The sequence below is a fragment of the Pistacia vera genome, unplaced genomic scaffold, assembly GCF_008641045.1.
Source record: "Pistacia vera cultivar Batoury unplaced genomic scaffold, PisVer_v2 Contig109, whole genome shotgun sequence".
Lineage (NCBI taxonomy): Eukaryota > Viridiplantae > Streptophyta > Magnoliopsida > Sapindales > Anacardiaceae > Pistacia > Pistacia vera.
The window spans coordinates 833,559-904,430 of record NW_022195126.1 but is presented as its reverse complement, the minus strand read 5'-3'; the positions used below and the strand labels follow the sequence as shown (position 1 = coordinate 904,430).

At 35.9% G+C, this 70,872-nt stretch overlaps 6 protein-coding genes and 1 non-coding gene across 9 annotated transcripts in view; 2 read left to right on the top strand and 5 right to left on the bottom strand.

Annotated features, from left to right (window-relative positions):
* LOC116135854 (1-deoxy-D-xylulose 5-phosphate reductoisomerase, chloroplastic) overlaps positions 1-4,753 on the bottom strand; it is a 9,467-nt gene extending 4,714 nt beyond the window's left edge. For 2 of the 3 annotated variants that reach the window (XR_004128946.1, XM_031421565.1), the window contains exons 1-11: positions 4,494-4,753; positions 3,565-3,743; positions 3,138-3,224; positions 2,641-2,766; positions 2,476-2,538; positions 2,200-2,349; positions 1,949-2,016; positions 1,648-1,759; positions 1,439-1,543; positions 1,184-1,305; positions 313-459 (exon numbers count right to left, since the gene is read on the bottom strand). Coding sequence is in view for 2 of the 3 variants with exons in the window: in XM_031421565.1 (XP_031277425.1) it covers positions 313-459; positions 1,184-1,305; positions 1,439-1,543; positions 1,648-1,759; positions 1,949-2,016; positions 2,200-2,349; positions 2,476-2,538; positions 2,641-2,766; positions 3,138-3,224; positions 3,565-3,743; positions 4,494-4,581 (1,247 nt within the window). In the remaining variant the exon portion in view is untranslated. The remainder of the gene's footprint in view (positions 1-312; positions 460-1,183; positions 1,306-1,438; positions 1,544-1,647; positions 1,760-1,948; positions 2,017-2,199; positions 2,350-2,475; positions 2,539-2,640; positions 2,767-3,137; positions 3,225-3,564; positions 3,744-4,493) is intronic. The other variant, XM_031421574.1, reaches the window with a different exon arrangement.
* A 3,831-nt stretch (positions 4,754-8,584) lies between these two features.
* LOC116135841 (peroxisomal membrane protein PEX14) lies at positions 8,585-14,625 on the bottom strand. The gene is made up of 13 exons (XM_031421558.1): positions 14,466-14,625; positions 14,312-14,382; positions 13,440-13,681; positions 13,288-13,327; positions 12,973-13,166; positions 11,619-11,808; positions 11,384-11,473; positions 10,327-10,400; positions 10,165-10,207; positions 10,022-10,089; positions 9,758-9,802; positions 9,606-9,674; positions 8,585-9,155 (listed from the first exon to the last, which is right to left on the bottom strand). The coding sequence occupies exons 2-13, from the start codon at positions 14,367-14,369 to the stop codon at positions 8,661-8,663; spliced, it is 1,608 nt and encodes a 535-aa protein (XP_031277418.1). The 5' UTR covers positions 14,370-14,382; positions 14,466-14,625; the 3' UTR covers positions 8,585-8,660.
* Positions 14,626-28,081: 13,456 nt separating this feature from the next.
* On the top strand, positions 28,082-30,017 carry LOC116136379 (carbonic anhydrase 2-like). The gene is made up of 9 exons (XM_031422098.1): positions 28,082-28,133; positions 28,249-28,312; positions 28,524-28,607; positions 28,732-28,780; positions 28,937-29,053; positions 29,157-29,210; positions 29,288-29,373; positions 29,475-29,580; positions 29,667-30,017. The coding sequence occupies exons 2-9, from the start codon at positions 28,263-28,265 to the stop codon at positions 29,829-29,831; spliced, it is 711 nt and encodes a 236-aa protein (XP_031277958.1). The 5' UTR covers positions 28,082-28,133; positions 28,249-28,262; the 3' UTR covers positions 29,832-30,017.
* Positions 30,018-42,633: 12,616 nt separating this feature from the next.
* Positions 42,634-42,740, bottom strand: LOC116136972. Its single transcript, XR_004129105.1, has one exon. It is a non-coding gene; the product is annotated as a small nucleolar RNA R71 (small nucleolar RNA).
* A 4,051-nt stretch (positions 42,741-46,791) lies between these two features.
* LOC116136462 lies at positions 46,792-49,545 on the bottom strand. The gene is made up of 5 exons (XM_031422164.1): positions 48,384-49,545; positions 47,643-48,270; positions 47,346-47,550; positions 47,057-47,265; positions 46,792-46,954 (listed from the first exon to the last, which is right to left on the bottom strand). The coding sequence occupies exons 1-5, from the start codon at positions 49,512-49,514 to the stop codon at positions 46,890-46,892; spliced, it is 2,238 nt and encodes a 745-aa protein (XP_031278024.1). The 5' UTR covers positions 49,515-49,545; the 3' UTR covers positions 46,792-46,889.
* Positions 49,546-57,896: 8,351 nt separating this feature from the next.
* LOC116135789 (carbonic anhydrase 2-like) lies at positions 57,897-60,412 on the top strand. Its single transcript, XM_031421510.1, has 9 exons — positions 57,897-58,052; positions 58,214-58,299; positions 58,805-58,936; positions 59,037-59,085; positions 59,191-59,307; positions 59,438-59,491; positions 59,604-59,689; positions 59,800-59,905; positions 60,022-60,412. Exons 2-9 carry the CDS (start codon positions 58,247-58,249, stop codon positions 60,184-60,186), a joined length of 762 nt encoding a protein of 253 aa, XP_031277370.1. The 5' UTR covers positions 57,897-58,052; positions 58,214-58,246; the 3' UTR covers positions 60,187-60,412.
* Positions 60,413-69,063: 8,651 nt separating this feature from the next.
* Positions 69,064-70,456, bottom strand: LOC116136256 (transcription factor WER-like). Its single transcript, XM_031421982.1, has 3 exons — positions 70,296-70,456; positions 70,069-70,198; positions 69,064-69,494 (listed from the first exon to the last, which is right to left on the bottom strand). Exons 1-3 carry the CDS (start codon positions 70,411-70,413, stop codon positions 69,107-69,109), a joined length of 636 nt encoding a protein of 211 aa, XP_031277842.1. The 5' UTR covers positions 70,414-70,456; the 3' UTR covers positions 69,064-69,106.
* Between the last annotated feature and the right edge of the window lie 416 nt (positions 70,457-70,872).

Genomic DNA, 70,872 nt, shown 5'->3' with positions numbered 1-70,872 from the left:
TTGTACTAAGTTGATATATCTCATGAAACTTTTCCTCCTTCAAATCATCATATAGGTAATTAAAGTCAAATATGAAATTAAATTTCAGAAATAACATTCTAGTAAAAACAAAATAATTTTGTATTTTGGCAACTTCACTTAGATATCTTAATCACCAATCATATTTTGGAGGTCTTTAGCATTCCTCATCAAAAGATTAATATCTCCTACAGTTGAAGGCAGAACCAGGAGAACAAACTCCTCCAGATAAGCCTTAGAAGTTCAGAAAGCAACATTTTCTATTAAGAGATCATCAAGGGAAAAATGGCATACCTTTCATCGATGAACATCTCTACTGCTTTCTCATTTGCTGCACTAAGAACTCCAGTCATGGTGCCTCCAGCCCGTCCAGCAGCATAAGCAAGATCCATGGATGGGTATTTTACTTTGTCAGGAGTCTTAAATGTTAGTGAACCAAGCCTGCATCAACCCTTCTCAACTTTAGTCACACATCAAACATCTGATGATGAAAACTTAATATTACCATTACTTACAAAATGTCACATCAATGACTCCCGGCATATAAAGAGACAAATCTCCCGAGAGATTATATTACAAAAACTAGGCTTTTTTTTTTTTTTTTTTTTGTAATAGCCAGAAATCTCTTGACCTTCCTTACATGTTCACTGAACTCAAAATAACCATGAAGTAGCTGACCCCATGGGGATGTGAAGCCCTAACCTCTTAGTTGAAACCAACTACTTTTACTAGTAAGCTCAATTCGGTTTACATAAAAGCGGCTTTCATAACTTGATGTTCACATCTCCTCCCTTACACAATAGATTTGATGACAGCCTAAATTGGTAAGAATGTAATCAAGTGAAATATCTGCAATTGTCATGGTACAAGGATATGTACTGATTGAAAGAACAGAATTAACAAGCTCTACTCAGGAAAAGCACCTTAGCTTCATTCAATAGAAAGTGAGAGGCCCTGGATTGAAGTTAGGTCACTTTTGGTTCTTATAAAAAAATTAACAAAAATAATAAACAAAGAAACGGTCACTTTGGGAAGGAAAATTACCCACTGGAAGGTACATGGGATCTCTATCTTTCAGAAACATAATCAACATGGAAATTTTATTTTTTGGAAGAAAAAAACGAGAACTTCAAAATCATGATGTAATAGGGAAAAGCGCAATTACTTGCAAAGATCAAGGCGAGGCCATGTTACTTCAGAGCAGTAAATTCTTTCAGGCCATGACATAGTGTAGAGGATCGGTAGCCGCATATCAGCCCAGCCCAACTGTGCAAGAACAGAAGAGTCCTGAAAAGCAATAAATACAAATATAAAGTCTAGAAAATCAGAAAAGAAATTGTCAAGATTTACAGTAAAAGTTTTGTCATTTTACTGGCAGTGCTCCTAAAATATAAAATATGACTTCTGGAAAGAGTAAGACCTGTGTTTCAACCATTGAATGTATGATAGATTGTGGATGAATTACTATCTCAATATCATCATATTCAGCTCCAAATAGATAATGGGCTTCAATAACTTCCAAACCCTGTCAAATTGGAAAATAAATTAGTTTTTGTGACTCCCTAGCAACTGATTGGCATATAACATGATACTTGCAACACAAATTCGAGACATTAGAAAAATACAAACCTTATTGAAAAGGGTGGCAGAATCCACAGTAATTTTTTTCCCCATACTCCAGTTAGGATGCTTCAAAGCATCAGCTACTTTAGCATCTTTCAATCTTTCAACTGGCCAATCTCTGTCAATGAAAAAGTAAACAAATTGACCATTAAAAAATAATTAGATCAATTATCCATATATTATATACCACACAAATTTCCAACTAATAGAAGGATATGGATAGGGTGCAAATTTAAGATAACTACACAAGTATATTAATGGAAAAGAAAAAGAAACCCAATTTATGATTGAATTTTTTATTCCATACCTAAAAGCTCCACCAGATGCCGTTAAAATAATGCGCCTAAGTGCACCCTCTGGCAAGCCTTGAATACACTGAAGAAAGGAGATTTCTTTAAGCCTTTTTTCTTAGCAAGCATGAAAATAATCATGGGAATGAGTATGATGAAATGATCACAAAAGGGCTAGAAAGATCATTCACCAAGCCAAACACATCAATGCAAAACTAACTATAAAATTTGTTGGATAAACTCATTAATCAACCCAGACATTTCATACCTGAAAAATGGCAGAATGTTCTGAATCAGCTGGAAGAATTTTTACGTTATGCTTGTGGGCAAGAGGAAGGACAAAAGGACCACCAGCAATCAGTGTCTCCTTATTGGCCAAAGCTATGTCTTTCCCAGCTTTTATTGCAGCCACCGTAGGCTATATAAGAAGAGAAATATAAGGTGGCTAATTCATATTATCTGATGACTTGGATCTTGGTAAGCTTTTTACTCTACCATTGAATCCTAATATTTAAGGAATTAAATTTCAAATTCGTGGATTTACCTTTAATCCTGCACAACCGACTATCCCTGTTACCACAGTTACAGCATCTGGGTGTCGAGCAACCTGAAAAGGAATTCAAAGCAATATTTTCCCAACAATAAGAATGACTTTACCATCAAAAAAGAAAGGGAAAAAAAAAAAAAGGAATAATCTCATGTTAGCTACCTCAATAACTCCTTGCTCCCCTGGAATAATCTCGGGCTTTTCTTCAACATCAGCCAAAGCCTCCTTGAGTTCATTAACTAATGACTCATTTCTAACAGCAACTAGTTGTGGCTTGAATTGCTTTACCTGTAGAATGCCAAAATATTATAGAATTCTTAGAGGTACCATGCTGATTTTGAATATATCTATTCCAGTTTATTATGTTAAAGCTTTATTATCCTAGAAATTAACAAATAGATATTAAAGAAGCAGAACTCCAAACTTTTTCTGTACAAACAATTAAAAAATAAATGACGATAAAATACTATTTGGGAGTTTTCCCTCTATAACCCGGAATGCTGAGTTGTACTAGTAGTTTATCAATGAAAATAATCGTGTGAATCAACAATTTAAGTGACAAGTGTCAGATTTTGTCATCAAAGGATCTAAAGGCAGAATTCAGTTGAAATAAATCGAGCACTGCAACTTCTCTTGAACATTATGAAACGGATGCTCACCTGATCAGCAAGAAGAGTTACATTAGAACCAGCTGCTAGTGCCACAACTCTGAATTTATCTGGATTCTCCAAAACTATGTCCAGTGTCTACATGATAAAGGTCCAAAACATGTTATAAACACCTAAAATTTTTTGTTTACAAGAAGATATACGTTTTTGTTGATTAGTAGGATTTGAAAACAGAAAGTGTCATGTACTCTTACAGGGTAAATTCAGACATCTATTGCCTCCTTTGGCCCTTATTTCCATTAAAATATTTAAAATGTATCCATAGCGGACGTGTTGTCTCATTAACCTCTTTTTTTCCTTTATTGGTAAAATTATTACTTAACCAAAAGACAAAAACATGTTTTGCAAAAACCTTGACATTGGCTCTTACAGATAAACCATTTTTTTTTTTTTCGAATCTTGGGTTGTCCTTTAATACCTGAGTTCCAATAGAACCAGTTGATCCAACGATCGATATAGGCTTTGGACCATCCCAAGTCTTACGACCAGGCTCTGGAAAAGCACGTCCTGGCCAGGCTGGAGGCGGCGGCTGAGTAGAACACTGAACTATTCTGCCAAATGCCTTTCCACTATCCTTCCTCTTCAACGTGAACCTACCTAGAAGTCACAAATTACCAAAGCTTAAACTTCATTCTGTCTACAAAAGGACAGAAGCTCTAGCTGTTCAAAGTTTGAAAGCATAAACACAATCACTGCCGAGACGAAGCTGATAAAGATCCTCTAACCCAGACACCGAACATCGAAAAATAAATGGAACGAAAGATAAGTTCAAAGCTATGAAGCCAAAGTTTGCAGAGGGATAAGAAGGAAACAACAATAATTACAATTGAAAGCTAAAGTCATGCAAATCCCATTAGGACTATGTTATATGACAGAAATTTTTAGAATGAATTCCTTATCAAATTCAAATATTAATTGGACGACTAATTCACCTGCTATAGCAAATGAAGCAAGCAAGCATATTGTCACAGGTGAATCCAAATAAAAAAAAGGTTTGCAAATTTTCTTCAAACGCTTTTGCAACTATATATTTATTTATCCTTAAGCATGACAAACCGTTATGTAGTCAATATATTGTGACATCCTCAATCAAAAAGCTTTATAAATCCATCATTTCAAGACAATCCTCAATCACGTCTCTCATAGCACAAGTAACTTAATTTCACATATGCAATAACCCAAAAATTGTGATTAAGAAAAGATAAAGAAGGAAAGAAAGATCCAGTTTTGACAGAGCAATTTGTTGATGTTTTAGCCTATGTAAATTTGGTCAGCTGCCAAAACAAGGAAACAAAATAAAAGAAAGCACGTTAACACAAAAGAGGGAATAAGTAAGAAGGTTGGTACCTGGAAGCTTGGGGAGGTGATTGGACTTGGTGGAATCCAAGAAAGAGATAGCTGTGATTTCAGTCGGAGACAGAAAACTCAAAGCCATGAAAACAGAATGGTTTAGAGTTTGAAATTTCAGATAAGAGGCAGAGAGTGTAAAGTGACAATTGACAAAGAAAAAGGAGGAAGAGGAGAGACGAAAAGAAAGTGCAAAAGGGTGTGAATTAAAAGAGAGATGGGAAGTGTTTAGTGGTGTGGGGAGAAATGCAGAGTTAATAATAGTTACTTGTTTATATAAAAATGTAAATGCAATTACTCGTTTATAACAAGGGAGAATAACATTTTTCCACCCAAGGTTTGATGAAACGACACTTTTCCACCCATCAAGTTTCAAAATGACACCTTCCCACCATTCGTTAGGTTCTGTTAGTGTTTTCTGTTAATATTTGATTGAAAAGATGAAAATACCTTAAATATTTTATTTCTTAATTAGTTGATTATAAATTAAAATTTAGTTAATTCAAAGTCTTTATTCGATTATTTATTAGTCCAAATATAAAGAAATATTTTTTTCTTTGTTTATTTAATTAATTAGGAATATTAATTTTTTATGTGAATTAGTAAAAATGAAAAACATTATAAATAATAGTGATGTATTATTGATGACATTATAAATAAATATAAAAATTATTTAACTTTAAACAATTTTATAGCATTATTCATAATTTTTTAAGTGGGGTTAACTATTTTTTCTTTTTTGAATTTTTAATATTTGACTTGTTGGCTAATAAAAAAATAATAAAAATTTTTTAAAGTAAAATATTTAAGGGTATTTTTGTTTTTTTAGTAAAATATTAACGGAAAACAAAACAGAACCTAACGAAGGGTGAGAAAGTGTCATTTTGAAACTTGATGGGTGGAAAAGGTCATTTTGCCAAACCTTGGGTGGGAAAATGTCGTTCTCCCTTGTAACAAACTATATAAATGTGAGAGTGGCGACAAGACAGGACACCGAGGATAAGACGGGATCGGAATCAATTCAATCTCGTGGATTTAGTGGGAGTGAGAAACTCTTAATGGTGCCAGGTCAATTACAAACGACGTCGTTGTAGCAGTCAATCAGTCTTTACTACATAATTTGAATATGGATATAACTAACCGAGATTCTGATGTACATAATTAATGAAAACATGAATAATATTTGTTGGCAATCTTCTTCATAAGGGAAATTATTATAAAAGATTAAAACGTCTTATTGTGTTTCTTCACTTAACATTCATGAAATGAGTTTCTTTTTAATGTTTCTTCGTCTTTTATAATTTCTTTGGCGAGTTGTTATTATTTCTTTGTTGGGATCTTTTTTAAATTAAATTCTAAATCGTTTATTTATTATGATTCACATTGATAAATATATTTTTTTTTTTACTTTTTATTTTTTTAAATTAATTTTCGATGGTAGTTGTTTGTTGATGCGATGCGAGGAGGTGTTTTTCTTATTTATATACAAATTGTGGTAGATACAATGCAAAATTACTGTTCTAGAAAACAAAAACATGAAATAATTTGAGTATAAATAAATAAAAATATGATACACCGTGATATTCACATGTGCCCAGAAATTCAAAGAAACGGTACTGAAAATAAATATATGTTTTGTCTGATGACTAATAAATTAAAGAGTAAACGACTTTTTCTTTTTCCCACCCAAGGTTTGCCTTAATATTTTTCAGTCAAAAAGTTTCAAAATACCACCGTCCACCCAAAGTTAATATTTCATTACTACCCAAAGCCCATTCCAACGCCTAAAATTCTCTTCGTTACCACCATTTGGACCTTTGATATTCTCTCTACAAAGCTCATCTCACTACGACATTTGATTTCTTGTCAGTTGTTAGTTATCACAAAATTAGGGTTTTCTATTTTTAGTTGATTCTGGTGGCAAATATTCAATCGGTCACCACCATTTGATCCATCGGCCTCCACTCTACAAAAAACCCTCTTACCCTGGCTCCTGGTAACTCGTCGAATGTTGACTGAGAAAGTGAAGTGTATTTTGGATATTAACGGAATTTTACTTTAGGTGGGAAAGTGGTATTTTGAAACTTTTTGGGTGAGAAATTAGTGAAGGCAAACCTTGGGTGGTTCGTTTTCTCTAAATTAAAAGGTGTTACACGACATTCACTAATACTGCCATTAGGCTTCTGTTTGTGAAAAGAAAACGTGTTTTTAACTAATTAGATGTAGACCCATTCCTCATTTTCTATATGGGTTCTTCCATACAATTACAAACCACTAACAGCTAACCACTTTAAGTTGAAAACAGTCATTTTCTGATAACAGGTATCTTAATCTTGTTGATCAAAGAAGATCCCTATTTGCTTGTGTTTGGCCTCTTTTGCACATTCAATTTAGCAGACCTCACGCCCAAATGCCTCCAACAAATACAAATATATTAATCCTTGACCTAACCAGATAAGATCACCTTTCACAACGTAATAATATTATATAAAATTTCAATGCAAATGTTAATGGAGGAACTGGAAGCTATCGAGGAAGCACTATACTATAGTATTGTGGCCACTAACACAAACCCACTCTATATTTTTATTGGGCCATCTAAACTTGGTCATTGTTAAAAGAACAAAATCCTTAGTCAGTTATTTGAATTTTTTTGATGATGTTTTTGTTATCAGTACTATTATATTTATAACTCAATCCTATAAATTTTCTCTCATAATCTCGATATAATAACTTATAATTGATCAGTTCGTAAATAGGTTTCGCCTGCTTGCTATAGATCATGTCTATCCATTTACGAATTGACCAATTATAAACTGTCACGGTGGTGTTTCAAGAAAAAATTTATAGAATTGGATTGTGAGTCAATTTTTATCATTTTGTTCGATGTCATTAGCAAACCTTAGAAAACCAAAATATTACTAATAGAAATCAAAACGTAACTAAAAAATTCTATAAAATTAAAGTGTTGCTTAAACCAATTCATCGTAGAAAGTATCACGCCTAATGAATGAACGAACTATATTTCTTTCATCCTAGAAAGTATCACGCGTAAAACATTAGCATCAAAAGCAGCAACAATGCCTACCAGTCCCAGAAACACAAAATCTTCAAAATATATTATCATGTCTAACACTTACCATAACACATGCCCTATCAAATTTGTATTACACAAAAAGATAACGTACACGTGTTCATCTCTGCTTCATGAAGAGGTTGGTCGGTCAAAAATATCCACCTTCACGGAACCACTTTCTTCTTTAAAAGTATTTAATGTTGGTTGTCAACTCATTGGATTGTATACGAAAATCTAATTTTTTGGATAATATATCACATATTGTATAATATGTTTTTTTTCTTTTAAAAATAATAATAAATTTTTTAAAAAAATTAATATTATCTCAAAAATTAATTAACAATTTTATAATATTATTAGCTTTAAATTATGGTTTTACATAATCAAATTTATTAACAAAATTAAGAATATATATTATTTCTTCTTAATTATTCATATAATTTTCAAGATCAATGTCAAAATCTATATATCTACTTGTGTTCATGCAAAATAGACAATATATCTTCCTCTTCACTTTCTTCATACAAAATTGGTAAATTTAAACAGATTTTAGTTAACCAAGTTGAATGTCCTAGATCCGACCTGATTTTTTTTTTTGGGGGGCTTTTGACTCAAATTAATAAAATTGTATCAATCTTATCGATATTTTTAAAGATACATATCGTATCGTATGATACATATCAACGTATCAAAAGGTTTAAAATACACTCTTTGATACGTATCGTTGACGACTTGTATCGAATCATATCATAGGATACGTATCGCTTATTATAGGATACTAATAACCATGGATTGATTAGACATTAAATCTTAACACTACGGTCAAGTAAGAGTAAGATAATTACTTTGTAAGGAATGCGTGATCCATAACATGAAAGAGGAGAAAAGAGGCATATAATCCATAAAACTAGTAGCTTATATACAAAAAGTTCACCTCTTTATAACTTTATTCTTGCCCGGAAAATGGATAACAAATTGCGTTTATAGATGTGGGATCAAACTAATTGTTTCATATTGATTCAACAACTACTATCATTCCCAAGTATATTGAGTACCTTAGGTCAAGCTGATCACATGAAGTGAATCACCTTTCAGTTCCCCTCGATGCTGTCTTCTTGTTCTTCCTGTATCTCACTTGTGTTCATCACTAAGCCCCCACCGTTCATCTGTTCTACTGCACCTCCAGTTTCAGATATCTTTGTGATCCTCTGCAACTCATTAGTAACATCTGAATTATTAGATACTGACTCATCTTCAGCCAACTGTTCTTTCGGAACTGCTGATTTTGGCCTCCGGATGGCTTCTGCTGCTTCTGGCATTGCAACAGGAGGTGGCTGAGGTGGAACCCATGCCCGCCGAACCGGTGGCTCATTGGTTCGCACACCATAAGGTCGACTCTTGACTTCATCTTCATTCTCAACTTCTGTGATCCTCACATTTTTCCGCTGCCACCAAGGCACTGGATTCTCATCCTCTATCTGATAGTTCTGCCCATTATCTTGAACCTTGGCATTCAAGCCTTCCACACTTACTTGAGACTGAAGTACTTGGTTAGAGCTATTTTGGGCCTGACCAACCTCCCAAGGCTACACAGGATAAGTAAAAGACATAATCAGTTTGGGGTGAATTCAAAATTCTTTTATGTCAATCAACTCTAAATGCAATTAGCTAAATATCATCGATTCTCATATATATCCTGTTATTTCTATATCTAGTGGTAATATGATAAACCGCCTATTCCAGCTCAGAGGCCATTTTCACATCATTTCAATTGAAAATTTACTTTAGCCATCTTACATCCATGTTTTCCTTGTTGTTCAAATACCAAACACTTCAGAGTAATTTAACATCATGCAGCCACCTAAACTGATGCAGGAAATATGAAATTGATAATGCAAGCTAAAAATATGGCCTCGATTAATAAAATTGACCAATTCTTCAACAAAACGCTTATCCTGTTTTGGAATAATATTTTTCACATAGCGAACAAAGTAAAAGAGTTGTCAACAATCCACAAATCTAGTGAAGAAACAAACCTTAGCTCTAGGCACTAAGCGCGGATTTGATAATTGCTGGTTAGGGTTCGGAGGTTGATCATTTATCTCCTGCATAAGAAAACAGAAAGATGGAGAATCAGCATTGACCAGCAACGAAGTATCACAACTGTTCAAATTACAACATTAGTTACCCTAATGTTGGAAGGTTTCTCCCCTCTCTGGACCATCGCCATAATCTGCAACATAATTACAGATATATAAGAAAAATGCTTTAAGACCACAGCCAAGAATTAGACATGTGCTAATATATTTTCAGGTTCATCATTCACCAAGTATGAAAAAAGTGATGCAGATACGTATGGAGCTAGCTAGAATATGACAAGGGAAAAATGCAAACTTCATTTCCCACTGAAAAATAAGGATTTTTAAGAAGCATGAGGATCACGGAAACTAACCTCCATATATGACTTCGGGTGGGGTGCAACAGAGGGTTCACCAGTGGCAGGAGGTGAGGAAGACCTCACTGTACAGAAAATTCATTAGTGCTGCATAAAAGTTCAAGGCCATTACAAAGATTAAACAAGGAGGATCCAGCTACCTGCTCGAGAGTCAAAGTCTGACTTGCCATTCATGTACGGTTGCTGTGACAAAAATTTGAATTAGTACAAAGTTAACTTAAGCACTAAAATTTGAATCAGAATATTTATGCTCCAATGCATATCAGAAAAGCAATCTTAGGCTACACCTATTTTCAGCTCACCTTCACACTTGTGACTGAGACCCTATGATCTTCCTGATTCACGAAAGAGGTTCTCTCAGAATATGTAGTTTGTCCTGACAATTACAAACAAACAAAGGACATACAATAAGAAATCTGGCCAAATCCCATTCATAGGTGAGACATCTTTTGCTGAAATCTCCATGAAAGTATCAATATAAGAAGCCAACAACAAGAACTCTAGTAAATTTGTGTTTAACAATTGAGGGTCATTTAGCTTAGTACATCCCAGGTACCCAACCCTAAACCCTACACCCAAGGAAAACAGTCCCCATGCACCCCGACAGCAAAAAAGAAACCTGGTAGGGTCAAAGTTCCGGAATGAAATGATCAAAATTAAAATCAACTAGAGAAAGCGCTATGTCACAGATTACTCACGATCATACTATGCCAAAAGACACCTGCCAACAGATTAGATCAAAACCAGAACAAAACATGGATAAACTTAAGACATAGTCAGATATAAGTCACCCCATCAGCCCAAAGAAAATCTGACCCTTTTGCTCTCTCTAAGGCTTCACAATGAAAACACAACAACACATAGGGCCTCTGAATAATTTAAAGTTGGCTGGTGTTAATTCTGACAACAAGGCATCTGAGAGCACATCGTTTCTATAACTCGAAAAAGAAGTGAAGAAGAGATTGGGCAAGATAGATGAAAATATTGCTGGACTCATTCACCAAAGTATCTTAACAACATCCTTTGAGAGTTGATGCAGGATTAGGTTGCAAGTAGAAATTGGAACAAATAAGAAATTCAATGGAGAGAAAATCCCAATTCTTAACAATGTTCCAGTAGCTTTTGGGACTCCAAACTCCCCCACCCAAGAAAGGAAATTCTTTTTGTCTAGATCACTTTTTTTTTTTTTTTTTATTTTAAAAAAAGGGTTTTACCATAGGCTAATAATGGTACTAGCATCCTTGGAAATCAAAATCGCTGCAGAAAGTGCCATTGATTTGGGCAATAGGCAACCACTGTAGAACCATAATGCTAAATAAATTAACAATGTGCTTGATCCCAAAGAAAGATGTAATGTACCTTCCAACTTCCTTATGGCATTACTCATGGACTTCATTTCCTGAACTTGCACATCTAACAGATTCATAAATTCTTCAAAGTATCTTCTTTCTGGAAAAAAGGAACCAGTTGTGTCATATGATCTCATCAGTGAACAATTCAAAGCAGCCAAAGAAAAGAACAGTCAAAATAGTGGCAAAAAAAAAAAAAAAAAATGTTGCATGAATAAATAAACTTAAGTCCAGTATAGTCCCACCATCATTTTTTGAATTCAGCATTTCATGGCTTGCCTTTGCCACATCAGCAGCTGCAGCTGCAGCTGATTTGGCGGCCGCTGCTGCTTCTTCTGCCAAACTTGGTTTACCATTAGGTTTCTTTGAAATGTCATCTTCTTCTTCCAATACAACTTTCCGTATCCAAGACTTGAACCTTGGGACAAAAGTTTTCTAAAACAAGAAATATGTTAATTAATATTGTGATCAACCTTGGCAAATTAGCCTAAATAGCCACATTTTTTTAGTGAAAATTGAAACATAGCCAACCCAATATTCCCTCTCCTACCTTGCCACTCACCAACCAAATAGACAAATTGGCACTTCTACATAAATAAGAAAACAAAACACACAAGCATAATACAACTTCTTCATTGTTCCTTGTCTACTACTTCACAAGTTCCATTCATCATATCTGTGAACTTATATTTGTTAGTAGAACCGGTTATTATCACCTGCATTTTTACATCGCAACCATTGCAAAGCTTCAAAATAGGAAATGATATTGTTTGATCTTGTTGATTTATCATCAAATCCTTTACTATTCATGGAAATGGTTGCATTAGCTTAGTGTATACTTTATTTGTTGTAGAGAATCCTGAACATGAGTACAGAACACATTTTCGCTGTAAACACCGTGTTCACATATGGTTTGAAGTTTAAACATGTTCACCAATTTGATTGGTTCGAGTGTTCCAACCAAAGAAAAAAGTTCTAGAACCACAAGGTATGAGCGGCACGTGAATGTTCTACAGTGTTAAACTGCTACAATTCGAGTGTTCTCTAGCAGTGCAAGAATGAACACTAGACCACTCAAATTTGCAGAATATGTTTTCTGAACACGGAAAACTAATTTTTTGCAACAAAACAAGTCTCTTTTGCATTTTAAACATAAAAACCATGAAAATATACACTGAACTGCTCAAATTCCCAACAGAAGTGCTAGAACCACAGGATTTGAGCGGCCTTCAAATGTTCTAGTGGTGTTAGAATGCTAAAATTCAAGCACTGAAAGGATGGCATTTCTTGTGTTGTCTTGCAATCTGTTAATTGTCAAATAAGGCTATTTTTGTCTAACAACGTTGCAGATGACTAGGTTTAGAGAGAAAATAAGAGAAGAGCATATTTCAATTTTGACCTAAAAATGTGACCATTTAGGGTAATTTCCCTATGAAATACTAAGCAATTAAAATCTACAGTATACTGCTATATATGGGTTAGGCAAAGGATACCCACAAATGCAATCCAACGTCAAAAAAGGCAATAAAATATGAAGGCTAGGCATTAACATATCCAACTACTAGTTTCTATAGAATGTAAAAGAAAGGTTATTATTACCTTGATTAAAACGGCAGTTCCAGCACCTGAAGCGGCCAGAAATCCTACAGCAGGAACAGCATGATACCAGTGAAATCGGGACATCATTGATGTCCTCACTGGTGTAATAACACCAGCAGGAGCAGCTGTTGCAGGCTGCAAAGCTTGTGTTGTTGCCTGTGGCTGATTGTTAGCTGATGATTTCACCTGCCCATCTGTTCATATTAAATTTCAGCATAAACAGAATCAGCATTACAAGCTTCAGCCAAACTCTGTCAAACCCAAGAAGTGCGCTGCTGAAGACAAAGCTCCCACTTCGGTACCAAAGTTCATTACCTTGATTAATAGTAGTTGCCTGTGCACTTGGAGTTGGGTCCTGAAAATTTGAAGGGAGGCAACAATAAATACTAACCAATAAGAGTCAATGAACGGTTTATAAAAGAATTCAATGTAATAACAAGAGAGAACCAAATAAATAAGTTGCTTACAGGTACACGCCGAAAAGCCTCATCTATCTCCTCTTTTGTGAGACCCTTCTTCTCTAGAAAAGATCTTCTATACATAACTGGCGAACCCCTGACTTTAGGGTGTGAAAGGAATTTTACAGCATTCTGTACTTGCTCCTCCCTCATAGGTTCTGAGTTCACAAACACTGACGGAGAAGAAATCGGTTTAGCAGCATCTCGAGCATCTTGCTGTGCCTCATTTGTTGGTTGTGCTGGTTCTGTAGCTGAACGTTAAATAACAAAATAAAACATAGAGCATTGTTACCTTGGCCACAAAAATCAATAATGAGGAACCCACAGAAACACTAACTTTTGAAGATAATAGATCCACAAACAAACGTCCCTAATTTATGTTGAAGCAATCTCAAATCCACCTCATATAGTATTAATACCTTGGCAATTTGGGTACAATCAGTAGTATAAGATTTTCATCTTAATAAGCTCAAATTAAATTCAAATTTCAAATGAGGCACAAACTTTTTCTCTCTCTCATTTGCACCGACTTACCTCCATAACATAAATATGCGTCTGAATTGATTGTTGATAGCTAACAACATGAATGAACTAACTATCATTCTAGAAGGAATATCAAAATAATCTATGATTCTGTCGTCTTTTTGCAACAGACATAACAGTCAAATAAGTAAAGTAACTACTAAACTTCAATATTAAGCCGTAAAATTAAACAATTCAAGTAATAACTCAATCAAATTTCGCTAATTCAAATTTCTAGTTCCTTTCCTTTCTAATCTTGGAAACAAAAATAAAACATAAATTGAAATGGAAGATAAAGTAAAAGATTAAAGATAAATATAATATTGATCATTGACCAAATAAAGAAGACGAAAGAAAACCTGGTTTTGTAGGATCATCAGCCGCTGGATTGGGAGGAGGCGGAGATTGAGTCGCCATAGCACCGAAAATCCTTTGAGCAATTGAAGGGAGAGGAGGGTTAGTTGAAGGAAAAGCAAGTTAAAGAAAGGAAATGATAGTGGAAGAAGTGCTTACAGAAGATGAGATGATGATGATGATGATGATGACGTGAGTGAAGTCAGAGGTGGTTTTTGCTCATCCCGAAGCTACGACTGCTAATTGCTCAAGCCTTAATGCTGATAGCTTTACCACCCGGATGAAGCCAAAACCCAGAAGATAATTCTTTTTTTTTTTGTTTTTTTTTTTCTAATTTTGGCCAGTATATATGATATAATAAATTAATTTTTTTCTTTAGTTTAAGATCTTTTTCAAGATATTGCAATGGATAATGTTTATCCATCACTCTCATAATTTCATTAAAATATAGGCAATAATTGATTTGATACCAAAAGAATTAAAAAAATAAATAATTAAATTAAAAGAAGCGATTTAGTAATTACATGTATACAAAAGTTTATAAATATAATTACTGTTGATTGTTGGTCAAGAGAAGACTTTATAACGTTTATAATTTTATATACAAAATTTTAGTGTAAAATGGAGATTAACTGGATATTGTAATGAAACACTTTAATTGGGCTGGACTTAAGTTAGGATTAGATTGGACTTGGACCTGATCCCTACCTCATTTATTACTAAATACCCCACACTTTAAATAATTCAATCAATAATTATGTATATAAATTGTCGGTTAGAATTTTGGAGGTAGGCATGGCAATGGGGCGGGGCAAGGCAGGCCGGGGATCTCATTCACCGTACCCATTTCCGTCCTCAAAATCACTCCCCACCCCATCCTCTTAATGAGGATGACAAGAATTCCTCTTTTCCGTCCCAAAGGGGAATGTTGGAGATTCCGTCCCGCGGGTGTTCCTTCATTAATTATCATAAAAATAATTAATTTGAGTATTAAAACAAATAGTTAATTTTCTCCAATGACAAACATTTAAATTAATCGTTTAAACATAGTTATTTTACATAAATATGGGTTAGGGTTTGTTCTTGTTTAATTTTGGGTGGAGAAATTGGAAAATATGAGTTTATGTATAGGATAATTGTGTAATTAGTGAAATATAGGGTGTATATATAATTAATTTTATATATTTTAGACGCGGCGGAGGTAGGGGAGGGAAAGATCCCCCCCCCCCACCCAGAGGATGGGATTAAAATGCCCCACCCCCCCCTATCCCCAAAAAACCAGGGCGACCCCCTGAGCGTTGAGGATGAAACGAAAAATGCAAAATAGAAGTATACTAGGCGCAAAAGTCATAAATGATGCGTGCGTCTCGTTCCCCCGGGATAGTGTTATAATCCGCTTTTTCTCGTTAGTCCGCAGTGCAGAGCAAACATAACTTGGGGATGATGGAAGATTACAAACTACATCTAAATGCCAAACCCCCCAACTTAACTGCCTCGCTATGTTTTAGATGTTATTGTGGTTTTGATAATTTATTAGAGTTTTATTTTTAATGCTCTTGTTGTGTTGGGTTGAATTTCTACTCACATACGGTCGCTGAGATCCCCCAACTTGTAGAGTTAGTTGAATTTGTCTGATTTTTTTTTGGTAGCATTTCAAACTTGGTTTTCGTTTGTAGTATCTTGTAGTTTAACATTTCTAATCGTGTAGATATTTTCAGTTTCTAGTTTCAGGTAATTTTTATACATAATTCTCCTGCTTATCATTTCCTACTTATCCCTATTAAAGCTTCCGTTTCTATTATGCTCAATAACATGATACGCTTTTATGGTATTCGATGGCAGTTTTTGTTCGCAATTAGGATTTTATTTTTATTTTTTGCACTGTGAAACTTTCTATTATAGATTTATAGATCGAACAAACCTATCTCTCGAGCGTTTGCTATTAATTATGGATATTATCCCAAGAGGCACAATCACAAATCACTTCTCAGCTCATTGTGAACAACACATATTGAATGGTGATCAAGATCAAAAAACATTAAGCAAAAAGATAAACACTCAATCATGAAATTAAAACTCAAAGTAATTCAATCCATATAAATTTGAATCATTGTATCAAGATTACATCAAACCTAGCGAAACAACTCCAGTTCATACTCAAAACGAATAAAACACAAAAACAAACTGAATCAAGATTTCATCATTCAAAAGCAAGCAAAAGATGGAGAAATCTTCTCTAATTTGAAGCCCAACTTTCAATCTCTCTACTTCATGAGCTGCCTCCCAAATCACGAACCAAGCCTCTTTTTCTTTCTTTTTCGCTCTAATTTATACCTCTCCACTTAAGGACGAAGCTCCCTAGCAAGCCAAACGCGGTCTTTTATTTTGCATTGACGCAGGTTTCGCCGCCGGCGAGATTTTCCTTGCCGCGGCGAAACTTACAGACCCAATTTGAGCATGATATAGTTAGAATATGGAAAAAGTGTAAAACATATGAATGTAGCCCTGTCCAATATCTTTCTGGTCGTTCAAGAATCAGCACAATCGAGGGTCTACAGATCAAGTTATGGCAGGAAATATGAAGCACGCAAAGACGTTTTCTTCAGTTCCCAGCGTCCTTTACGACTTAAGCCAGTTTACCTTTGTCCAGTCAGAATTAGGAAAAAACAACAAACATGAACGTTGTAGCTCTTCTTCTTAGCTTTCCAACGCTTCTAAATTCAGGTTTTTCCGAGTTTCTCAGCTCAAGTTACACAATTACGCTCAAAACTGTCATTTATGCTAAAAATCATCGTTTAGGCCTACAAGACAAATTATAGAATAGTGAGCAATTATGGCCCAAATTGTATGAAAAAGTATCCTAAATCTATCAAATTCAATGCAAACTCATAGTGTAAAATACCGTTTATCCACTACCCCAAACTTTAGATTTGCTCGTCTCGAGCAAAAAGGAAATAAAAACTCAAAGGACGAAAAGCACACAAACAATCCAAAAACACCAAAACAACAAACTAACACACTGAAAAACACAAAACTTACGCTCAACTCAAACTAAGAATGCCTGATTCACTCCGGTTCCCTTAGTGCCCCGTACCAAGCGTGTGCCCGTCTTTCTTATCCCCGTAGCCCCCCTATGGTCCCTTCGCTTCTGCTTTGTTTATAACTCGTTCTCCTTTCTCCCAAGTATGAGTACTCGATCCGTAATGGTTCGGAATGCAGTCTCAAGAGTTTAAGTCCCCCCTGATGACGGCACCGTTGCTTTGCTCTATTGTCCCGATGTGTTGGTTGATCAGTGTAGAGTTCTTACTTTGATGTCGTTTATGCAGGGTTATTAGTTTATTCAATGGTGGAGACTCGTAAGTAGGGGTCGAACTTATAATGGGTGTTTTTTGCTAGGATCAGTTTGCTGCTTGTAAGTTTTGTGGGTGGTTTTGCAAGGGAGATGTGTCCTAGGATTAGGAGTGGATGAAGAGGCAAGTAAGAGAACTCAGTTTTACCTCTGTGAGGCACACTAAGAGTACATCAACTCCACTTGCTTTCTAAACCACCCAATCAAAGTGTCAACCTTGTTTACAACCTCAAAACTGATGATTAGGTCTATGTGTGATTTGATGACAAAGCAAATTTTTTTTCTTTTTTTTTTTTTTTATCTTCTTCTTCTCTCTTCTTGTTTTTTTTTTCTTTTTTTTCAAATAAATACTACAATAACAATTACTGCCAACAACACCCTGAGGTCTATGCCCTTTTCGTGCCCTTTTGACCTTCTTTGGTATCACTTACACACAAGCCTTCATACATTCCCTCCAATAAGGGAAGCCTGCATTGGGCATGTCCTTACCCAGGCATGTACGATCGATCCTTCCACACACCTCCCCTTTCACACCCGTCCCTTTTCGTGTCAACATGCTATATCTCCTGCATCTCTTATTCCTTCCCTACTAGCGTTTCTCTTTTAATCACAATACTGATCCAAATCAGGCTTTTAGTTATAGGAGTCAATTTTTGTTGCAAGAAAATTTTAGTCGATAACTCAGCCGTGGGTGACTAGGAATATTCATTACTATGTGCTGAAAGGCTGCATTCAAATCCTCTATAATCATCCCCTCATCCATATCTAATCCTAATTCCTCTCGAATATCCTTATAGGTTTTCGAGTCCACCAAGCATTATACGGTTGTCCAACGTAAATGTTTTAGATTCCGAATTAGATGCTTAGTTGATCCATCAACAACTTCAATCAACTTTCGTAAGTAATACCTAAACTAAGTCAATGCATCCATTGGTCAGAATAAATCCTACTTCAAACTTTATCATAGCTCTACTGCACTTTTGTCAGTGGAACATCCAAATTGGTCTAAATAAGATTGATTGTTGTTGGATAGGTCTGAGTTTCGGCCCCATTTTGTTTTTGATTTTATTCGCTATTGTTTTGTCTTGTTGTTATTTTTTGTTGTGTTTGTTGTTTGTTGCTTGTTCGCCGGGTTTTTTAGTTGAGATGGCGTTGTATCAAGTTTGCTAAGTGATTGTGCAGTTGATTTGTCTAAAGTATTGATGCGGGGTGTGTGGGTGTTCAGCCGTGTCGTTTTGGGTGGTGAGTTCCAACTTCAACAATGGTGTTATGTGACTTTTAGTGTGGGTGGGTTTCCTGTAAAATGACGGGTGGGTTGTCCGACGTCTGTCGGAGCATGACAGGTTCGAAGAGGGAAAGAAAAACAAAGTAAATGTTATGAGATACTCCCTGACTAATCCGTAAAGGCCAATTTGTGGTTGGAACATCCTTATGGCATCCATTGTGCTGGGTTCCTCCTCATTTTATCAGTCTGTCAACAAATGAAGTCAATGGTGCCCACATGTGTAGATACCCCGATACCTCCCGATGTAATATGAAAGAATATACATCCTAATCTCAACCTTATTAAACTAAACCTAAAATCTAAACAAAAACAAATAAAGAGCCAAAAACCAGGAGGAAATCAACATCAATTCCTACTTACAAAACATAAAGAAAAAAAACAAAAACTAAAAGAAAGAAAAGGCTTCAGGAAAATTTCGCAAAAATGAAAGATCACGCGACTATTAAAAGGAAACAGACTCGCCGCGGCGAAGTTCTTCATGATAAAACCCTAAATTCAAAACCATCGTCGCCGGGCGACAACAAATTCTTCGCCGCGGCGAAAAAAATACAGGAGCTACAACATTCTTCAGGGCACTTCGCCCGGCGAAGTCTGAAGTTTTTTTCCTTTTCCTTAGCTTCAAACTTCACTGAAACACCCAAAACACACAAATTAAAACTAATTCAAAAACATAAGAAAACTAAAACAAATTAAAACAGCAATGAAATGAAAAACAATTGAAAAGACTTGGGTTGCCTCCCAAGAAGGCTTGTTTATAGTCGAAAGCTCGACTTTCCCATGGTCCTTCGTCAATCGGATCTTGTGGGGGGCTTCACTTCCATTGCCACCTCTGATCTTTCCTTTGGATTTCGGAACATCTCATAAGCATCTTTTCGGAACTTCAAATTGTATATGCGAACTTGAGATGAGATGGTGATTGGTTGAGTCCAATGTTTGGAGTCTCTTCCAACACCAATTTTGATTGTGCGCATTTACACCAAATTCCTCAAATTGTTCCTTGTGAGGTGAGTTGCTGGTTGAAATTCCCCTAAGTATTTTGCACACCTTTCCGCTTTGAGATTTTCCTCTTCATTGGTCTTGTCTTCAAGTTCTTCCAACTTTTCTTCATTGTGAGGTTGCTCCAACACTATACCTCTCCTCAATGGTATGACATTTAATTGTCTTCAGGATTTGTGACCTTTGTGCTCAGCAAAGAACCTTGAGATCTCTCTGTCAGTTGTTCAACCAATTGCCCCATTTGAACCTCAAATTTTGAATGGACACTCCTTGATTTATGAAGTTTGAGTGTGTCTCATTCATAAAACTTGTGATTTCTTGCATGAACTCTTCGAATATATCTTCCAATTTCGACATTCTTTGCTCACATGGTTGATGATCACCACTGGTTGATGGTTTGGCATTGTCCTTTGATTTGATTGACTGCTTTGATCGCTCCAGGACAAATTTGGGTGATTCCCCCAACCAAGATTGTAAGCATCGAGGAAGGAGTCACTTTGCAGCCTTTGTGAACTAACCATGTAATTCACTTGCTGTTGTTGAAGAATAACTGGTTTCCATATTGGCATTCCACACTCTCAGGTTTCCTGCACAAAATTCACAAGTTATAAATGGTGAGTGAAAGAATTTACATTCATAACCCAATTGGCTTTGACATGGTGCAATTTGTGCAGATAATGTGTCGACGCGTCAACTTCATGTAGACCCATATTCTCTTCAGCATTGCTCTATCATTAGGTCTTGGTAGGTATTGTTGGCCATCACCTCAAGCAATTCATAAGCCTCTTCTGGGGTCTTGTTATTTAGGCTCCGCCTGCTGCCACATCTACATCATTTGAATATTTGGTGCAACCCATTGTAAAATGTTTGGACTTGTCTCCAAAACGGTAGACCATTATGTGGACAATTTCCTTAACAACTCGTGTACCTCTCCCAAGCTTCATATAGATTCATCGTTGCCTTGCACGAAAGAGGTAATGTCATTCTCTACTTAAGACTATACATATTTACAATTAACTACAAAATGAAATAAAAGCTTCAATTTAGCCTACACTAGATACTATCAATATTAATAATCACTATCCCGGCAACGGCGCCAAAAACTTGATGCGTTGAAACTACAACATGCAAAAATAGCAAGTATACTAGTCGCAAAAAGTAATAAAGTGATGAGTGAGTATCGTTCACGAGGATAGTGTTACTAATTACCGATTTTTCTAGTTTAAGTCTAATTGAAGCAACAATAAATTGGATTGATGGAAGATTAACAAACTAAATATAAATGCAAACCACCCAACTTAACTAATTAAACAATTCTAAAACAAATGCTAGGGGTTGAATTCACCTAAATAAGCTAACCCAAATCATAGAATCTTTACCCAAGTTCTACTTGATTGAAAATCGAATTCCCTAAGTTGTAAACATACATTCTCATGCTACATTCCCTACTATCCCTATTAAGCTTCCGCACCAACAAATGAAGATTAATAGTTCAAAGGATTTTAAGCTTTGTGAAATTCTATCTAGTTTCATAGATCGCTAAACCTATCTCTAGCGTTTGCTAATCTATGGTATTCATCCAAGAGGCACAATCACAAATCACTTCAGTTCATTGGGAACAACACATATTTGAATGGTGATCAAGCATCCAAAAAACATTAAGCAAAGAGATAAACATCAATCATGAAATTAAAACTCAAAGTAATTCAATCCATATAAATTTGAATCATTGTATCAAGATTACATCAAACCCTAGCTAAACAACTCAGTCATACTCAAAAACGAAATAAAACAACAAAAACAAACTGAATCAAGATTCATCATTCAAAAGCAAGCAAAAGATGGAGAAATCTTCTCTAATTGAGCCCAAATCTTCAATAATCTTCTCCTCCATGAGCTGCCTCCCAAATCACGAACCAAGCCTCTTTTCTTTCTTTTCGCTCTAATTTATACCTCTCTCACTTAGGACGAAGCCCTAGCAAGCCAAAAGCGTCGTTTTATTTTGCATTGACGCAGGTTTCGCCGCGGCGAGATTTTTCCTTGCCGCGGCGAAAACTTACAGACCCAATTTGAGCATGATATAGTTAGAATATGGAAAAGTGTAAAACATATGAATTGAGCCCTTTCAATTATCTTTCTGGTCGTTCAAGAATCAGCACAATCCGAGGTCTACAGATCAAGTTATGGCAGAAATACTGAAGCACGTCCAAAGACGTTTTTCTTCAGTTCCCAGCGTCCTTTTCACGACTTCAAGCCAAGTTTTTACCTTTGTCCAGTCAGAATTAGGAAAAACCCAAAACATGAACGTTGTAGCTCTTCTTCTTAGCTTTCCAACGCTTCTAAATTCAGGTTATTCCGAGTTTTCAAGTCAAGTTACACAATTTACGCTCAAAACTGTCATTTATGCTAAAAATCATCGTTTAGGCCTACAAAACAAATAATAGAATTAGGTAGCAATTATGGCCCAAATTGTATGAAAAGTATCTCAATCCTATCAAAATTCAATGGAAAATATAGTGTAAAATACGTATCAACTACCCCCAAACTTAAGATTTGTCGTCCTCGAGCAAAAAGGAATAAAAACTCAAAGGAAGAAAAGCAACAAACAACCAAAAACACAAAAAAAACAAACTAAAAATGAACAAACAAAAATTAAGCTCAAACTCAACACAAGAATTGCCTAGAATTATACAAGTCTCTAAGGTGTTGAAAAATTATTAGTAGAAAATGTTCAACACTCCAAGAAGTTATAAGTTGCATCGACTATCTTTCTCTATTGATCCCCGAGTAGGTGATCCCCACTTCAGTTCACATTCCGACTTCCCTGATTGTTTTATGCAGAAATGTAAAGTTTACAAATGGTGGCAGACTCCATAAGCTAAGTATCGAACTACTCTCCACTAATGTGGACTAGACATCGCTAAGGATAAAAAGTCTTTGCAAGCTTGTAACGTTAGGCAAGGGGAGTGGGCTCCAAGGAAGGGATAGGATAAACAAAGTAAGAGAACTCAGTTTTCCTCATGCAAACACTAAGAGCTACATCAATCTCCACTTTCTTCTCAACCACCAATCAAAGTGTCAACCATTTTACAACCCTCAAACTTATGCATTTCTTATTGTTGATTTTGAATTGAACTAAAGCAAAATTTTTTTTCTTTTTTTTTTTTTTTTATTCTTCTTCTTCTTCTTTCTTTTTTTTTTTTTTTCTTTTTTTTTTCAAAAATAAATATTACATAACAATTATTTGCAACACCATTGAGGTCTATTGCCCCTTCTTCGTGCCCTTTTTTTGCAACCCCCAAACTTAAGATTTTGGTCCATCACTTATTCACACACCTCTCAAAGCTCTTTTGGTGCATACATTTGGTCCAAATTCTCCTAAAGGGTATGATAAAGTGTTTAGGGTATAGGGAGTGACAATTTTTGGTTTGCAAGGAAAATAAGGCAGATAATCTCATAAGGCTCAAGTGGGTGACTAGGGAAGATTCATTATGGGTCAGCTGGAAAGGCTCAAACGTTCAAAAAATGCCTAAATCATTTCCTCAACAAGTCTAATCCTAGAATTTCGCTCAAGCACTTCTCTACTAGGTTCTAGAGTCCACCAACATTATCAAACTTCACCTAACCACATAAAATGTTTCTAAGCATGCCGAAAAAATGAAAATGGTGGTTGAACCACTAACAAAACCTCAATCAAAATTCAGTCAATAACCTAAACTTGAAGTAAGCTTAACATTTTCCAAGAATAATATCCCAACAATTAAGTTTCATCATAGACTTATGAATTCATCATCGGCAAAAACAATCAAAATAAATAATAACTAAAGTTTTTTTTTTTTTTTTTTTTTTTTTTTTTTTTTTCCGTTTAAGGTGTACGTGGCGTGTTATACCAGAGGTTGCCAAGTACTGCTAGGCAGTTTTTAAGGCGGGTTCTGGTTTCCAGCGGTATACCCTTAAACCAAGCTTTATGTCTATTTCCTCCCAAACTTAAAAGACCTTGTCCCCAATGTCACATCATACACATCCAAGGAATAGAAAAACAAAGTAAATGTTATGAGATACTCCCCTGACTAATCCGTAAAGGCCAATTTTTGTGCAACATCCTGGCATCCACTTGGCTTCCTCCTCATCATCATTGTCAAACAAATGAAAGTCAATGGTGCCAAATGTGTTAGATACCTCACCGATTAATATGAAAGAATTACTCTAATCTCAACCTATTAAACTAAACCTAAAATCTAAACAAAAACAAATAAAGGCCAAAAACCAGGAAATCAACATCAATTCCTACTTACAAAAACTAAAGAAATAAAAACAAAAACTAAAAAGAAAAGTGCTTCAGGAAAATTTTCGCAAAATGAAAGATCACGCGACTATTAAAAGGAAACAGACTTCGCCGCGGCGAAGTTCTTCATGATAAAACCCTAAATTCAAAACCAATCGTCGCCGCGGCGACAACAAATTCTTCGCGCGGCGAAAAATACAGGAGCTCAAAATTCTTCAGGGCACTTCGCCCCGGCGAAGTCTGAAGTTTTTCTTTCCTTTTCCTTAGCTTCAAACTTCACCTGAAACACCCAAAACACACAAATTAAAACTAATTCAAAATCATAAGAAAACTAAAACAAATTAAAACAGCAATGAAATGAAAAACAATTGAAAAGACTTGGGTTGCCTCCAAGAAGCGCTTGTTTATAGTCGAAAGCTCGACTTTCCCATGGTCCTTCGTCAATCCGGATCCTTGTGGGGTGCTTCACTTCCCATTGCCACCTCTTGATCTTTCCTTTGGATTTCGGACATTCTCATAAGCATCTTTTCGGAACTTCAAATTTGTATATGCGAACTTTGAGTGAGATGGTGATTGGTTGAGTCCAATGTTTGGAGTCTCTTCCACACCAATTTTGACTTGTGGCCATTTACACCAAATTCCTCAAATTGTTCCTTGTGAGGTGAGTTGTTTGTGTGAAATTCCCTAAGTATTTTGCACACCTTTCCGCTTTGAGATTTTCCTCTTCATGGTCTTGTCTTCAAGTTTTCCAACTTTTCTTCATTGTGAGGTTGCTCCAACACTATACCTCTCCTCAATGGTATGACATTTAATTGTTCTTCAGGATTTGTGACTTTGTGCTCAGCAAAGAACCTTGAGATCTCTCTGTCAGTTGTTCAACCAATTGCCCCATTTGAACCTCCAAATTTTGAATGGACACTCCTTGATTTATGAAGTTTGAGTGTGTCTCATTCATAAAACTTGTGATTTCTTGCATGAACTCTTCGAATATATCTTCCAATTTCGACATTCTTTGCTCACATGGTTGATGATTCACCACTGGTGATGGTTTGGCATTGTCCTTTGATTTGATTGAATGCTTTGATCGCTCCAGGACAAATTTGGGTGATTCCCCAACCAAGATTGTAAGCATCGGAGAAGGAGTCACTTTGCAGCCTTTGTGAACTAACCATTGAATTCACTTGCTCGGTGTTGAAAAGAATAACTGGTTTCCATATTGGCATTCCACACCTCATGGTTTCCTGCACAAAATTCACAAGTTATAAATGGTGAGTGAAAAGAATTTACATCATACCTCCCAATTGGCTTTGACATGTGGAATTTGTGCAGATAATGTGTCGAACGCGTCAACTTCATGTAGACCATTATCTCTTCAGCATTGCTCTATCATTAGGTCTTTGGTAGGTATTGTGGCCATCACCTCAAGCAATTCATAAGCCTCTTTCTGGGGTCTTGTTATTAAGGCTCCGCCTGCTGCCACATCTACATCATTTGAATATTTGGTAGCAACCCATTGTAAAATGTTTTGGACTTGTCTCCAAAACGGTAGACCATTATGTGGACAATTCCTTAACAACTCCGTGTACCTCTCCCAAGCTTCATATAGTGATTCATCGTTGCCTTGCACGAAAGAGGTAATGTCAATTCTCATACTTAAGACTATACAATATTTACAATTAACTACAAAAATGAAATAAAAGCTTCAATTTGCACTACACTAGATACTATCAATATTATAATCAACTATCCCCGGCAACGGCGCCAAAAACTTGATGCGTTGAAACACAACATGCAAAAATAGCAAGTATAATGTCGCAAAAAGTAATAAAGTGAGGTGAGTATCGTTCCCACGAGGATAGTGTTACTAATTACGATTTTTCAGTTTAAGTCCTATTGAAGCAACAATAAATTGGATTGATGGAGATTAACAAACTAAATATAAATGCAAAACCAACAACTTAACTAATTAAACAATTCTAAAACAAATGCTAGGGTGTTGAATTCACCTAAATACGCTAACCCAAATCATAGAATCTATTACCCAAGTTCTAATTCCTTGATTGAAAATCGAATTCCCTAAGTTGTAAAATACATTCTCATGCTACATTTCCCTACTTATCCCTATTAAGCTTCCGCAACCAACAAAATGAAGATTAATAGTTCAAAGGATTTTAAGCTTTGTGAAATTCTATCTAGATTTCATAGATCGCTAAACCTATCTCTAGCGTTTGCTAAACTATGGTATTTATCAAGAGGCACAATCACAAACACTTCTCAGTCATTGTGAACAACACATATTTGAATGGTGACAAGCATCCAAAAAACATTAAGCAAAGAGATAAACACTCAATCATGAAATTAAAAACTCAAAGTAATTCAATCATATAAATTGAATCTTGTATCAAGATACATCAAACCCTAGCTAAACAACTCAGTTCTACTCAAAAACGAAATAAAACAACAAAACAAACTGAATCAAGATTATCATTCAAAAGCAAGCAAAAGATGGAGAAATCTTCTCTAATTTGAAGCCCAAATATTCAATAATCTTCTCCTTCCATGAGCTGCCTCCCAAATCACGAACCAAGCCTCTTTTTTTTCTTTTTCGCTCTAATTTATACCTCTCTCACTTAAGGACGAAGCCCTAGCAAGCCAAAAAGCGTCGTTTTATTTTTGCATTGACGCAGGTTCGCGCGGCGAAGATTTTTCCTTGCCGCGGCGAAAACTTACAGACCCAATTGAGCTGATATAGTTAGAATATGGAAAAGTGTAAAAAATATGAATTGTAGCCTTTCAATTATCTTTCTGGTCGTTCAAGAATCAGCACAATCCGAGGTCTACAGATCAAGTTATGGCAGAAATACTGAAGACGTCCAAAGACGTTTTTCTTCAGTTCCAGCGGCCTTTTCACGACTTCAAGCCAAGTTTTTACCTTTGTCCAGTCAGAATTAGGAAAAACCCAAAACATGAACGTTGTAGCTCTTTTCTTAGCTTTCCAACGCTTCTAAATTCAGGTTATTCCGAGTTTCAAGCTAAGTTACACAATTTACGCTCAAAACTGTCATTTATGCTAAAAATCATCGTTTAGGCCTACAAAGACAAATTAATAGAATTAGGTAGCAATTATGGCCCAAATTGTATGAAAAGTATCCTAAATCCTATCAAAATTCAATGCAAAATCATAGTGTAAAATACGTTTATCACCCCACCCCATATGGGGTGGGACAGGATGGGTCCTCGGAATTCTGGGGAACATTGCCATGCCTATTTGGAGGAGTGTGTATTCAATGTAACATTTATGACCAACCAAAACAAACATGAACTAAATTCAAAGATAGGCACTCCCCGTGTTCCCATTTTCTAATGAGTCTTTATGTTTCTTTTCTTTTGTCAAAATGTTTGGTTTCACTTTCGCTTTCACCAGTTCTATAAAGCGCTCATCGTCTTTCATTCGACTTGACTTGCTTTTTGAAGGAGATCAAGTATTAATAGAATTATAAATTTCATCCTTTTGAAATTCTTTCTTCTTACCCCTTTGGCTGTAAATTAAGTATTCGGGGGAGGAAATTTATATATTATAAAAATGAGAAATCTATCTATTTCCCATTTACCTGCTGTGGACCAAATATGACCCATTGACCCAAAAATAAGAAACCTTTCTTCTTCAGTGGTCTTATATTGACGATTGCATGCGAGAGAGACGCACGTGATTGTCTTTGTAGACTTTCATAAATTTTTAAAATCTTGAATGTTGAAAAGTTAATTACCAGGAAACAACTGCTACAAAATATTATAAGCTCCCATCATTCCATCTATATAAGTAGAACTTGCCCTTGTTGCAATTAATACGCATCTGTTTCACCATCCAATATCTCCTTCAACTTCGAAACTAAAATCCTTTGCTACAAAAAGGTTACTTTGATTGATATATGTAATATAATTATATATATGTATATATATATTTTACTAATGTACATATAATATGGTTTTGTTGTTATTTTAAGTTACGTATTTTTGAATTTTGCAGAGATATATATTCATATGGCTAAGCATTCCAAGGATCTTATTGGAGGGCTGAAGAAACTTCTCAGGTTTATTTTTACACATCTCTGTATGCAATTATTATATATGACCCTTACCAAGCTTGGAAAAGCTAGCAAAGAATACATAAATTATAGCTACACAAAGTAGTACATGTATGTGTTTGGCTTATAATTAACGTTTTACTAGCTAGTTCATCAATCAGAGGGAATAATTAATGGAACTTCAAATTAACTTATGTTTCTTTATATTATGTTGCAGGGAGAAAGACCAGGATGACAGCCAATCTGATCCAGTAGAAAGGATTATAAAGGGGTTCCTTCGTTTCAAGACCTACAAATTTGAGTATGTCATCATCTCCTCGTCTTAACTAGCTTCTTTTAGTATTTCCAAAAGCAATAAAAATACTTTCAAGAGAAAAACCAAAGGTTTTAAACATACTCATTCATTTCTGTTTGCATTTTTTCAGCAAAAACCCGGAATATTTTCAGCAACTTGCCAAAGCCCAACATCCTAAGGTATAGTTTCGATTCTTAATAAATTCTTTGCTTTTCTTTCCAATATTATTACCATTTATATATGACTGAATCGAACGTGTTTGAATTTCTCTCTCCTTTTAACGTTAATTATTAAGATAATGCACTTAATTAATTAATTAATTAATTGTTGTGCAGTTTCTAGTATTTGCGTGCTCAGACTCTCGTGTATGCCCCTCTCATGTCTTAGATTTTCAACCAGGGGAAGCCTTCATGGTCCGCAATATCGCTAACCTGGTTCCTGCATTTAACCAGGTTAATTCTTCAACTGATTTCCTTAATCGATCAGTTTAATAATTAGGGCTATCTTTCTATCTATTATTTACGGTCTTGATTTATTGTCTTTTATACTGCGCAGTCAAGATACTCAGACGTTGGTGCAACCATTGAATATGCTGTTTCCCATCTTGAGGTACATTCATATAAAAAAATTATTTCCCCTTCCTCTATCCAATAAAAAACAGTGTTGATTAATACAAAATTGAACAGGTTCAAAATATATTGGTGATTGGACATAGTCGCTGTGGTGGGATAGACAGGCTTATGACTTATCCAGAGGATGGTTCTGCTCCTTTGTAAGGCTTTAATTTACATGAACACCATTCAAGTTTTCTAGTACATAGTTATTAATTTAACTATATTAATATGACAATGATATCGATATATATGTGTGCAGTGATTTTGTTGACGATTGGATGAGAATTGCATTACCTGCTAAGGCCAAGGTCAAAGCAAAGTATGGCCACCTACCAATTCAAGAACAAAAAGCAATATGTGAAAGGGTAAGAGAAATATATTAATACTAATATATATTTTAAGTTAATGATAAATTAAGCTGTCTGATTAATTAATATGAATTATAACGCAGGAATGTGTAAATTTGTCACTGGTGAACCTGCTAAGTTATCCATATGTTAGAAAGGGTGTGGCGAAGAAAACTATAGCATTGAGAGGAGGATACTACAATTTTGTTACTGGAAGTTTTGAGGTTTGGCAGTTCAACGCAGAGATCACTCCTCCGATCGTCATTTGATCATCAACTTCCCGCCCTCTGTCATTTTATTTGTTTTGGGGGTCATGATGATGCTAATGATCCCTTGTTTTAGTTCAAAGTTTGTTTTGCTTTTGGCTTTTATGAGTGATCATTTGTAGACGATGAATTAGAGCACTTCCTTACAGGCTCTGGTTCTGGTTTGAATTTGATCATCAAATCTTTTGGCTTGCTGTTATAATAAAAGAGATTGGTTTCTTATACTTAGCCTCGATTTTATTTTGTTGGGGGCTGCTGATGGCAACAGCATTGAATCAGAATTGCGTTTCTATAAACCATTTAGTTGATAAACTGATAATAACAATCTATAATTGAGCAAATAGCCATGCACAAATGAGACAATTATAACATTAGAGATCTATAATGAGTGCTTTCAAGTTCATACGAGATCAATTAGCAAGTGGACAACCCGGCTTCCATAATTTTATAACATGGCAGCCAGTCATTCGTGACTCAATGCATTGAAAATGAATTAACAAAATTAAAATGGAGAAGAGGAAGCTTTGAGGCCGATGCGATTGTGGGAGAAGACTAATAAACTGTTTTTGCACGTTGTTGCGGGGACTTCTAACAGAGCTGCAGTGTGGCAACATTTGGTGAACATAACATTAAATTGGATCCATGAAATTAAACCGGAAAAATCTAATAATACCAACATTTATAATAGAGGCTATTAAATTTCTTTGAAGTTTTGGCAATATTTGCACTGTGCTTTTCTGATTTCCAAGTGATCATAACTATGTATTAACTATAAAAATTTGATTGAATTAACGTAAGTATGCATGTGTAACATGTGGCTATTAAATTGGACGGCTCATGCTGCGACATGTCGCCGAGTCGTAATGCCACTAGTACTTTATCCAGTGCGCAATCGATGTTCACTGGTCCCTCAAAGTCCTTTGGTTCGTTTTGCACCACTTGCTTTCCCTTTCTCTGACGCGCTATAGTGCGCGTGGTATAGACTTTCGCCCTTTTTCACGCTTTCACACGACTTGCAGACATTTTTGGCGGTGGCACCGCCTCATTGGATTCAGGTGGTATGACCCGATCCAATTGATCTAGCCTTTAGCTGGCAATTTGGAGAGTATTATTGAACCTCTCCAGGTAACCCATGATGGCTGGGTCAAGCCGCAAGCTTGAAGGAATATCCCCCATGATATTTTGCTGGATTGGCGGCACTTCGGGAGAAGTGTTCTCTTGCACTTGGGGGATTTCTTCATTGTCATATTTGGTTCGCTTAGATTCGAAACGACGAGCCATTTGCTGTGGTGGGACCGATTAGTCAGAGATTTTCTGATGAAAAGTAGATACTAAATTAGGCCCATTCTAGTGCCAAACTGTTGATGTTGGATTTTGACATTAACTACTCACACGTGTATAATGCTAAGCGGACTTAGAAGTCACACGTGATATGGGAATATCGAATTAAATAACGGGGTGAGAAGCAATATTTAAAGTGGTTCGGATGCTCAAAAGTGAATTTTACGTCCACTGTTATTGTATTAATAAAGAAGTAAAATCAGATCGCGTGCAGCGAGCTGAATTACAGTTTAAAGAGAATAAAGAGAGAGAGAGAGCTATTTCAGCATAAAATTAGCCAATCCCCGCAAAGGAGAGGGAAGACCTCTATTTATAGTGGGAGAGTTCAATATAATGATTACTAAATCTGCAAGTGAGTAGGTACTAGAGGTGTGCAAAATTATCCGAAATCTGATCCGATCAGAAAAAATTGAATATCCAAAAATCCGGATCGAATTCAGATAGTAAAAATAGAAAAATCCGAATATCTGGATCGGATACGGATGAAGTGTGAAAAAAAATCAGATATCCGTATCCGATCCGAATTTCATTAGCACTTTAAAGTAAAAACTTAAACCTAAAACAAAAAAGTAAAGTCTTTCCATCTCAATCTCACTCTCTCATCTCTCCATCTCTAATCTCTTAACACCCACCGGCTACCACCCATCACCATCTTTACTTATTGGCTCTCCATCTTTGATTTCTCCCGGTATGGGTTTTTGTTTCTTCTTCTTCACAAGCCATTTAGATTTGGTGGGTATGTTAGATCTTTGCGTCAAAATGGCTAAACAACCTTGTTCATGTTTGTGGAGAATTGTCATTTGTCAACACTGTTTGTTTAGTTTTTTCTTTTTAAAAATGGCTACATGGTCTTCTTTCATGTGGTCTTGGTGTTCAAAAATAGTTATTGAGTTTATTATTATTTTTTTTGTTTGTATCTTTTTGCTGCTCATGCATTTGTTTTTGGTTAATTTTTGTGTCAAATCTGGTAATAACATAAAGTTTGTGTTTTTTACATGTTTTAGAACTGTGTTTTGAGTGTTTCAGATGTTTTGAAAATGAGAGGGCAGTTTGATTTGTTATTTTTTATATTTAATTGTTTCTTTGCTTCTATATGTTCACCAATTTCTCTGTATTTGGCAGTTTGATTTTTATTTTTTATATTTGTAATAAGCATTTTTTGTAAAATTCGGATTAATTTCGGATATCCAATTATCTGATCCGAAAAATCGGATATCCAAAAAACCGGATATCCATGTAATTCAGATCAGATTCAAATCAGGATATAACCTGATTTGAAAATCCGGATTGGATCAGAAATAAGCCCAACTGGATCAAATATCTGGCTTTGCATAGCCCTTGTAGGTACCATGCAAATCCTTTTTTGTGTCCCATTGGTTACCTGCCTGAGGGATTGCCTCGACTTAAGCAGGGTTTTGACATGTGGGCGATCTCTAGCCGCTTACAAGCCTGGCACTCACCAACTACGTTGAAAGAGGTCATGCCACTTGCGCCATTTCGCGACATGGCTACACTTGGGCGGCTCAAAACCTTCCTGAGTTCTGACTAGATCTTGCTGATGAGACTCCATGTCAGCCCTACCTTTTCAGGCATAACATTTATACTTAGCCTCGATTTTATTTTGTTGGGGGCTAATGGCAACATCATTGAATCAGAATTGCATTTCTATAAACCATTTAGTTGATAAACTGATAATAACAATCTATAATTGAGTAAATAGCCATGCACAAATGAGATAATTATAACATAAGATATCTATAATGAGTGATTTCAAGTTCATACGAGATCAATTATCAAGTGGACAACCTGGCTTCCATAATTTTATAACATGGCAACCATGATAAGGATAAGGACCACAATATTCAAATTGAACAGATTATGGCTTGACGTTGAAAACGTTGAGGATGTTGCGGCTTGACGTTGAAGACGTTATGGTGCATCTTGGCATAATTCTCTGTTTATATTTTAAATCCCTTGTAACCAACACAGAGATATTTCTCTTATCTCTTGTAACAACTTTGATTATATATGCATGAGACTACACTCGTCTCTGGTAAGTAAAACCAGAGTTATTCCAATTCTTTCATGGTATCAGAGCCTTTTATAGCTAACGCTCTTGTCGATCCTATGGCTGCTACTGCAGATTCTTCTTCCTCTTCCATTGCATTTCACCTTCTTTCTCAGGTTATCTCTATCAAACTTGATGGAACCAACTTTCTTGCTTAGAGTGCTAAGTTACTTCCCCTGTTTCGAAGCTATGGTCTCATGGGATGTAACATCCACTTCAAGTTACATCTTTGATTCATGTTCATTTGCCTTTCACATGTTGTTTGTTGGCCCTAAGTTTATCTTTGTTGTTGGGTTGCCCTTGGTTAAGTTTGTAAGTTGTTAGAATTTGGTGAAGTCTTGGCGGATTTTGGGAAATGCAGACTTCGCCGTGGCGAAGAATAATTGTCGCCGCGACGACGTAGGCTCTGTATTTTTTCATCGGGGCGAAGATCTGGCTGTTTTTCTTTGTGAAGGTTCTAGAGAATTTTTTATAGGGGTGAAGTGACCATTCTACCCCTAATTAACAGGAAAAGTGGGGAATGAAATGTAAGAAAATTTCATGGAGAATATTTTGGAATAGGGGTGAATTTGTAAAGAATTAAAGGATAAGGATGGAATTTGCAAGTAAGTGTAAGTGCAAAATGGAAAGAAGGCTTAGTTATATGAGATATTAAGGGTTCAAGCACACAAACCCTCTCATTTGCTTTATCCCACATGCCACCTCTACCCCAATTCTCTCATCTTTCCATCAATTTTCCAAGGTTGATTTGAGGGCTTTTGGTTGGATTTCTATAAGGATTTGATCCTAAGTATCAAGAGGTAAGGATTCTTGTTCTATATGAGGTTAATTTAAGTTAGTATGGAATTCTTATGAAGTTTATGCTTAGGATTTGAGAGAAGAAGCAAGTCCAACAAAGATAAAGAGCTTCTAATGGAGGAACTCAAGCAAAGATAAGTGAATCCAACCTAAGTTAAGATTTAAGCAACTAAATGATTTGATATGCTTGTTTATGCTTATGAGCTTGAAATTGATTGTTGAGAATGTTGATGTTGATGAGTAGATGACTTTTCATAAGTAGAAATTGAGCCATGAAAAGTAGAGTTGAGATTGTGGTGACCAAGTGAAGTTTGGTTGCATGTAGAAAGAAATTGAGTACAATATTTGAAGTGTTTTTTTTGGCCATGTTTAGATTTATTGTGGATGTGGCTCCATGAATGGATGGTTTAAGAAAGAAGTAGAGATTTACCAAAGATAGAATTAAAGTATGCATGCATGATGTTTGATGAAATGCCTAAGAGAAGCTTGTGTATAAGTAGAGAAACTTATTTTTGTGCAACATAGCATAATTGCACTTAAGAAAGAAATATAAGCATGAGCCATTCACATGCATATAATGCATATGCATAAGAACTTAAACAAAGAATAAAAAATGTACAATAACAAAAGAAAGAAAGAAAAGCACTAAAGAATTAAAGAAAGAGAAGTGCTAAAGAAGAGAAAAGAATAGGTTGTTGCGATGGAGAACCCGTGGGTGCTAAGAAGAATTTCCCACATACACGTTGCCTTAAGTGAGCAGCATAAGAAGAAGAAGAATTTGTACGACCCGTAAGAGTGTATGTGGATGAGGGTTGTACCGAGAAGAATTCCTACATACACGCCACCTTAATTGAGAGGCCTAAGAAAAAAAAAAAGAATTTGTACGGTCCGCAAGAGTGCATGTAAATGAGGACTGTACTCACTCACATGACCAAGGTTCTGAATCCATGCATCAACCGAGTCCAATCGACAAAGAAAAGAAAGAATAAAAATAAGAAAATAAAGAATAAGAAAGCTTGAGATACAAGAAAAGAAAAGAAAAGAAAAGAAGAGCTTGAGCCAGAAATAAAAGAAAAGAAACAAAATAAGAAATAGAAAAGAAGAAAGAAAATGCATTTCTATGCATTATTGCATGTGCATTGCATTCATGCATATTACTATGATTTTCCTCATGGTTAGTAAGAATAGAAAGAAAGAGCAGAAAGAAAGAGTAGAAAGAATAGAAAGAAAGAACGTAAGGAATTAGAAAGAAAGAAAAGTACAGTGAGAACTAGAAACAGAGAAAGAAAGAAAAAAGAAGAACTAAGAAAGAATGAAGAAGAAAATAATTAAGTAAGGAAATAATCAAGAGAAAGTTGCGTGGATAGAAGAGAAGAGGATTTACTTACTGAGCATTTTTGTGCTCACCCCGTTGTTATTCCATGTTTTGCAAGAAATAGGTGAGAAGTGATCAGATAGACGTCAAAAAGCGGAGAGAAATGGCATCACTGTCCACCATTGCTCAAGTTTTTGTACATGTTATTTTGGTATATGTAAAGAATTATATTTTGTAAGTAAAGAAAAATTTGGACCCAACTACTTTTCATATGCTAAGTATGCATGTTTTCATCGTATATTTTCTAAAGTATACTAGTAGAAAGAAATCATTATATGGGAATCGTTGATGGTTCTGAACCCAGTCCTCCTCAATTTTCCAGTGCTAAAAATAAGGCCCAGGTATTCTTAATTCTGCTTATGTAGTTTGGCAGTATAAGAACCAAAAGGTACTTGGCTGGATTGTTTCTTCTCTATCTCCTGTGGTGATTTCCACCATTTATGGCCTTGAGACCTCTTGGCTTGCTTGGCAAGCCCTTGGTGCATGATTTGCTGCGCCCTCCACGTCGCAGATTTCTCTCATTAAGAGAAAGTTACAATCTGTACAGCAAGGCTCCATGTCTTGCCAAATTTTTTTGGATGAGGTTAAATCCCTTGCTGATGAATTATTTGCCGTTGGGAAACCAATTGATGACTCTGATTTAATTACACCATTAAACAATTCTAAAGTGATAATGGTGGCGAAAATTGTTCTAACATTTTTAAGCAATTTTTAACTTCGAACGGAATTTTTCATCGCCTTTCATGTCCTCATACCTCACAACAAAATGGCCTCGCTGAAAGAAAACACCGTCATATTATGGAAGTGGGATTCACTCTCCTTGCCCAATCTAGCTTACCTAAGCAATTTTGGGTTGATGCATTTCTAACTTCTATTTTTATCATTAATCGATTACCTACCAAGGTTCTTGATTATTCATCACCATATGAACGTCTTTTTCATCTTCCCCCTGACTTCACATATTTTCGTTCTTTTGGATGTCAATGTTTTCCCTATCTTTGCCCTTATACACCTGATAAATTGTCTTATCGTAGCACACCTTGTATTTTCATAGGTTATTGCTCTAATCACAAGGGTTTTTGGTGCTTTGATCCATCCTCCAGGTGGGTGTATATTTCTGGGAATGTGATTTTTTACGAAGGCATATTTCCAGCTTATGAACAATCCATCTTCACTGACTCTGCTAGTTGCGTGGACTCCGCAGGTAATTCTCATGCTTTGCTCTTCTCTCCTCCCTCACACATTTTTCTTTCTTCCCCTGTTTCTTCTCCTAGTCCCGTTTCAGCATCTTCTCTTTCTATTCAAGATACCATCTCCCCTGCACCTATCCTTCACTCTTCTACACCTATTCTCAACTCTAGTCAACCCTCGTCTCCTTTAGACTCCTCCTCGTCTCCTCTTTCTTCACCTAGCCTTTCCCCTACTACCCACGATAGTGCACATTAAGATCACCAAGACAGAGCACCCTCCCTTCCTATTCCTCCTTCTCATATGACTACTAGATTGCAGATTGGCCATTCTAAGCCCCGTACCTTTCCTAACTTCCACCTATATTACTCTACTCATCTCCCTTTCTGAACTTTGCATGCAGGTGTGGTCATATCTAAGCCTCGTACCTATGCTCAAGTAGCATCTATACCTGAGTGGCATGCGACAATGGACAGTGAACTTTAGGCACTCTTGAAGAATGAAATGTGGTCGTTGTGCCCTCGCCCTCCTGGTAAAAATGTGGTGCCTTGCAAATGGGTATTTAAACGCAAACATAGACCCGATGGCAGCATTGACCATCACAAGGCCAGATTAGTAGCAGTTGGTTATCTCTAGAGAAGTGGTGTTGATTTTCATGACACGTTCAATCCAGTTATCAAACCCTCTACTGTCTGTATGGTTCTTGCACTTGCAGTGTCCTTTAACTGGGATATTCAACCACTAGATGTTTCTAACGCCTTTCTCCATGACATTTTAGAAGAAGAGGTCTATATGGCACAACCAAAAGGTTTTCAGGATCCGGTGCACTCCCAGTTTGTTTGTAAGCTTCATAAATCCCTTAATGGCTTGAAGCAAGCACCTCGAGCTTCGTTTAATCACCCATCTATTGCCTTGCTCTCTCTTGGTTTTCATAGTTCATAGGTTGACCAATCGTTATTCACTTATCACCAAGACTGGATTCATGTGTTTTTATTAATGTATATGGATGGTATTCTTGTCACTTCCAATAACCAGGACTTCATTACATCTCTTATCTCTAACCTGCAACTTGAGTTTGCTTTGAAGGATCTCGGCCAGTTGACGTATTTTCTGGGTATTGAAGCCACATGCAACTCTTCCGGTTTGCATCTTCGACATGTATCATTGATTTGTTAGAATGTGTAAAACTCCTGGAATCGACCCTATCAAGCTCCTTGTGTCTCGAGCTCCAAACTGTCTAAATTTGATGGAGCTCCTCTTCTGGATCCATCTGAGTATAGACAAACCGTAAGTGCTTTGCAATATTTCACCCTTACACGCCCCGCATCGCATACTCAATAAATCAGCTTTGTCAACACATGCAAGCTCCCACTTCTACCCATTGGATAACAGCCAAATGAGTGTTACAGTACTTGAAGCAGACACTCGATTTTGGCCTCTTCTACAAACCGGGTTCTTTTTCTATTAATGCTTACTGCGATTCCGATTAGGCTGGCGACCCTAACGACAGACGATCAACATGTGGCTATGGTGTTTATGTGGGTCCTAATCTCATCTCTTGGTCAGCCAAGAAATAACTTGTTGTCTCTAAATCTAGTATGGAAGCGGAATATCGATGCTTAGCTTTTGTCACGGCTAAGGTATGTTGGCTACGCATGCTCTTGTGTGAGCTGCAAATTTCACTTTACTCGGCTCCCATTGTTTGGTGTGATAATGTCAGTGCTCTAGCTTTTGCCTCCAATCCAATCTTCCATGCAAGATCCAAGCATATTGAAATGGATTACCACTTTGTCCGAGAAAAGGTGGCAAACTAAGACATAATCCTACAACACGTCCCTTCTTCATTGTAACCTGTGAACATCTTTACCAAAGGTCATACGGCTGAGAGGTTCTGTTTTCTTAGAGACAAACTCTCAGTGTTGGAGCTCCCTGCTGGTTTGCGGGAGAATGATAAGGATAAGGACCACAATATTCAAACTGAACAGATTGTGGCTTAATGTTGAAAACATTATGGATGTTACGGCTTGACGTTGAAGACGTTGTGGTGCATCTTGGCATAGTCCTCTGTTTATATTTTAAATCCCTAGTAAATCTTATCCCTTGTAACCAACACATAGATATTTCTCTTATCTCTTGTAACAACTTTAATTATATATGCATAAGACTACACTCGTCTCTGGTAAGTAAAACCAGAGTTATTCCAATTCTTTCAAGCCAGTCATTCGTGACTCAATGCATTGACAATTAACAAAATTAAAATGGAGAAGAAGAAGCTTTGAGGCCGATGCGATTGTGAAAAGACTAGTAAACTATTTGTATGCTGTTCTGGGGACTTATAACGGAGCTGCAGTGTGGCATCATTTGGTAAACATAACATTAAATTGGATCCACAAAATTAAACTGGCAAAATAATTATACCAACATATATAATAGTGGCTATTAAATTTCTTTGAAGTTTTGGCTATATTTGCACTATGCTTTTCTGATTTCCAAGTGATAATAACTATGTATTAACTATAAAATTTTGATTGAATTAACATAACTATGCGAATTTAAAATGATGAAGAACAAGGCTATATAATATTACCCCCTTTAATAATGTTAATGACAACGTAAATTTGGTGGACATAGCAAAATTGTAGTAACTAATCACTTTGTATATAGTTTGTAAATCAATTGGTAATATTAGCTAAGTGTTAAAGGCAATAGTTATCTACAAGAAGATCAACCATGTCATTTTAATCATAAAATAGGATTTTCAAACTACAATGTTAGAATAAATAAAAAGTTCAATGTAATGAAAAAGAATAAAAAGCTTTTTGGTAATTATAAATGTTGTAAATATCCCTCACTAATCCTAAGCAAACACCAACACAATCAATCTATCAAAGCAGAATAAAATCATATCAACACACAGTATTTACCGTGGTTCACTTGTTCAATATTGAACAAGCTACGTTCACGTTGAGCTCCAGAATATGGATGCTTGTTGCACTTACTATTATTATCAGGAACGATTACAAATACTCAACCACTCTTCCCTTACAAGATTCCCTATCAAGAACTACCCAGACTTCAGACTAATATTGGTAAATCTATAGCCCAAACAGAGAACTTAACACCAGATTCTCAACTCCATAAAGAAACGTAACTCTAATGGACAGATTATCAGCAGATTTACACACACACACACACAAAGCCTTATTCTTGAACCCTAGCCAAGTAATTTGGGGAAGATTTCAATCGAGAGAGAGAAAGCCTACTGCGAATGGAAGAGACTTCAGCTTTTATAGGTTTGACCAGTCTTCTGTTTTTAGCTGTCAGATCTCTTACAAACCAACGGTCGCGATGCAGAGTAAACTTAAGCCAATACGACAGTGTATAAGGCTTCACTTATAACAATCTCTACCTTGAAGCCTTATCCCTTCCTCAAACAACATCATACAGGTGCAACAAGCAATTCACATACTCCTTCTCAACTCTGTGAGTTCAGTTGATGTGAAGAAGGTTCAAGCAGTGCTTGAACTTTGCAGCAGTTACAACTTTTGTTCCCATATCAGATGAGTTTTCTTTGATTGGAATTTTTAGTAGATTCAGGCTTTCTTTTGAGATTTGATCTCAAACAAAGTGGTACTTGACATCTACATGTTTTGTCCTCTCATGATATACGGGGTTCTTACTTAGATGGATAGCACTTTAACAGTCAAAATACACAGTCACAAGTCCATCCATCAAGTTTGCCTCTTCCAAGATCCCCTGTAGCCATATTGCCTCCTTGAATACATCAATCACTGCCACATACTCAGCTTCTGTTGTGGACAGTGCTACCAATGGTTGAAGTTGGGATTTCCAGCTGATGCAATTTCCACCTAAGGTAAAGTAGTAGGTTGTGGTGGACTTCGATAAGAGCTTGAAAGTATATATTTTGTTAGTGATTTAATTGGATTATTTGTGAAAAAATGTGTTTAAATTGTTGTATTTGAATAAATTCTTTCATAAACACCTTTTACGGGATCACTGGTGTATTTTGAACAGATATGTGAAGGGAAAAGAATGATGTCGATGGAATTCATGATGCGTAGGAATAAATGGTACAAGAAGCGACCTTGAAACGAGAAAGTTGTGATGCGTCAAAGATATAACGTAAATCTGGAAATCCTTTAAGATGGGCGTGCTTTGATGTTTCTGTCATAACTTGAGCTGTGGAAATCGGAATTTGATGATTTTGATGGCGTTGGAAAGATTATTCAGAGAGCTAAAAAGTTCATGTTTATGACTTTACCAAATTCTGAAGATCACGGATGCCTTGGACAGAAAGAACGATCGCCGTAGGGACTGTTCTTATTACCGCAATGATGGGTCACGGGCTTGTTATGTTAATACATTATCCTAATCCGAATCTGAATGGGCTAAGGCATTTTACCCTTTTCCTAAGTAAGATCAGAATCCTAGAATATAAATAAGGGTCTTTAAGAAGTTTTTAGAGAGTTTTAGAGAGAGCGAGAAGGATGGCTACTAGTTTGGAGATCGGGATTCTTGAAGCTCTCGTTCACCGATTAGAGAAGTGTTTACATTTTTCTTTCTGAACTCATGTTATTGTATAGAATGATGGTTTTCATTATTGCAACTATGCACTAAATTTCTTTTCTAGGGCTAAAGACGTAGCCCAATTTATGAATATGTGTTAACGTTATCTTTATTAATTTCTTATTGAGCATCAATTCTAAGTTTTATTATTATGTGTAATGCTTTCAATTCTTAAAGATCCGAGGGTTGAATGATATCATGGGTTGGGTTGAGATCGAGAGATGAAACTTGATTTGTCTAAGGTAATAAAACCATAAATTGAGCGAACTCTAGAGATAGGTTACCGTGATCTATGAGGATTTGGTAAATTCTATAGAACTTAATGATCTCTTAGCTTCTAAATCCAACTTAGAGATATTTTGGATTGTTGTTTAAGGGTTAATTCATTAATTGTTCGAGAGAAAATTAGGGGAATAATAGGGAGTTTGGCCTTTAGAATAAGCTTAAATAGGTTAGTAATGATTGTCAATACATAGGATTAAATTGGTGTGAAATCTGTGTCCTAGGGTTGGGCCATATTGATTTTTATACCAAAGTGATTCTAAAATTCTGATTTCATTTAGATTTTAATTTGCTTTCTTTTTCAGTAAAGTCATCCATAACGTTCTATTTCATCAAATAGCAATAAAATAAACTAGTTTGGTACTTGGTAGGTAATTCTCTTGGGATTCGACACTCGTTTACTCGAGCTTTATTAGTTGCACAATTTCGTACACTTGTGAATAGCCTGTCAAGTTTTTGGTGCTGCTGCCGAGGAACTCTTTCATTTTACCAATATCAATACAAAATATTTAGTTGCTAATTTGATTTGTTTATTTTTGTTTAGTAATTAATTTTTATTTTTGTTTGTTGTTTTCAGCTAGAATCTAGAGAGTTTACATTCAAGAGGTCGTGGTGATCTTAGTCCACTAGATTTTGAGATCGAGAGAACTGCTAAACAGTTAAGGAAAGAAAAGAGGCAAGTTGACTATGAAAAATCAATGGCTAACACAGGAATTGGGAATCCCAATATGGGAAATCAAGAGAATAAGAATGAGGATACTTTAGGGGGAAATGCAAATGGTGGAGCAATAGTGGTTCAGAGAGCATTGAAGGACTACTCTAGTCCTTCTATTGATGGGTGCTATTCTAGCATCAGGAGACTACCCGTTCAAGCGAATAATTTTGAGATTAAGCTAGCAATTATTGGAATGATTCAGTAGTCGGTCCAATTCGCAGGGTCACCTAATGATGATCCCAACCTGCATATCACAAATTCTCTGGAGTTGTGTGACACATTCAGGTATAATGGAGTGTCCGATAACGCGATTAGGCTAAGGCTTTTCCCATTCTCTCTTCGGGATAAAGCCAAGGCTTGGTTGATTTCTCTGCCATCTGGGAGCATCACGACATGGAACGAGTTAGCTCAAGTGTTCCTCACTAAATATTTTCCACCTGCCAAGTCTACCAAGCTGAGGAGTGAGATTACCAACTTTTACCAATAAGATTTAGAGTCATTGTATGAATCATGGGAAAGGTATAAGGATCTCTTATGGAGGTGCTAGCACCATGGTTTACCAATCTAGTCGCAAGTGCAAACGTTCTACCAAGGGTTGCTACCAACTATTCAAGCTATGATTGATGTTGCAAGTGGGGGAGCGTTGAACAATAAAACACCAGAGGAAGCATACAATCTGATCGAGGTAATGGTGAACAATAACTATATGAGGACTCCAGAGAGAACTCTAATAAGGAAATCAGCGGGAGTGCACAAAGTTGACGGTTACACTGCATTGGCTGCTCAACTTTCGAACATCCAGAAGCAATTAGGTAATGTGTTGAAAGCAAATGCAATTGAATCTTCTTCTCTAATATGTGACCTTTGTGCAGGAAATCATTCATCAAAGGATTGCCAAGAAGGGAACCTGTTTGCTCAGCCTGAACAAGCCAGTTACGTCAATAATTTCCAAAGGGGGCAAGGGAATCCATATTCCAATACATATAATCCAGCATAGAGGAAACACTCGAACTTTTCATGGAGCAACAACAATGAGCAAAAACAAGCTCCTGTTTTTCAACCTCAAGAGCCAAAATCTAATTTAGAGAATATGTTGGCCAAGTTCATTGAAGAGACAAGCAAGAGGTTTGAGAAGACTGATGTCCTGGTTTAAAATCAATCAGCCTCTATTAGGAACCTTGAGACTCAGATTGGGCAAATTCACAACATATTAGCGGGAAGAGTTCAAGGAGTTTTGCCGAGTGATACAGAGAAGAATCCCAAGGAACAAGCGCATGCAATCACCTTGAGGAGTGGACGAATTTTGAAAAATTTAGAGAGTGAAAAACCCAGGCAAGAACAAGACCTGAAGAATGAGCAGAAGGATGATCGTCATGGCAGTGATGATGGTGGCAGCGACGAGCGTGAGAATGCAGAGTAATTCATCAGAAACAAGGACAATCGCCGCCGCGATGAATCCGGTGGCGGCGGCGAGCGTGATCATGGTTGCAATATGTCAGAAATTTTGAATAATTTCCGCGGTGATGAATCTTGTGGCCGCGGTGAGCGTGCATATGAGCAGTTACTTCCTTCAAGCCAAGCAACCCTTCCATACCCACAACGGTTGAAAAATCAAAAGCTCAATAAGCAATTTGGTAAGTTTATTGACATGTTTCGAAGTTTACATATTAATATCCCTTTTGTTGATATGCTAGAACAGATGCCCAAGTATGCGAAGTTTCTGAAGGAGATCTCCACACACAAGAGAACTAGTGTTAACTTAATGCCGTTTTCCATCTACAAGAGGCTTGGATTAGGAGAAGTGAAGCCAACCACCGTGTCTCTTCAATTAGCTGATCGATCGATAACATATCCTAGGGGAATGTTAGAAGATGTCTTGATTAAGGTAGAAAAACTGATTTTCCTAGTAGATTTCATAGTGTTAGACATGGAGGAAGATAGGGAGATACCTTAAATTTTAAGACGACCTTTTCTAGCAACGAGTAGAACATTGACAGATGTCCACCAAGGGAAATTAATCTTAAGGGTAGAAGATAAGTAAGTAGAATTTGATGTTTTTGAATTTATGAAGCGTCCATCTGAACTAGACTCATGCTTTAAGATTGATGTTCTCGACACCATAGTGGAACAGAATTTTGAATAGAGTTGCCCCATTTTTCCTTTAGAGAATTGTTTGATGAATTCTAGAGATCGGGAGGATGAAGTTGATAGTTAGAAAGAGAGAGAGAAGGACGGCTACTAGTTTGAAGATTGGGATTCTTGAAGCTCTCGTTCACCGATTAGAGAAGTGTTTATATTTTTCTTTCTGAACTCATGTTATTGTATAGAATGATGGTTTTCATTATTGCAACTATGGTAATGCTTTCAATTCTTAAGGATCCGAGGGTTGAATGATATCATGGGTTGGGTTGAGATCGAGAGATGAAACCTGATTTGTCTAAGGTAATAAAACCATAGATTGAGCGAACGCTAAAGATAGGTTACCGCGATCTGTGAGGCTCTGGTAAATTCCATATAACTTAATGATCTCTTAGCTTCTAAATCCAACTTAGAGATATTTTGGATTGTTGTTTAAGGGTTAATTCACTAATTGTTCGAGAGAAAATTAGGGGAATAATGGGGAGTTTGGCCTTTAGAATAAGCTTAAATAGGTTAGTAATGATCGTCAATACATAAGATTAAATTGGTGTGAAATCTGTGCCCTAGGGTTAGCCATATTGATTTTTATACCAAAGTGATTCTTAAATTCTGATTTCGTTTAGATTTTGATTTGCTTTCTTTTTCATTAAAGTCATCCATAACATTCTATTTCATCAAATAGCAATAAAATAGACTAATTTGGTACTTGGTAGGTAGTTCTCTTAGAATTCGACACTCATTTACTCGAGTTTTATTACTTGCACGATTTCGTACACTTGCGAATAGCCTGTCAGACTTCCTTGAATCTCGATCTCTTGCAAAATCAGAGTCCACACCCAACAAGATCAAGTGTAGGGGTTCTTTTATAAAAATCTAATCCAACATGCATTGTAGTGTTAATGTATCTGAGTAACCATTTCAAAGCAACCTAGTGTTCTATTCCTTGATTAGACATAAACCTACTTAATAATGATATTGCGAAGGAAAGGTCAGGCCTAATGCTTATCATGGAATACATGACAGATCCTATGACACTAGAATAGGGTATATTTTCCATTTTAATCCTATCTGCATCAATTTTGGGGGACTGCATTTTGCTCAATGTAAAATGTCTTGTTAAGGGTAAGTTGATAGTTTTAGCATCAGTCATTCCAAACCTAGATATCAGTTTCTGCAAATATGGTAATTGATGAAGCTTTAATCTATTTGACTTTCTATTCCTATTAATCATCATCCCTAAGATCCTTTTTGCTGACCCTAGATCTTTCATATCAAACTCAGTACTCAATTTTGCTTTTAGTTCTTCTATGTGAGATTTAGACTTGCTTATTAACAACATGTCATCTACGCACAATAATAAATACATTAGCATGTTATTAGTGCAGGCAAAATAAAAGCAGTTATCATATGCACTCCTAATGAACCCAATTCCCACTATGAATGAGTCAAACCTTTTGTATCACTGCATAGGGGATTGTTTGAGTCCATACAAGGACTTATGCAGTAGACAAGCATGATTGCGTAGGTTTCTATCTCTAAACACCATTGGTTGACTCATATATATTTTCTCTTCTAATTCACCATGCAAAAACGTAGTTTTAACATCCAATTGTTCTAATTCTAAGTCATAATGTGTCACTATAGCTAGCATTAGCCTAATTGTTTTAAACTTAACCACATGAGAGAAAATTTCTGTAAAGTCGATACCTACCCTTTGTGTGAAGCCCTTTGCCACCAGTCTGGCTTTGTATCTTGGATGATCTGTGCTTGTTAAGCCTTCTTTTAGTTTGTAAAGCCATTTGCAATCTATTAGTTTCTGGTTAGCACGTTTTGGGACTAGAGTCCAAGTTCTGTTCTGTTTTAGGGACATCATCTCCTCCTTCATGGCTTCTAGCCATTTTTTACTGTCTTTTGAACTCATAGCTTCTTGGTATGTCTCTGGTTTAGACCTTAGTGTCTTTACCCCAGCAACAAGGGCAGTGTAGATCAAGTCAGCATAACTATATTTGTTTGGGGGCCTTATCTCCCTTCTGACTCTGTCTCTTGCTAACTGGTATTCTGCGAGGTTGTCATTCTGGTCTTCATCATTGATTTCAGGTTGATTATCTTCTTCATATTGGTCCCCAATGTTTGGCAGTGTGGGACTTTTTGGCAATGTTTTAAAAATCGACCCGGGACAAAACCCGGCAAGATGGCCGGGTCCCGGGTCGACCGGTTTAACCGGTCGAACCAGTTGGTTCAACCGGTGATGTCATCATGCTGACGTCACAAAAACACTGTTCACAGAACCTGTATTTCCCAGATTTTGCTCCAAATCATAAATTCTAGTATAAAAACTCCTTAACAAAGCATTATCATACACCATCACATCAATAATACAACAAATTTCAAATCAAACTAACAAGATAAATGAAGAAAAATCAAAAACCACATAATAGTTGTTTCAACTTTCAACTTTCAAGTTTTCAACTTCCAAATCAACACTTCAACATTCTAACCAAAAATGATCTTCACCGAATGGTCTTCAATCCATCATTCCATCCTCAATTAAAATTCACAATTCATAATTCACACACCACCTGATAGAGGATCGTCATCATTATTAACATCGGCGACATCGTCTACAAAAAATTCTAGCAAAAAAGGAAAACCATAAGTTAAATTTTCCCATTTAAACTAATTGAATATAAACTAGATAATACCAAATTGAAATTGCTTAAAAAATTGTAAATAACCTTCTGAAGCATCTGCTGAGTCATAATAAGAAAGGTGATCACCAGATTCACCACCATCTATAGGAATAGCTCCTTCTCCATATAATGATTGTTCCAATTCTTCATAATTAAGCTCACCAACCTCCTCTTCCTCATCAACTATCCACCATTCAGTTTTATCAATACTCTCATAATCAATAGGATCATATGTAATTTTCTTGTAACAACTCCTGAAATAGAAGAATTAAATATTCAAATCATGACCAAGAAAGACATCAATAAAAATAAAAAAATGAAGAAGGCTTTATACCTATTTTGCAAACGCAAGTTATAATGAGTGAAAACCAAATCATTCAACCGTGGATGCTCCAATCTGTTCCGCTTTTTAGTATGTATGCGTTCAAAAACACTCCAATTTCGCTCACATCCGGAAGAGGCCGAAGTTTGACTTAGAATTTTGATTGCAAACTTTTGCAAATTTGGAGCACTAAAGCCAAATGTCCTCCACCATTCATCTAATTGAGAATAAAATTATAAATTACATTAGAAATAAACACAATTTCATAACTTAAAAATTAAACTTAAAAAGTTAATAACTATTACATACCCGGCCGTGTAGTTTTGCAAGTTTGAAGAGCAAGCTCACGAGAAAAACTTTCCAGACGGTCTCGATATAATCTACTCTCCTCCAGTAACTTTGTCTTGCTCATTTTGAATGCACCTGCTTTATTGTCAATAGTGTCAAGAAAACCATACATGACCTCAGGTTTTTTGGAAAAAGTATCTTCGTCATATTTGAAAGCAGGATTCAAATAGTATGCTGCTGCATGAATATCACGGCGCAACATCCTATCCCAACGCATCTTAATAATTGTTGTATAAGGCTTGTACAAATTTTTCTTGTTCTTAAACAGCTTCTTGATACCCATCCTCGTTCTGTACATGCCATCATACACATATCCTATTGAAGGCCTCTCATCTGAGTCTACAATCCGGAGCATACGCATCAATGGACTCACAACTTTAGAAATTATACCAATGTCATCCCAGAACCGGTTATCTAGAACTATGGAAATAAAGGCTTTGCCTTTATTAGTTTTTGCATATCGAGACTCCACAAAAGTTCTATCTGTCACTGTAGATTGCAAGTCATGTTTGTGCTGATGTAGGCTGCTCAATGCAATGAAAGTAGTGGCAAAACGGGTTGCACCTGGGCGTATAATTTCTGTCCAACCCTATTCAAGTGATAGACAATAGATGTTAGTACTTAATAAATTATTAAAAAGTGTACATATATAATATGTCTTGACAATGTAAATTATAAACATATGAAGTAAAAGTATATAACCTGTTTTTTCCTCAGCAAAGCTAGCACAAATGAATGATTATACACAAACTTTGTAACCTCAGATGCACGTGTCGAAAGGTTGACTATATGACTCATCTCAGCTATGTCTTTCAACGTCAAATTAATGCAATGTGCTGCACAAGGAGACCAAGTAATACTGCTATATTTGTCAGTCAACAACTTTCCAGCCGCTTTATAATTTGCTCCATTGTCAGTGACAAGATGGACAATATTGTTTGGTCCAACCCATAAAGCTATTTCCTCAAACAAGCTACACAATGTTGTAGCATCCTTTACAACATCTGAAGCATCCACTGATTTCACAAAACACACTCCTTTAGGACAGTATACTAGGAAATTAATCAACGACCTATGTGAATTATCCGTCCAACCATCAGCCATTAAAGTACATCCAACATCCTCCCAAGTTTTCTTGTAACTATCAACAAGTAATTGCACTTCTTTCCTTGCATCTCTCAATAAATTTACACGCAAATTATGATAAGTTGGGATTTTATACCCAGGACCAATAGCAGCTATAGCATCCGCCATAGGTTGAAAATAAATTGAATTAATAACATTAGTTGGAATGCAAGAATCATAAAATAACCTTGCAACAGCCATGTCCGCTCTCCACTTAGCTTCTTTTCCGGCTAAAACACTCCTAATTGAGGGCTGAGACCCAGCCTTAGTCCTCGGAGCAAAATAGTCACCTATCCCAATAGATTTTTTTCTCTTAGAGCTTGAAATTGAAGTTGGAGTTGGAGCTGGACATGGAGAAACCTCTTCACACTCTTGATCTTCATCTAACATATCACCCTCTTCTTGTTGTACACTAGCTCCATAAGGATTGACATTCTTACGAAGTTCAACTTTTTGTTTATTCTTGGCCCCAATTTCATTTAGTGCTTCTCCAATCTTGAATTTAACATCGAAAGGAACTTTAGGGCACTTTCCAACTTCTCCCTTTATACCCGCTAGATGCAATTTCACTCGATAAATTCCTCCACCTCTAATTATCTTGCCACAGTAAAGACATGTTAATATCTTCTTCCCATTTTCATCCACGCTCTCATTAACATGTGCCCATGCTATATCATTTCTTCCTCGAAAAGTTTGTGAAACATCCATGGAAGCAGATTGTTGACAAGACCCAGATGATGACATCTCAACCGACAGGCTGTAAGTTTGTAACATCAAAATATATATGTAAGCTAATGTAGTGAACTGACTGAACTGAAACAAACAAACTTACAACTTACAAGTCCATATACCCTTATTTAAAATCTGACAAGTCCATATACCCCTATTTAAAATCAATAGAAGAAACTGACTATCAATAGAAGAATCAATAATACAAATCCATTATCCATATACCCCTATTTAAAATCTGAAAAGCAAGCTAGATTGTCCTTTAGGTTTAGGGTCACTAATCATCACCACTCGTTAGCATTTTAGTTGCAGTATTTTATAATTCAATTATTACAGACTTTTTAATGAGTATAAGTGTTTTGAATCAAACAAGGGCAAGGAAATAATGTGGAACAATTGGCTAAAACTTGTCTCGGTACAACTCTTATTTGGGGTTCAAAACTTCAAATTATTAACATGTGTTCAACAATCAATACTTCAACTTCACTTTACATCAGCATCACAAATGAAGTCAATCAATGGCAATATAAACTGCAAACTTGCAAAGTTATAAACTATAAACTATAAACTATAAACTATAAAGTAAAGTATAAACATTGTAAAAAACTAAAAATGAAAATACAAATCAATACCTGGTGTTGGTAAAGACTGAAGACAAGCTGCCGTTGATCGTTGGAGAGGTGGAGCTCGACGGCGACGGATGAACAGTTGAAGATTGAAGTACTAAATAGAGCAGAACTGCAGATTGCAGAAGAGAAGAAGAGAACGCAACTGCCCACAGTTCGTCAGTTCCTGAGCAAGAAGAAGATGACAATGACGGTGTAGCTTCTTGATCGACGGTGACGGAAGAACAGAGCAGATCGATGGTGAAGAGAGGACTGAGAACAGATCACGCGGTACCCCAGCAGCCCAGTTGATGACGAGCTATACAGTTGACAGTGAAGGCTAATGTGACGAGATTCGAAGATGAACTGGTGAAGGGGAGACTCGTGGATGATGAAAAAAATTGAAAATGCAAATGGTTTTCAGAGTTTTCAGACGAAAGAGAGGGAAGAAGTTGCGTGAAAATGTCAAAATGGGGGGAAATATTGATACTGTATAAGTGAAGACAAGTCAAGTTTACTGTTTTATATTTATTAAATTTAATATTTTAATATTTTAATTTTTTTTTTGTATTAATGTGCATGACCTGGTTTTCATTAAAGTCACCGGTTGGACCGGCGGGTGCTACAGAACCCCGGTGCAACCGCGGGTCAAACTGGACAGAAGTATTCTACCGGTTATAAAGCTCACCCAGCCCGGCTGTCTGGCCAGGTCCCGGTTCAACCGGTTCAATTGGCCAGGCTGGGCCGGGTTTTAAAACATTGCTTTTTGGTTCAGTGGCTTCAAATTGTTTAGACTGTTCTGTTAGGATTGATGGCTCCACCTCAAACTGAGATCTCTCTCTTTGATCAGGCATTTCAGGATCTGTTCTTGGGTAACCTACATTGTCAATAGAAGTTTTGCAAGGAAACATGGTCTCATTAAAGACTACATCCTGACTAATTATGACCCTAACTCCTGGTACATCCCTCTCCCACAACCTGTAACCTTTAGTCCCTTCCTGGTACCCTAAGAAGACACATTTAAGGGACCTAAGTTCTAACTTACCCTCTCTGGTGTGTGCATATGCTACACACCCAAAGACCCTTAGGTGGTTGAGATTTGGTTTCCTTCCTGACCATTTCTCTTCAGGACACTTGAAGCCTATTGAGCTAGATGGGCTCCTATTGATCAAATAGGCTACTGTGGTTAGGGCTTTTCCCCATAAAGTTTTGGGCAGCCAACAGTGAAAAGAAGACACCTGACCTTTTCTAGAAAAGTCATGTTCATCCTCTCTACAACCCCATTCTATTATGGGGTTTTCCTAACAGTTCTATGCCTTAGCACCCCCTAATTTAGACAGCAAGTATCGAACTCTAAGTTACAGAACTCCAACCCATTATCAATCCTAAGTGTTTTGACTTTTCTATCTAACTGTGTTTCAACTAGGGTTTTCCAACCTTTGAACTTCGTTAAGGCTTTCATCCTTTGACTTGAGAAGGTATACCCATACCTTCCTACTGTAATCGTCCATAATGGAGAGGAAGTATATGTTCCCTCCATGTGACTTTACCTTTTCTGGACCCCAAAGATCTGCATGAACATAATCCAGACAATTTGCAGCAAGGTGAGTTCCTTTATGGAAACTCATCCTGTGCTGTTTCCCAAGAATACAGATTTCACAAAAATTTAAAGCAGTCACAATGTCATTACCAAAATAACCCTGCTGTTTTAATGCATTCATACCATTTTGGCCTATATGGCCTAATCTCAAGTGCCATTTTTCTGCAGCAGATATGTTAGTAGAAAGTAAAGCAGCATTAGAAACATCAAGATAGTACTACCCACACAGGATATAAAGCCCATTTTTCTTAGCACCCTATATCAACACATTCCCATTCTTGTAGACTTCCATACAGCCATTTTGTGCTTTATAGGAACAACCTGATTCGTCTAAGGTTCCCAAGGAAATTAGGTTATGTTTCAGTTCGGGTATATACCTAACCCTAGTGAGCAATACTAGCTTACCATTATTCAGCCTAATGGTTATATCATCTATTCCTTGAACCTCACAGGAGTGATTATTCCTTATGTATACTGTTTCTTGTTCCCCAGTTTTAAGTCTTTGAAACTAGTCTTTGTTAGGGCTCATGTGGAAGGTACAACCTGAGTCTTGCACCCACTCATTGCTTCTAGATGTATTAGAAATAGTAAGGGCTTCAGATATTTCTAAGTTACTACTTGTGCTAGCTAGATTTGTTTCTGTACTGGCCTGTTTGTTCTTTTTAATCCATTAATAGCAATTTTTCTTGAGATGCCCTGTTTTGTTATGGAAAAAAACACTTCCTAGATTCCCCCTTAGGTCTCCCATTACCTTTACTATTCTTTCTATTTTTAAGGCCTACATTTCTCTTATTGTTCTTACCAGTCTCTTTACCAAATTGTCCATAATCGAATTTCCCTTTCACAACAAATTGCTATCATTACGCTTTTGAATCTTTAATTCTAATTCCCTAGATTTTAGCCCAAAAACAATTAGGTCCACACTAGGTACTGTTCCACTATACTGAAGGGCATTTTTTACCACTAAGTATTCCTCTGGTAGGGAATTTAACAGGATCATGGCTAGGCTGGAATCTCCTAGTTCTTGGTCAGTACCTTTTAGGGTTAGGGTCATTTTTAGGAATTCATCCAAATTTTCATCTAGGGATTAACTAGGTCCATTTTATAAGAAAATAAAGCGCCTTTCAAGAAAGCTAAGTTCGGAGCAAATTTAAGAACATACAAAGATTCGAGTTTACCCCATAGTGGAATTGGAGATTCCACGCCATCCACCTTTCGAAGCACGGTGTCTGAAAGGTTCATGATGATCAATTGTATGCTTCTTCGTCCACCTCTACCTTCTTCTTTTTCTTTTCTTCCAGCCATTTGGATTCATCTTTCTCCAGTGCGATTCCCACCTTGTTGTGGATAGCAAGACCTTCATTTTGTTTTTCCAGGTGTTGAAATCTATTTTCCCATCGTATTGGGAAATCTCCATGCGCGTGACACTTATAATTTTGAGTTCGAAATCAGACCCATGAGAAACCAAGATTGTGTTTAGTTGACTCGATTTACTAATGATTTTGGAGGGATCTAATTGTGTTTGGAACTCTAGGACTATGGAACTAATTAATCGAAAAGCCCTAAAATATTTCGAAACCCTAAAATAGAATTCCCAAATCAAGAAACCTTAGAATTTCAATTCGTTTATGAGAAACCCTAAACACGGCTCTGATACCACTATTGCAAATACCCCTCACTAATCCTAAGCAAACACCAACACAATCAATCTATCAAAGCAGAATAAAATCATATCAACACACAGTATTTACCGTGGTTCACTTGTTCAATATTGAACAAGCTACGTCCATGTTGAGCTCCAGAATATGGACGCTCGCTGCACTTACTATTATTATCAGGAACGATTACAAACACTCAACCACTCTTCCCTTACAAGATTCTCTATCAAGAACTACCCAGACTTCAGACTAATACTGGTCAATCTACAACCCAAACAGAGAACTCAACACCAGATTCTCAACTCCACAAAGAAATGCAATTCTAATGGACAGATTATCAGCAGATTTACACACACATACAAAGCCCTATTCTTGACCCTAACCAAGTAATTTGGGGAAGATTTCAATTGAGAAAGAGAGAGAGCCTACTGCGAATGGAAGAGACTTCAGCTTTTATAGGTTTGACCAGTATTCTGTTTTCAGTTGTCAGATCTCTTACAAATCCAACGGTCGCGATGCAAAGTAAACTTAAGCCAATACGATAGTGTATAGGCTTCACTTATAACAATAATAAATAAATAAGATAATATTTTATTTGAAAAAGTATTATTATTAGAGCTTATAAATTAAGAGATTTAGTGAGAGCTTAATCAATAATACGTATAACTCTAATCTTGATTTGGATTTCTTTTATATGTTAACATTTTAACCTTGAATAAAATTATTGTAGAGCAGCCGTGACAATTTTGAAGATTGATCTTTCTGATTTTTCATATATAATATTCTATTAAAAAATCATGATTGACACAATCACTCCTCTCTCTCTCTCCATATATATATATATATACTTACGTCATATCCTTATCATTTTGTATGAAGAGAAAGAGTTGACAACCCATGCATGATTCACGTGGATATATAAAGAAATAATATATTATATATATATATATATAATTATATTATATATATAATCGTTATCGTTTTGTATGAAGAGAAAGAGTTGACAAGTGACAACCCATGCATGATTCACGTGGATATATAAAGAAATAATAAATATATATACATATTATACAAAACTAACCTAATGAAGTAGGTATATAAATAATAGAGTAATAGTATATGTATATAAAAATCTTACAAATTGATATGATAAAAAATAAATGAAAGAATGAATATAAAGATTAATTTAGAAAGATTCATTATAGGGAAACCTTATACAAGCTGTATGGGGAATATATGGTTGATAAGCAATCTTCTACCGTCAACCGAAATGTTGGAATCGAAGGGGTTAGTGGGATGACTGTGGAAGATAACTCTTCCGATTGGTTTGTATTACTGAGTTATATGGATATGTAAGTGAAACTGTTGAACCTGCAACAAAATCTAAATTAGATTGTTATCTGGACAAGGGGTGTTACAATTGTCAAGGGGATCATGAGGCTTTTGATGCTTTAAATTGGTGGAAAGCGAATAGTTTGAAGTATAATTTCTTATTTAAAATGACTTATAATATACTAGCCATTTCAATCAGCGTGGTGGCCTTAGAGGCTATTTTTAGTGTCGTGAGTAGAGTTATCAACACTTATCAAGTTTCATTGTCTCCGGAAGCAGTCCAAGTGTTACTATGTGCAAGTGAATAGTGTCACAATCTTAATGAAGTGAAGACGTAGCGCAAAGTTAAGTTCGATTTATTAAAATTATAAAAGTATTATGGCTCTTTTATTTAGTATTGACTTTTATTTTACTCTTAACTTAAACTTTTTTATTTTCTTTGGTTACGTATTTTAGAAGGAGATTACACGTCCTATCCCTTTAGATGAGGAAATCATGAGATTGTTTGATCCTCCAACTTCGGACTCGTGCATTGGCAGGTGTGTTGATTTTGATCCTCCAAAGGAAGAAGAATGCCATTGAAATTCTTGATTTTGGGTGGTTGTGTTGTGTGAGGCAGTGGTTACGTAACTTCTGAAGTGTGAGGCAGTTTTTGTGTTGTGTTGATTTTGGGTAATAACTTGTGATACCTTTAAGCTATGGTTTTGGGTGGTTGTGTTGTGTCACTTGTGCAAACCCATTTAAGCTATTTCAAAAACACAAATTATTTCAATGGTTGCAATTGAGGACATAGGATTATGTAAGATATAGACTCATTAGTAACTTGGTAAGAGTAGAAAGATCTGTAAGGGAAGCTATGGGATATCTTTATTCTCTAAGCAGGGTATTGTTGAATCATAGACAACTTTTTTTTTTTTTTTTATTTGACTTGTATCTGTTTTTGTCAATTTAGTTCTTACAAGTTTTGGTCATTGTCTAGTTATGATTGTTTGTCATGCTAATGAGTGTATTGAGATATTCAGGAATTTTACATTTTTTTAACTCAATAAGAGTTCCTTAATTAATTGATTTACTGCTGAAGTATCGAGATCTCTGTCTTTTTAAATCCCTTATGTTGTTTTTGTTTTTGCTAAAGATTTACTCCCTTCTCAATATGCCACTTACAAGGGACACCCTTATGTATTCTAATTTCTAATGTCAAGCTCGCCAACGAAAAAAACCCCCCCCACCAAAAAAAAAAAAAAAAAAAAATAAAAAAAAAAAAACCCCCCACCCCCCCGAATACTAAATAGAAGAAAGGCTACTTCATGAATTTTTCAACTTCCAGAAGTTGTCTAGGATGCTTTTTACATTGTTAGTAACCGAACTCGTATAGCCAAATACTTGATTCGACTCGTTTACAACCCTAGGTATGGATATAATATACCCCTAAATTGTCTTTAATTATTTGCCATAATACTCTTCTCTTTCTTCTTTTTTTTTTTTCATTTTTTTCAATTCTCTTTCCATATTTCTGGTTTTGTAATCGTAAATTTAGGGCATGTATTCCGACAACTCGTGCTCTTATAAATTTAGTACGTCATAGCTTAGCTCATGGTACATGTCATTTTGGGTGAAAAAGAAAAGAACAAGTGACACAACAAATGATTCACATGTATATATTTATTTATTTGATTCGTTTCAAAATGACGACAAGAAGTGACAACTAATAATTCACATGTACAACAATAATTCACATGTATATCTACATCACACTTTAGCTAAGATTAAGTCTTAAACAAGAATAGATGAACATAAAAAATGGGTTATTGATATAAATTGAATGAAAAGACGATTACAAAAAATTCACTCCCTATATCTTCAATAAAACAAAGATGAACGATACAGAAATAATACATGCTCACAGAAGTTGGAAGGTTGAACCCATACATTAATAATTATTGGATGTAATCAAGGTCCAAAGCAATCAATTAATTGCAAGATAGATATGCTTAATTCCTTAACTCTTTAAAGTGCTAATCCTAATTTCCTCATTCCTAATTATATTACTTTAGTTCTTTCCTAGGATTATTAGGAAATGCCGAAATGCACATGGTTCATCATTCACAATTTTTATTTAATGTCAATCAAGTAATTATTAATTAATTTAAACCAAGTCTGAGTCTTAAGAGTTTTAAGAGGTGTATTTCCTTCTAAATACCAACATTGTATTAAAAAAATACAGAAAAAATTATTTATTTTTATACTGTTTTCTTATCACTACAAATTATATATATATGTAGTTTTTTTATTATTATTATTATTATGACCGAGGGTGTATGAACTAACTTACGCGTATCGCAACTAATTTTTTAGGACCTTAGAACTACTAATCGGATAAAAACTCTAACAATTACCTCTATTTAAAAAAGTTTTTCTTCTACTTTGAAACAAAATATGAATTACCGCAAAAAAAAAAAAAAGGAATTAAGCGATTAAGATCAAAGGTAGGCCCTCCACGTTATTTTCATCTCACCTAAAAAGTTTTTTTAAGATTGTCAAATTATACTTATCCATGGCGATTAGTGGAGATAACCAAGGTCCAAAGTCAATCAATGTATACATATTTCTCTCTAGAAAGATTTTCCTTGGAGATTAGGATTCATAATTTTCAATTAATGCAACAGTTTTCTTTCAACCTAATAATTATTAATTAATATGAACGTCATTACAACCTGCATTTCTTAAGACAAATGATAGAAACAAAAGAAATTCTCTCATTTGACTGGACTTGTTTTTAATGATGCATTCAAATTCTTATTACTTACGCCATTACACCTATCAACAGATTAAGTTCAAGTATAATTAATTAGTACTAAGCGAAGGAAGAAAGATCTAAGACCAATAAAATTTCTTTGAGTGCCTTGTTTATCAACTGGAATTGGGTCGATCTTGCTCAACAAGCTAAATATTATATAATGGAAAATGTATTAATCCTTGAAAATCTTTCTAACCTAATACATATTTTCCATTTGACACTATATATTTAAACAACAATATTTATAAGAGAGAGAAAGAAAGTTTTGTTTGAGTATGGCGTTGGCAAGGAAAAAAGGACAAATATCAGAAGAGAGACGTGGGCGATTCTCTTTGTAGACTTTCAATTTAGAAGGCGCAAATATGTTTCTTGTGAAAAACGTTTTAAATTAGCGAAAGCAATAGCTACAAGACTTTAACCTAGACCAGCCTATAAATTGGAACCTGCCATTGATGCAACTGATCATCATTCAGTTCTAGTAGTTTTTTGCATATTTCTCGTTAAACTTCAAAAATATTATAAACGGTTAGTTCAAACATATATATTTATTTTGTTTGAGTTGATAGAGATATGTTTCTTTGATGTTATATAATCAAGTGATACCTGAAGAACTAGCCAGTACTAGGTTTGATGTCAATATGGTTTCCTGCAGTTCGATTAATTATTTTTTTTACTGAATTTTGCAGAACCGAGGCATTTATTTATATTCATAATTTCGTATGGCTAAGCAGTATACCGAGGAGCTCATTTCAGGGCTGAAGAAGCATCTCAGGTTTTAGTTTTACTATGTACAATTTCACTGTATATATTTAACATCATTCAATAGTATTATTATTCATTATAGTAGAACAATTTCGCCAAGTTTTAATAACTAATATTAGTGTTTCAGGATGAAGGTTTTTTAAGTTTTCAGTAATCCTTTCACGTAACCTTGAATCTTGTGCCACCATCCATCGTAACCTGGAAAAAACAAAAGAAAAGATAAATTCTCTAATTTTTGTTTTGTTTTTTTAAATATGGACAATCATGCATGATCATTATCAAATTTGGACTCCTAGCTATGATCACAAAATTATATGAACTTATTAAGCTGTACTCACCAAGTCTATACTACAAAACAGAAACCAGGAATTCATATATGATAAGATATCATGCATCTTCATGAATCAGCAGTTTTTGAATATATCATCAGTAACTATGGCCTAAAACTAATGAGCAGGAGTAAGAAATATGGAATTATTTTCACTTAATATTATGGTATGTTTTAATGTTTACAGTGACAAAGAGGAGCAAGACGATAGCTGCCAGAAGCTACCACTTGAATTGCTAGGGGGAGAACCCAACGCTTGCTATGACCCAGTTGAAAGTATTAAAAATGGGTTCATTCGCTTCAAAACCTGCAAATTTGAGTATGATACCACAACTGATCTTCCATGTGTTGCTAGCTACTCCTTATAATATTCACTAGTTTAATTTTTGTTTTTTTTTTTTTTTTTTGGTTTTTCCCAGCAAATACCCGGAATATTTTCAAGAACTTGCTAAAGACCAGCATCCTAAGGTATACTTTTGATCCTTAATTAATTTGCTTCTATGTCCAATCAAGTCAGATTGATAATGTGCGTGAATGAACCTCAATGAAATACGTACTTAATATATGGTGCAGTTTCTAGTATTTGCGTGCTCAGACTCCCGAGTCAGCCCCTCTCATGTCTTGGATTTTCAACCAGGCGAAGCCTTCATGGTCCGCAACATCGCTAACCTGGTTCCTCATTTTGATCAGGTTATTTGTTCAACACATTTCCTTAATCCATTAATATAAATATCTCTTTATCCAAATTATATATTAACCTCTCTTTCCACTTCCTAGTTTCGTATAATCTTAATTTAAGCTTGTATTGTATGCTGCACAGTTAAGATACTCAGGGGTCGGTGCAACCATTGAATATGCTGTTTCAAATCTTAAGGTAGACTCACATTAAATTATTCATTAATTAAAAAAGGGTTTAACATTCTTACTTGCTTTTTGGTATCCAATAAAAAAATGTGTAAATTATTAACAATAGTTCAATTGAATAGGTTGAAAATATCTTGGTGATTGGGCACAGTCGCTGTGGTGGGATCGAGAGGCTTATGTCCTTTCCAGAGAATGGTTCTGCTCCTTAGTAAGGCTTTAATTAAACACCATTCAAGTTTTTTAGTGCATACTTTTTTGTTTTTTTAATTAGCTTAATTTAATTACAAACTAATTTCACCTATCAAACGAGATGTGCAGTGATTTCATTGATGAATGGATGAAAATTGCATTACCTGCAAAGCTCAAAGTCAAAGCAGAGCATAACTGCCTATCACTTGAAGAACAAATTCCACTTTGTGAAAGGGTAACCCTGCATGCAGTTATATATATATATATATATATCAAAAGAGCAATTGATTAACATAATATTTAAGCTAATGACAAAACTTTCTCACTAATTAATGAATCAATGTTATGCAGGAAGCTGTGAATTTGTCATTGGTGAACCTGCTTACTTATCCGTACGTTCAAAAGGCTGTGGCGAACAAAACTTTAGCGTTGAGGGGTGGATATTATGATTTTGTTAAGGGAAAGTTTGAGCTTTGGCAATTGAGCCCAGAAGTCACTCCTGTTATCATCATATGATTATCAAGTCTCTCTCTGTCTTTGTCATATATTACTGGGTTTCCGGGGTCATGAATCATGATGATTTAAATGGTCCCTTAAGTCGTTTTAGTTCAAAGTTTGTGTTGCTTTTGGCTTTTATATGTTAATAATCATTTGCTAATGAATGAAATGGAGCAACTTCACGTCGGCTCGTTCTTCATATTTCTACCTGTAATAATAGAAGATACTTGTTTCTTATCTGTCATTCCATTAACTCCTCCTTTACTAGTTCTTTCATTTGTTGGTGAAAATCATCACGAAGTCTAGGAGTGATGGATCACGCTGACAACATCATTGAATCATTTAGTTGATAATAACAATACAAGAGCAAATAGGCAATGCACTAATGCTATAAGTACTTTATGAGGAAATGAGACTAGCTACTAGCTGTTATTGCTCCTCATAAAGCAATGACGCTAACCTGCTGTCATTTTATCACCTCAGCGAGCTGAGAGAATGAGACTAGCTGCTAGCTGTTATTCACCATGAGGGGCCGGCGGTTAATTAATTAATTATCTTTCAACTTTTCGCTGGATTGGTCAATCTGTTCTCATATCCAATTATGTAATAATTGCCTTAATTATCAAGTCTGTTTGTTTAATTACTACATTAATGTGTAGCACATGGTTTAAGAGTAATGCTATGGGTACTAACAGATTTTACTAATCAGTGTACTAACTTAAAACATAGTACGGATACCATGCGTATAGTATATATACTATATGTGATTTTAACAAAAGTTAGTACACTGATTAGTAAAATCCGTTAGTACGCAAAGTATTATTCATGGTTTAATTAAAGAGATGCACTCAAATTATCCCTACCGGCAGTGATGGCTGATTCGATTATACTCATTAATACTAATAGTACCAAGAAATGTGCATAATATCAGTCTCATTTGGAGTTTGTGGTCTCTGAATGTTGACGCTTGATTTTAGACATCAACGACAAGCACGAGCAAAGTGTTAAGAGAGTCTTAGAAATTACACGTGATGGATCCATGAGATTTGAATATGGAGCTGAGATTATATATGTTGCAGAAAACATAAATAATAGACTGACAAGAGAGGTTTTTAAAGTGGTTCGGATGTTTAAAGCGAATCTTATATCTACTGTTATTGTATTATTCTCTGGCTATTTCTATGATATTGCCCGTAAGACATGCAAAGATGGAGAAAAGCTTTGTTTAAAGAGAGAAATAATGGAACTCAAATCTATGCCTAGTTATCATATTCCCAACCCCCTTTTTCGTGAAGAGAGCTGCTAATTTATACACCTTTTTAGGTCAATATAATGACTACTTTTGCAAGTTGTTATGACCCGTGGGAACCACTCCTTAATCCTTTTTAACTTTATTTTGGTAAAGTTGGGACAGATGTGCAGTCCTCATCCACTCATAGACAAAACTTAAATCTGTTGGGTTGGTGACAGCCATATCCCTTCTGTCTTGGGGCGACGTGACAACTCCTTGATGGTACAAAGCCTTCCTGAACACTAATTAGTTGGTGCTGACATCAGTGCAATTTTTTAGACACAACACTTAACATCAATCTCTAATTAGCTTAGTATCAGCCAAAACTAAAACGCACTCATGAGAATGGTTCATCCGCCAACAGAAGAGGCTTCAAAAATCAGAATCAATAATATACAAAACTGTTTGTTTTAATTCAGAGAAGAAGATGATGAATATTCACAAATCTATTATTTCAGCTGTAAAGCTACAAAGCCAGCAGGAAATACAATGTTCTCTTCGTTATATACATTTACAACTAACTCATAGTTAAACCAACTATACCACAGTTAACCAACTACACCACAGTTAAACTAACTGACTTACTAACTAAACCACAACCTAACTAACATCAAATATAACAACAAATATAACAATCCAGACCCCCCCTCAAGTTGGCGGTGATGAATATCCAGCACCCCCAACTTGGCAGCAAATGGCGATGAAGAGCAGTTGGAACAGCCTTGGTAATAAATCAGCAGGCTGGTCCTGAGTAGGTACTTTGTACTAACCTTCCTTAATCTTCGCACGAACATGTGACATCTTATCAATATGCTTTGTACGTTCATGAAAAATAGGATTGGAAACAATATGAATGGCTGATTGATTATCACAGCCAAGGGGAATAGGAAGCTGCAGGGGAAAACCAAGATCAGTAAGCAGTTGAGACACCCAAACAATTTCACAACTGGAAGCCATAGCACGATATTCAGCTTCGGATGAGGATCTAGATACTGTGACTTGTCGCTTGGATTTCCAGGACAGCAAGGAGTCGCCCAGAAAGATGCAGAACCCAGTTCCGAACTTACGAGTCTGAGGCAGAGGCCCAATCTGAGTCCAAAAAGCTGTAGCTGCATGTACCTCAGCTGGGAACAATAATCCTAAACCAGGAGAACCCTTCACATATCAACTTTCATGGCAGTGTTGAATGGATTGTTTGGGCTGATGCATGAATTGACTAGCAAGTTTACTGCAAAACTTAAATCAGTTCTGGTGAGGCACAAATATAACAGCTTGCCAATCAACTTTTGATAGACTGAAGATCACTTAAGATAGGACAGACTGTCCAGAAAAGCTTGATCATACTCTACAGTTGTGCTTCAATTGAGGTCAAGTGGAACCAAAGTGGGCTTAAAGCTGCTAGACCAGATTCAGCTATCAATTCCAAAGCATACTTTCTTTGACAGAGAGTTATACCTTGGAAGAGCGGCCACTTCAAAACCCAAAAAATATCGAAGATGTCCCAAGTCTTTGAGTTTAAAATTTGAATGCAATAGATATTTAGTGGCTTGAATCTAGAAGCATCATTCCCTGTAATCACTAAATCATCACTATACAAGAAGAATCACAATATGACCATTATGCTTTTTAAAGAAGAAAGAATGATCGGAGGGACTGTTGAAAATCTCCTGCTACACAGCATGGTGAGTTTGGTGTTCCATGCCCGAGAACTTGTTTCAAGCCATAGAGTGACTTGTGCAATTTACAAACTAAAGATTGAGCATGTGTATTGGAAAAACCTGTGGCAAATGCATGTATTTTCTTCTTGAAGATCCCCTTGCAAAAAAGCATTATCAACATCTAAATGGAAGAGAGGCCAATCTCTCAACGTGCAATAGCTAAGACTAACCCACTGTCACCATTTTCACCACAGGAGAAAAAGTCTCCTCATAATCAATTCCTGCCTTCTGTGTAAATCCTTTGGCCCCAATCTGGCCTTACCTGTCTAGAGTCCCATCGCTCTGTACTTGGTTTATAAACCCATTTACACCCTATTGGAACCTTACCTGGTGGTAGAGAACCCAAGACCATGTCCCATTCTTTCCAAGGCTTGAATCTCTGTTGCATGGCTGCAACCCAATTAGGATCCTTTGATGCTTGGGTGAGAATTTGGTTCAGTGTGTAGATATACTAGACAACATCTTTGGTAGGTTGGGAAAGATATTGTAAGTTATGTAATTGTGAATGGTTATTTGACAGTAGGAATCAGATTTGATTGTGGCAGAGTGGGACACACAAAATCAGTTGTCCAAATAGGGGGCTTAGAGGTTCTACTGGATTTACGAAGTTGATTATGTGAAAGAAACAGTAGGTACAGCGGGGGTACCAGGGGCTATAGGGTTAGATACAACGGTTCTGTCTCATGATAATTATCCAAATCAGAGGATAATGAACTAGCTCTTCTTCCATAAAGTTCTCAAGAGGAAATAATGGTTATTGGAACGATGCATATGGAAGGGAAAAATTTGTTCATGGAAAACAACATCCCCTAACCCTCACTTTTTGGATTGCAATCATATAGATATCCTTTCTTATAGCTGAAAACCAGGAAAACACATGGGATGGACCTTGGTGCAAATTTACCTTGAAAATTGAGATTGGTAGCATATGCTAGGCAGCCAAAACTCTCAAATGATCCAACTTAGGTTGATGGCCATAGAACTTCTCAAAAGGTGAAATACCATTCAAAACCTTGGTAGGTAATCTATTGATAACATAAACTGCTGCTTTTACTGCATACCCCAAAAAATTTGGAATTTGAGATTGAATGACTTTCTCTAGCAATGTTGAGGATGTGTCTATGCTTGCGTTCTACAACTCCATTTTGCTGTGGAGTGTAGACACAAGTACTTTGATGTATAATTCCCAAGCTAGACAACAATTCTTGGCAATTTTGATTAAGAATTCTGTTCCATTGTCTGTTCTAATGACTTAGGGGTTTTATTGTAGGATTCTTTACCATAATCAGAAATTCTTCATGTTTGATACACATCAGCTTTAAACTGTATAAGAAGCAGCCATGTAGTTCTAGTATGATCATCTACCACAGTAAGGAATATCTTGCATTACCTTGTGTTGATACCTTATAGGTCCCCAAACATCTAAAGCAATAACAAACACATTTGATGTAGTTGTCTCACTTGACTAAAAGGTAGCGGTTTGTTTGGCCAGGACAAACTTCACAATGAAACTTTCTTGAACTGAAATTCCAGGATTTATAGTTTGCAAAATGGGTAATGGAGCATGCTTAATCGTCTATGCCAAAGTAATATCCTCAATATTCAAAGACCTTTTTATTGATGATCAACATGAGCATCAAGAATTTGTGGATTACAAAATATCTCCTTATTACATCAAACTTGCATATGCCTAATGCTTTTCCTAAAGCTGGAGTAAATCATGTAAACAACCTTTTATTTGGAGATAGGGATAAATGATACAACCCTTGGCATAGCTTACCATCCCCCTCAGTTTGCCACTCCAAAGGCCTGGACAATGCAAAAATCCGGATAAAAAGTGATGGAGCAATGACTTGAGATGTCAATTTAGATACCGACAGCAGATTGTATTTGAAATCAGGTAAATACAGACTTTTTCAAGTAGTAAGTCTTCTTGTAAATGAACTGATCCAATATTCCTAATTGAAGTTTTACTACCATTTGGGAGACCTACGAAGCTATTCATGGACGATTGACTAGCTATGGTAGAATCAAAATTCGGAAATCATGGGTCATATGGTCTGTGGCCCCTGAATCTAATATCCAATCATTCATTATCAAACTTGAACATAATGAATGGTCTTACCTGCCAAATTGGCTGATGGTGTTATTAGATTCTCCTTCCCAGCAACTGCAGCAGTTGAGCATACTGTTCTGGAGTCAATACATTTCCCAGGTTGCTCCTCCTTTAGTACCATCAGTAGCACCTTCAGTATTTAACCATTGTGACTGTGATCCCTGCTCCAGACTTGGTTGAGCTTGATTGGCTTTAGCTTTCATTCCAGATTTCCCCTTGTTAAATTGAAAATCAGCCGGATATCCATGAAGTTTGTAGCAGGTATCTCCTTGTGTCCAGGTGCATGGCAGTAATCACTTCAATGTAAGTTTTTTTCCTTTATATTCGAATGTTGACCTGAATTTCTTGGTTGCCTTGTGAATATAATGCTGTGGTAACTTCAGTAGCCTGATTGTATCCTGTTAACACCTTTTACTTCTCATCCTGACTTACTATAGAGTAAGCTTGATTCACAGATGGCAGAGGCACCATTAACAATATTTGACTTCGAACCATTCATAAGACATTTTAGTCCATCAGAAATTGCAGTAGTTTCTGCTGATTCAAGTGGAGCTAAATAAGCTTTGGCCGACTCACTATCTGGTGGTGGTAAACTCACTAGCAAACCAATTCATCCCACAGAGTCTGAGTTTGTTAAGTAAGCAGCCACCGAGTTTGTTCCTTGCATCAAATTGGCTATCTCCCTGTGAATCCCAAACACTCTTGTCCCATTTATCTTGTTGTATTGCTCTTTCAAGTCCGCCAAACTTGATTAGCACTGGTTGAGTAGACGATACTATTGAAAATTTCCTTCGACACTGTTTAAAAATCCATGCAAGAACAAAAGGTTACAACGCTCCCATTGAGCATGCAACGATTGATTAAATTCGGACTTCTTACAAGATCCATCTACAAACCCTAACTTATTTTTGGCTCTCAAGAAACTGTCATGGCGCGACTCCATATTTCGTAATTTCTGTACCAGTGAGCTGTTCCGAGACCAAGACTGAACCAGGAGTGTCTGATGGATGAATGTAGAGGAGATCCAGAATTAGTGACATTCGACATCTTGTATCTCTGCTATATTTGGGCAAAATTGGTGATTTGGGGAAAAAATGAGAAAAGAAAGAAATCAGGCGAATATTGGAATTTGGGGAAAAATTGAAGAAGAAAGAAATCAAGATTGAGAAGACTTCGAAGCCTGCTCTGATACCAGGTTTTAATTCAGAGAAGATGAGTGATGATATTCACAAATCTATTTTCGCTGTAAGCTACAAAGCACAGGAAATACAATGCTCTTCGTTATATACATTTACACTAACTCATAGTTAAACCAACTATACCACAGTTAAACTAACTGACTTACTAACTAAACCACACCTAACTACATCAAATATAACAACAAATATAACAACCAAGACTGTTCACACTCCTTTAGTATTAGCATCCCAATGGTGGATGTAGTGCAGGCGTGAGTGCTTATGCCCATCATTGCACAAAATAACAATTAGGGAGTCGCAAGGATTGTATGCATTATGCGGAAAGAAAAACAATCTTGCAACCTTTCTCAGTGGCAATAACAGTTATTGAAAGTAAGGCAAAACTGTTTAAAAAAAAAAAAAAAAAGATAGACAGAAGAGACGAGAAAAAGGCACTTTCTCCTATTCAAAAGCGCTATTATTTTTTTTTTTTTAACATGTAGGTAACATAGCATATATGCAAAGAATTCAAAAGTACCTTCCAAAACGTACTGTTTTTTGTGGCTTAATTTGTCTGAGTAAATGTAAACGTGGAAGCTCATTCCTTGCTGCAAAAGTAGTCATCGTCCTTTCATTTTTCATATATATATATATTCAACACGGCACCTGACCTTGATGGTCTGAGGAACCTTTTTTCTTGTTTTGATGCTGTCTGGGAAATGTATATTTAGATAATTAAGACTTCCTCCGTCTCTTTCCTTCAACCTTTTTCTTCTTTCAGATGTGAGTGAGAGTCACTGACATATTTAATTTTACACCTGTATGATCACATAAAGCTGCAATAGGATCATCATGATCATCACAATCCAGTTATTATTGGTGTATGAAAATCAAAAGTTGAATGATGGAGTCGGAGCTATTATTAATCAACAGGGTACCCAAGAATTCAGAGCTAAATGTGAACTTATTAACAAAAAAAATAATTTTAAAAGAAGAAAAGTATTGTGATACATAGGTTTGTGGACATATGCCAAACTGATTAAGTCAACTTATGAGGATAAGGTAATATTTCTTTCTAGCCAACTTAAATATTTTGTATAGGAATATTACAAGTAGATTAGCATAGAAATTTATTAATTAACCATATATTAAAATTCTTATATTTACTACGTATTGTTAAAATTTGTTATTCATAACCATAGCTAGAGATAAGAAACACTGGAATATTTGGGTGGCTACAAATTAGGATGTCCCAATACAAATGATTTCGATGGGTAAGTCCCGAGAATTTTCTAAACATGGCAGCTTTTTGGCCAAAACGGCCAAGAGAGGGTTACAGTACAGTTTCTTTCTTCCTTGTTCTTGGTATTCTTGCACGATCTGGGAGTCTCTTTTGTCCACGTTACTCAAAATTTGATGATGTCAACACAGAAACCATTCCCAAAGCCCCCACAATGCAGATTTACTGTCTTCATGATCCGTGAATTATAAACGGGCTTTGTTCTCCCACCTCCTGCTGCAACGGGTAAAGGAGAAAAGAAGAAATACGCATAGCAACTCAAGAATTATAATATATCTTGATTCTTGAGATTTATTTAACTTTATAAATCTCCTATACAAGATTAATTTGTGCAGAATTTTTTGATTAAGCTTGACATTGTAGTACGGTCCATAAGCCATGGTCATTTTTTATTTTTTTTAATTATTATCAGAGATGTCCGAGTTACATACGTTTTAACTAATCTTCTAGAACTTTGAAACTATTGACCTGATAAGAGCATTAGTAGCCACCTCAATTAGTTAAAACGTATTGAATAATATACCCAAGAATCTCTATCGATCCAGTCAACCATCTAAGAGTTGGTTAAATTGAACTACACTGGACAAGCGGTTGCCAGACACTCTCGAAAGCAAACCAAAAAAAAAAAGTTTAATTTTTTGGATGAAATATGGGAAAAATCTTATTGGTAGTATATTATATCTAATTGAATCCTATATTAATAGACTGGAATATTACGTAGCTAGTTAATGTCAAATATATACAGTTTTCTGTCGTGAATTTTTAACCCAGCTAGCTAATATCAATTAATTCTCAATAAAAATGTGGACTCCACCAGGATGGTGGTTAATTAGTAAATGTGGTAGAAAACAAAATAAAAAGGGCAGAGTTCTACCATAACAGTGAAAAGCTTGCAATCAAAAGTTGATAGTTTAAAAAATTAAAGAAAGAGAGATGCAGAAATGGTGTGAAAAATCTGTTTTCCCTATATATGGTTTTGTCTCATCAGTAATGACGGGATTTACGTGACTCATGAGACCCATTTGTTTACTAACTTACAACATTTACCAGTACAGTTCTCAACCTTACCCTGCTTTCTCTCTCGATCTGTCCTTTTAAACACCTCTACTTTAAAAGTACCTATTGCCTTTGGCATCTTTATCATTCCATGCATAAAATACTGTTCTGTCTGCTCCATTTTTTTGTTCGTTAGCTTTTCCAAGGACGAATTTAAATTCAATTATTGAAAACACGACCAAACTAGTTTATTAATTACATGAAGAGATATATAGAAAATTCAATTTATTGAGGACTGTATTATACTAGTACAAAAGGAAAATAACTTTACAGGTCAAGTCAGACAAAATCAAGAGTTAATTCCATTAAGTTAGGAACTTGTAAATTTAGATCATCAATTATAGATAACCAAAAAGAATTATGATCAAACTCATCACTACTCCACAGCTGCTGCTCTTGTGGGCTGTAGAAATCCATCGAGCTTAGCGAGCCACTTCCGTTGACTTCAACGCCTACCGCTTCGCCATTGCAATTGGGTGGAGGTCTTGAATTTGATTCTGAGGGCACGATCGAACTTTCCTCGGATTCTTTAGACAACGTTGGTGAAGCAGCACACACTCGGCTTTTTTCCTTTTTAACTCCAAGCTTTTTGCTCAAATGAGTGTTCCAATGATTCTTCACTTGATTGTCTGTCCTTCCCGGAACCCGGCCGGCGATTAAGGACCACCTTGAGAAAATGAATTGAAATGACTTGTTTTAAAGTTATATCTAGATATTCTGACAATAATATATATAGGGTAGTTAAACAAAGTTGATGATAAAAGGTCTGGCAAAGTTGCTGATAAAAGCTGCACAGAGAGTTACAATAGTAGTATGTGTAAAAATGGTAATGAACCATATCGATCGTGATTTGGACATATTAAAAATCTGTCTAAATCAAAAGCACTTTAATTAACCATGAAAATGAAATAAGTGGCTTGAGATATGATACCCAATGTACTGCCAACAAGAAACAGTGATACAGTTACATACAGCTACAATTATTCAGGAAGAAAAACATCATTAAAGACAAAAATGAATTAATAAAGGAAGGGTCGACAGGCAAACCATGATTACAACTCGATTCATTATGATTATTACTCCTACAGCACTATGTGGCACTGTGCGAATTAACCATACAATGGTGAAAGAAAAATTTATAGTCAATCTAGAGGAAAAAAAAAAGGTTATATTTGTATATAATTAAGACATTGAAAACTGAGGGAAATGAAGTTAAAATTAATTAATGAAAGATGATGAACCTGTTGCCAAGAAGATTGTGGAGACGAATGATGAGGTCGTCTTCTTCCTCAGAGAAATTGCCCCGCTTAACACTAGGGCTGAGATAATTTATCCACCTTAATCTGCAACTTTTGCCACACCTCTTCAAGCCTATAGCGTACAAGAAGTAAGCATTTATGGAAAATGTTTCTTGACTAAATTAATAAGCAATGAAAGAACATTATACTACATATTCAAGACTTCTAACCTGTAACTTTGGCCACTCGATTCCACTTGCCTTTGCCATGCACTCTTATGTAATCCGTTAAAATCTTGTCTTCCTCCACCGTCCACAACCCTTTCTTATATTCGTTTCTTCCTTCCATTGCTGTTGTAATTGTAGATAGCTAGAGAGAGGGACAGAGAGAGAGAGAGGAACAGAGAGACAAAGAGACAGAGAGCTCAAGCCTCTAAGTCGTGGAACTGAATAAATGTGGAAAGCTAGGTTTATACGTGTTTTTTTATACTGTCACATTAACACGTGCGTTTTCAAGAATAATAAAAAAACTCTTTAACACAATATATATAAAATATTAATTAAAAAAACAAATACTTGTTTTTCTTGTTTAATAGATTTTGTCTGATTATTGCTCAACGTGTACGTAGGCACTCAGAAATGTTATCTTTATCTGCATAGTTGTCAAATGTTTGAACCGAAATCTTTGAGAGATGAGTACAGGGTAAAGGTTATGCTGTGCCATCAAACAACAAATACAAAGCCAATTCTTTACCTTTCAAAAAAAAAAAAGAAAAAATATTTTTCTTTAAACCATTTCCACACACAT

What these genes read in the sequence shown, in the direction of transcription:
- LOC116135841 (XM_031421558.1), bottom strand. Translation starts at nt 14,369, where the DNA reads ATGGCGACTCAATCTCCGCCTCCTCCCAATCCAGCGGCTGATGATCCT. An exon ending in GGCAACTACTATTAATCAAG is followed by an intron (nt 13,167 to 13,287) that starts GTAATGAACTTT and finishes TAATATGAACAG; the next exon opens with ATGGGCAGGTGAAATCATCA. An exon ending in GAACTGCCGTTTTAATCAAG is followed by an intron (nt 11,809 to 12,972) that starts GTAATAATAACC and finishes TTCTTGTTTTAG; the next exon opens with AAAACTTTTGTCCCAAGGTT.
- LOC116136462 (XM_031422164.1), bottom strand. Translation starts at nt 49,514, where the DNA reads ATGGATGTTTCACAAACTTTTCGAGGAAGAAATGATATAGCATGGGCA. An exon ending in AACTTGCGTTTGCAAAATAG is followed by an intron (nt 47,266 to 47,345) that starts GTATAAAGCCTT and finishes CTTCTATTTCAG; the next exon opens with GAGTTGTTACAAGAAAATTA. An exon ending in CTCAGCAGATGCTTCAGAAG is followed by an intron (nt 46,955 to 47,056) that starts GTTATTTACAAT and finishes CTTTTTTGCTAG; the next exon opens with AATTTTTTGTAGACGATGTC.
- LOC116135789 (XM_031421510.1), top strand. Translation starts at nt 58,247, where the DNA reads ATGGCTAAGCAGTATACCGAGGAGCTCATTTCAGGGCTGAAGAAGCAT. An exon ending in TTCAAAACCTGCAAATTTGA is followed by an intron (nt 58,937 to 59,036) that starts GTATGATACCAC and finishes GGTTTTTCCCAG; the next exon opens with CAAATACCCGGAATATTTTC. An exon ending in AAATTCCACTTTGTGAAAGG is followed by an intron (nt 59,906 to 60,021) that starts GTAACCCTGCAT and finishes AATGTTATGCAG; the next exon opens with GAAGCTGTGAATTTGTCATT.
- LOC116136379 (XM_031422098.1), top strand. Translation starts at nt 28,263, where the DNA reads ATGGCTAAGCATTCCAAGGATCTTATTGGAGGGCTGAAGAAACTTCTC. An exon ending in GGGCTGAAGAAACTTCTCAG is followed by an intron (nt 28,313 to 28,523) that starts GTTTATTTTTAC and finishes ATTATGTTGCAG; the next exon opens with GGAGAAAGACCAGGATGACA. An exon ending in GAGGATGGTTCTGCTCCTTT is followed by an intron (nt 29,374 to 29,474) that starts GTAAGGCTTTAA and finishes ATATGTGTGCAG; the next exon opens with TGATTTTGTTGACGATTGGA.
- LOC116136256 (XM_031421982.1), bottom strand. Translation starts at nt 70,413, where the DNA reads ATGGAAGGAAGAAACGAATATAAGAAAGGGTTGTGGACGGTGGAGGAA. An exon ending in TCGAGTGGCCAAAGTTACAG is followed by an intron (nt 70,199 to 70,295) that starts GTTAGAAGTCTT and finishes TGTACGCTATAG; the next exon opens with GCTTGAAGAGGTGTGGCAAA. An exon ending in CACAATCTTCTTGGCAACAG is followed by an intron (nt 69,495 to 70,068) that starts GTTCATCATCTT and finishes CATTTTCTCAAG; the next exon opens with GTGGTCCTTAATCGCCGGCC.